We start from the raw sequence: 72,089 nt of genomic DNA, 5'->3' as shown, positions 1-72,089 counted from the left end.
AGTCACAGCACCTTTCACCTCACCAACTCCTTAGTGGAAAAGGACTGCGCTCCTTTCTCCTTCCTCCTTATATTCCTCTTGCTGCCCAGCCATGTTACTTCCTGTCTCCACCTTTCTAGTGCTAGAATTAAAGGCGTGTGCCACCACTGCCTGGCTGTTTCTCTTTTCGACTGGATCAGTCTTGTGTAGCCCAGGGTGGCCTTGAACTTACAGAGATCCATCTGCCTCTGCCTCCTGAGTGTTGGGATAAAAGGTGTGTGCACCACTGCCTGGCCTCTATGGCTAACTAGTATCTGGCTTTGCCCTCTGATCTTTCAGGCAAGCTTTATTTGTTAGAGCACAAACAAAATATGCCAAAATACTGTACCTTATAGTGATGATTTTTCAGGCTTTGCTACAATGTGTCCTTTGTCTCTGACTTTCATGGGGTCAAATGAGTTAGATGTACCCTGAGCGACTCAGAAGAAAGGAGAATTCACAGTCATACCTAAGGATAATTGGTTCAAGCACTCACAGGCATACTAAAATCTAATGCTCAACTCCCTTAAATAGTGTCATGTAATATTTTCATGTGATATAACCACATTCTTTTGGATCCTTTAAATCATCTCTAGATTACTTATATCCTCTAATACAATGTGAATTTTCTGTAAAGAAATAGTTGTACTCAATACAGAAACATTGTTTAATATTCCTACTCTTTGGTTTAATTCACAGATGTAGAGCTGGTGCCTGGGGACTATTGACTACACAGAACACACACCTCTTTCCCCAACAACCACAGGTGTGCCATTGTCCGTGTTCCTCTGCACACATGGCATGTGGACTAGCTTGGATGCACACTGTTTCCCCCAACAACTGCAGCTGTGTTACGGTCTATAATCCTCTGCCCATGAAACCATAGTTATTTAGTGACCTGATACTCAAGGGCATGGCTTTCCCTAAATTCTGACTCCAAGTTGTTTTCTTTTCCCTGCAGGATGATCATTGTTTGCCACTACCATGGATTCCTGGATTATTAGCTATTTTATCTTTTGTTTCCTTATTGGTTGCTTATGTCTTTGCACACACTCTTCAGTTCAAAGATTCTGTCTGTTTCTGCTCAAACCTTAACTCATACACAGTACCAAGAATACTAAATAAGAATGGCTACATAGTGGAAGTTTATTAAGTGACCCAGTGTTCTATTAAGAAAGTAGAAAGTTTTTCTTACAAATGCTCATGACATTATCTGAAGCCTATGAGAAGGTCAATATTCTGAGGTTTGCAGGAGTTGAATCACTGCCCATGGTCATGCTTCTCAAGTAAGTGAATGAAGCTTAAAATTCAACCATGTTATGACTCTAACATTTAAATCTTTCAATTATTACTACTTAAAAACTTACAACACTCCTGTCAAAATATTAAAGGACTCTACATTTAAAAATTCTTGCTAAGAAGAATCTGTAGTTGAGAAAAGTCAAATCACAACTAAATTTTCAAAAGCATAAAATTTCCATATCATTCTTGTCTATTACAATAGAAGATGACATGGCAGGTATTAATATTTCTTAGGCTAACTGTAGATTCTTACATGTAGAAATTCTGCTTTGACATTAGCTGTGTGGTAGCATGATGCCTGATTCAATCTGCCCTCTCCACCATGATTCTCGGTCTTACTAGAGGCCCAGTAACAGAAGGCCAAGAGATTATGGGTTAAAATCTCTGACCCTATGATCCAAAACACAGCATTTCTATTTGATGTTGTTTGTCTTATGTTTTATCACAGCAGTGCAAAGTGATTCACATAGATTTATGAAGTTATTTAACCTTCAGGAAAACAGAAGCAATCAGGCAAAAGTATTAACAACATACGAATGAAGCCTTGGCATCAAGCTTGTGTAAGTTCCTACTGGATACTGAATGGATTCAATATTTCTGTAGAGAAGGGTATTAAATTTTAGGCAGTAGTAACAAAACTTACTTTGGACATAGATGATTCACTGTGGTATAAAACATCAACTTTATTGCCAGTAAAACTTATACTGGAGGATGTATGTGGCTTAGGTATGGTTTAGTGTGTCTGAAGATGCTCAAATTTTTATATCCATCCCATTCCCACTTTATGCATTTACATAGCACAGGAAGGAAAATTCAAGGTCTGCAAATGTCAAACCTTCTTTGTCATGCTCACTGTCACCCACAACTGTATGAAACAGAGGCAAGAAAATTGAACACAAATGTCTCCACTTCTGAAGAACTAAAAGTACATAATTCCAGTTGCTTGAATACAGTGCCAGGAAGACAGTGTCAAAGACGTTGTAGTTATTACAGCAACAAGGCAAAATGTACTTCTCTATTTAGGGAGTCATAGTTGATGATACTATATGTCTGAGTATTGGAGAAGCCTGAAGTTGGGTTAGACTCTCTGACAGATAGAGAGTATCCATGTCCCAAGCTATGAACCTGAGAATACGTTACCCAACAAAAGGGAATTAATGTAGTAATTAGTTGACCTCAAAGCAGGGAGTTTCTCCAGGGATGTCCAGATGTGCCTGACGTAACCACAAGGATGTTCAAATATGGAAGAAAAGAGGTAGGTGAGTCACTGTCACAGTGAGGTGTTGATGGAAGACTAAGTCAGCCTTCTTTGACTTGAAGATGGAAGTTGACCACCAGCCACAATCGTAGGCAACCTAGAAACACAGGGGCGGAGAGAAGGCAGACTCTATCCCAGAGTTTCCACAAACAAATACAGTCCTGCCTGTGCCTTCCTCAGCTTATCCAGTTCAGCTGAGTTCATTTCGGAAACTGGGAGGACTATAGGTTACATTTATAATGTTTCAAGCTACTAAATCTTAGATCAATTCAGTGAATTTCCAGGAAATAAAGATAATTTCTGCAACAATATAAAACTAATATAGACTAGAAAGAAACATCCTTGGTGCTAACACCTAGGGTATAAAGGTTGAATGAAAGGTGTAGAAAGCACAGCTGTGGGAAATCCTGGTATACCTCAGTGTCATACAGATGGACTCTTTGTCACTGATACCCTTCAGAAACACTGTGCAGACCGACCCTGGGAATGAGTGTGGAAAATGCTCCCTTACTTTGGGGAATTGCCTACTGCAGGGGAAAATGGGATAAGATGGAAAGAAAGAGCATGTCTATGGCGGGCTTCCATGAACACATTGTGCTTTCTCAGCAGTTTTAAGCCACACTGTCATTCTGTGGCTACTTCTGTAAAAACCAGTTACAAAAATACAGATTGCAGTGAAGCTAAAGAACTCTGAAACAATGTATCATGTGCATTTAACCCTACCTTTTAATCTAACACTAAACCAAAGCATTTGGTGAAGAAGAAAAAAATCCACCATGAAGACTGACTTATTCTATTTCAGGAACTAGTGAAAACGGCTATTAGTACTTTTGGTTAATTATGGCCTTAGGGATACAGGCTGCCCTTCTGAGTGGAGCTGCTTCATGCCCAAGCCAGTTGGTCAAACCCTGATGTTTTATTTGTGACCTAATGTAGGAAGGGTAGTAGTCACAACCAGAGGACATGAAGTGATCTGGACTTCAGGTAGGTCAGCATTAGGATGCTGTAAATGATGCTTGCGCCCTTTGTGTTTTTCGGAATGTATGCCTCCATATAATTTTTCCTTGCAACCTTTTCCTTTTGCTCCTTAATAGCCACTTAGAGAAAGATGTGTTGTGCTTTGACCTAGAATTCTGAATCCTCAGTACGCATTTCATTTTCTGACTCATTCACTCCTATATCATTGTCTTTCTTTAGCGTCTGGAGGTTAGAATTTGGGAAGCATTCCACGAGGCTTCTGCTCCATGAAACTACTGCGGATGCTGTGTGTCAAGACATCGAGTTAGGAGATGGAGTGGAGTTTCTTTTCCTACTAATAATTCTAGCAGAAGTAGACATCTGGAAGGCATTCCGTAATGAAATGCAAATTCCCCAGAAAGTGCACCTACGTCAGTGATAAATATTTTATATATTCATTCATAAACTTGTTTCAGAATTTTGGGTGATCACCCAGGAAAACAGAACTCAAAGACAACAAAAGCCATCTGCAGTTTAAATAAAGCATTATTAATAACTAGGAAATTAACAACTGGGAGGCTCCTCTTTCTGAAGAGCTGAAATACAAGTATGGCTTCCTGGTTTGGCAATGTCTCACTCAGATCAGACATAGGGATTTCCAAATCTTCTATCATGGATTTCACATATTAAGACTCTTAATTTAAATATTTTTTCTATGTAAATGGAATCTGCTCATATGCAAATAAACTTTTTTTTTTAAACTAATCACTAACTCCGCTGCCAACAAGACATTTTATAAATATTCAACAATGTAGTCTTTTAGCTCTCTTCTGGAAGCTTTTACAGATTTAAAAAAAGTGTATTTAATTAAAATATAATTACATCATTTCCTCCCTCTCCTTTCTTTTATGCCTTCATGTCTGCCCATCCTGACCCTTCCAAATTCAGTCATCTCTTCTTTTACTGTTATTACACATATGCATATACATTCATAAACATATAAATAAAACCTGCTGGGTCTTTTCAATCAGTGTTGCCTGTATTTACATGTTTCTAGGGCTGACTGTTGGATAACCAATCTCCAAAGAAGACTAATTCTCCATCTCTTAGCAGTTAATTGCTTATAGCTTTTAATCTAGGGGAGAGGCCACATGAGACCTCCCCTGCCTACATTAGTATGTCAGCTGGTGATGGAATTGTTCAGGCCTTGTTCAGGCAGCCATGTTGAGATTTCAGGAACCATAGCTAGAAGGCACAGTATCACAACAGACTTCTTGATCCTCTGGTTCTTACAACATTTGTGCTTGCTCTTCAGTAATATTCCCTGAGCTTTAGGCATAGGAGTTGTATTTATGACATTTTTAGTTGGGGCTGGGCACCCCAAAGTCATTTGTTCTCTACATCTTGGCTCACTGAAGCTTTCTGTAATGGACCCCTTCTACTGAAGAAAGAGGAGCTTTTTTGATGAGGGATGAAATCTACACTTATCTATGAATGTAAGGGCAAACATTTAGAATGCAGTTATGAGTTAGACTGGTTTAGGAAAGCAGTGTTAGTAGGTTCTCCTTTAAGACCCAATGCCTGACTAGCCATGGGCTGTGTTTCCAGTACCAGAGGGGATACCCTCCTGTTACACTGGACTTGAGTCTAGTTAGAGGGCTGTTGATTACCACCAAGATATAAGTGCCACTCAGTTCTGCTCCTCTGGGGCTATCTTGCCATGCTTGCCGTTGGTGCATTCCATGGTCAGAACAGAACACTGAATTCTGAAAAATTACTTTGATGATTTTGTTCTTTCTTTTGCCTCAATCACTTTATCCTTATCGACTCCTTTGAGTAGAACATAAACCTGCTGACAACCGCTACATTCTGTACAATAGCCATTAAACAATTATTTCATAAGACTTGGAAAGTAAAAGCAAAGACCTTAATTGTTGGGTGTCTACTTTATATCAAGTTTCTGTGTGCCCATGGGCAGTTTAGAGATGGCTGTGTTGTGAACGCTCATGAGTAGAAGACAGAGCTAACCTAGCCTGAGATGTGTCCTATTATGCGTGATTTGTGTTCACAAAAACTATGATAGACAATTTAAAAGGAGAAATGACTTACTTGGGCTTATGGTTTCAGCTATTTCAGTCCATGGCTGGCTCACTTCCTTTCTGTGAAACTTGAAATAGCTTGCAACATCATGAGCACCAGTAAGCAGAGGCAAGCAGGGAGGGGCCAGAAACAGCATACACCTTTCCAAGGCATGCACTTAATGATTTACTCCTTCATTGCCGTTCTATCTCTTGGTGTCCATCAACGAATCCATCCAATAATGAAATTAGTGCCCTCATACGACAGTCTCTACCCTGTAGTGCCAACAGACAGGGATCAAATTTTTCAACTAGGAGCCATTCAGAATATACTTTGTATCAAACTCATAACATCACATAGAATACTAGTTAAAGGTAAAGACAGGCAATGTAACAGATGTGTTGTTTTTGAGACTGAGATAAAATAGTGATAAGACCCCCCCCAAAAAAAATCCTAACTGGGAGGACCAGGTGGCCAAACCAGGGCCACAACAGTCTCCCCTGACAGCCCTGACATGGACCCAGGTCTTAGTTTTGGTTCACTAGAAGAGGCTGGAGCTCAGCAAGTAATATTCAGGAAAACCACAACTTAGGGGCAACCAATCAACAGGTGCCCCCCCCAGCTTTCTGCCAGCTCAGCAGTCACCCCAAGTCCCTTCTTCTTGCTCGGGAGATGCCCCCCAGACTACTGCTCGCTTCCCCTACCCTCTCATCAATAAGCCCCTAGACACTAGATTCCCCCCCACACACACACTACCAGTGGGCCCATAACCACAACAATCTACTACCAATCAGTTCCCAGACTAATCATTCCTCCACCAATCAGCAACAGATTAATCCCTCCTCCCTGGAATTCTCCTAATTCTGCTTAAAAGGAGCTAGCGACACCCTGCTTCGGGGTCGCTATTTGCCACCCCATCATACTGGAAATAAACACTCTTGCTAAATTGCACATGTCCCTAATGTCCTTATGTTGTTAGGGACTTGACTAATGAACTAAAGTTTTCCAGCTCATTATGTTACTTACCTAAAAGTGAAGGCCCTACAGTAGCACTCTGAAGTAGGACTCTTGTTTTCCTTACTTTGAACATGAATTTACAGGCCAAGCATTAGGGAAGAAAACATATTCATGGTCTCTCAGGAATGAAGTAACTAATCTGTGATTCATAATAAGAATAGCTAACAAAAAGACCATTGCTCCTTTAGTGCCTTACTGAGTACAGCTGAACTCAATCATCTAGTACTTCATATCCTTTTCTCTGGAAGTCATCTTGCCCAAATATGGATGTTTGTGACATTGGCCATGTCACAGAGAATATCTAATAGCAGCCACCATCAGATTCTGCTTTGCGTTTAGTACTGTGAGCATGATTAGACTTGGAAGCAATGAATTTCTAAAACAGTATATTCAGTTGACTGTCAAAGCTGCTTTATGGCTACTGCAATTTCATTTCTTAATAAAAATTTTCATGAGGCAAATAAACTGCTTTTCTCAAGCCAATATTCTTTTTTTTTGGAATGAAAAAATAACTTCTATATTTTAATATTTACCCAAGCTATAAATAAAAAAAATATGTATTTTATATGTCAACCAAAGAAAAAGTAGCTAGGAATAATTTGCAATTGCCTTCATGAAATAATTTAATGCAAGTAAAAACATGTAATAATGGATCACTCTGAATGTTTACATTATGTGCTTATATGATTCATAACTGTATTTATCATACAAACATGAAAATAAATTTCTTTAGGAGACAAACCAGATTTAGTCAATAATTACTTATAAAACGTGAGGGTGATAAATGAAAGGGCAATCAAGTGTTAAGAAATTTGGAAACCTTGATGTAACATTTTGATTGTTCATAACTCTGTCATAAGCTTTCTTAATTCTACAATGACTATGCTTTTCTACAGAAATCTTGTTAAAAACTGAAAAATGGGGCATGGGAATCTATGCATGAACTAGTGTTCTCTCGTCTCTCTGTATTTAATAATATATGATAATCAGGGCTGTCATGAAGGCAAGCTGTAGCAGAGCTACTTGGCACTGGATTTGACATTTATAGTTTCTCAAATCTCAACTTTATCACTGTCTCAGTGTAATATATATAGAAAGAGACATAAACTGGTGGAGTGAATAATGAAGTTATATTGGGCTAGAGAGTTGGCTCAATAGGTAAAGTTGCTGCCCAGCCCAATGACCTAAACTCAAATGTATTTATAGAATAGAATTTATAAGTTTAGATAACAAGTTTGTAAGTTGACTAGTACCAAAACCCAAATGTCCATTCATTCATTCATTCAGCATATATTTATTTATCATATTTCAAATATCGACTATTTGCAATAAATAATATATCATTTTTATTTTCAAGAAATATAATAGATGAACTGTTTAATAGAGCAAAATAAGCATATAAACAATCACAAAATTGCTACAGTTGATCTGAGAAAAGTTTGTCCTAAGCACCTGACAGAGTAAATAACAAAAAAGATAGTAACCTCAAAGAATTACAAGTGAAAAGTTAGAATACTTGAAATTGTATTTGAGGTATACATTTAAAGTAAGTGTATTTTATGCACTGAGGGAAAACAAACTCCAGGAAGGAACCAGGAGACATGAAACACTGTGGTCATCATATTCGGGAATCACCAATTGTTCATTCTACTGGTATTCACAAACATCATGAAAGAACAAAGAAGAGACTAGAAACCTAAGCGTGAACATAACATTCAACACATACTTGAGGTGATATAGTTTGCTTTAGTCTTGTGTAGGAAGATAGCCACAGGCATATGTGACTGTGTAAATTAAAATGTTAATTGTTACAATTAAATATAATAAACGTTCACTTCCACAGTCATCTGAGCTGCATCTCAGATGCTCAGTAAGTAAATGTGGCTAGTGGCCACCAATCAGGAGGTGTAAATACCAAATGTAGATGGCAGCATCTCATGTTTTATTGGATAGCAGTGAATTGTGTAACATCCAGAACCCTAAACCTCAATGAAGAGACCAGATGAGTAATATTTTTAAGTGAAAGAACTCAGGTTGTGGTACATAGTTTTAAGAACTAAAACATTTTTCAATTAAAGTATGTGACCATTAGTTCATTTTTAAGTCTTCAATTGATTAAGAAATTAAATTGACTATTTTTTGTCATCCTTGTTCAGCTCACGCATAGGCAGTCATGGTGAGACTTTATGGTGTAATTTCTAACATTCCTAGGAGACACAATCTCATGGCAAACTATGGTGATATTTTATTTGTACTAAAATGTGATTTGTATGTTAATAAATAAAGTTCCTGGGGGTCAGAGCTATTAGCAAACCGTAACAGAAACTGGGTGGTGGTGGTACATGCCTTTAATCCCAGCACGTGGTAGACAGAGCTAGGTAGATCTCTGTGTGTTCAAGGATACAGCCAGCATTGGAGACGCACATCTTTAATCTCAATACCAACCATAGAAGACCTAGAAGTCTGTACAGAGAGGCAGTGATGAGGCGGTCATGTGATTGGGTTTATAACCAATGAGAAGGCAGAACAGAACGTCTATATAAAGACAAACACACAAGAAGTAGCTCTCTTGGCTAAAGAGGATAACTCCAGAGTGAAGGGTAAGGCTCTTAGCTCTGACCTCTTGGACTTTCATCTTTGCATTGGTTCTTTGTTCTTATTAAATAAGATGGTTACTTCTACAGCAAACTCCATGACTTCTGGCTCTCAATAGTCTTTCTCCTTCCTCTTCAAGCGCTGTTTTGTAAATGAATCCATTGGGACTGGGCTCCACAACTCTGCATTTTAGTTGACTGCAGTTTTCTCTAATATTCTCCATCTGTTGTAAAGAGGAGATTCTTTAATGATGAATGAGGAATACATTTACATGAGGGTATAATGACAAATATTTGGGGTTATTATGGTTTAATAGACATGATAAAACAGACCGAGGAAAGCCCACAAGACCTCAACCATCTGCAAAGAACAACAGACAAGGCATACTGAGAGTAGGAGAAATAGTCTTCCAATTGAGTATCCAATAACAAATGGTGAGCCATAAAACAAACATATAAGTAATTTTATGCAGTCTGGGCAGGTTCTATTTATGTATTTAGGAATATGTATGTATATATGTATATGTAATGTATATAACAATACTTAATGAAAAAAGAGGCCATGAACCGGAGAGAGAGCAAAGAAGAGTAATTGGGAGGGCTTGAAAGGGGGTAAGAGATGGGAATAAATGATGCAACTATATTATAATCTCAAAAAAGTAAAATAGATAATTAAAAAGAATAAAATATTTAGCAACATTCACAAATAGGACACCTATATCAATGTGCCCAATCCCAGTACTCATAGACTTGTTGGAGGAGGTATGGGAGGATTTTAAGAGTTGGGGGTTAAGAAAGATCAGATTTTAACAGTTTTTTCTTGATACTACAAGACACCAGTGTTCATCCACTTACACAGCTCTGGTTACCTACACAAGATCAAGACAATAAACATTCTAGCATGAAGGAAGAAATGGTTCATTATCTCCCACTTAAATTGAGGAGCAACAGACATTTGATGGCTTCTGGGTATTAAAGAGTCAGTTTTCTTTAAAAGTGTGGCCATTTACAGGTCAACTCTGCTCTAGTGGAAGCCCCATATCAGGAGTATGACTGTGGTAGCAAACATTAGATACTATGTGTTATTTAAAAAGCAAGGGCATGAAGTTGGGGCAAGTAGGAGGCAGGGTTGCTATGGAAAGTGTTAGAGGGAAGAATGGCATGTGAGATGATAAACAGACATTGTATAAAAGTTCCAAAGAATTAAAAAGCACTAAAATACTTATGTTAAAAAATAAAAAAAAATAATTGAGCTGAAGGTCATAATCATGTCCAGCTGCTGCTTATGATCTCTATGTGGTTCTGAAGATTATTGAGTAGCAGTGCCATAATGCATTGCTTACATGGATCACGTCGGTAGCTTGTAGATGATGGTTTGGAAGGAATCAATGTTGCAGGAAGATTATAATAACAACTATTTATTTGAGGCACTGAAGAAGACCTCAATGAAAGGAGCAGAAAATGGGCAAAGAGATGTTGATGAACATCACTTGAAAAAATCTTGAAGCCAGTGAGACAAGAAGAGCAGCAGAGTCAAATAAGAACTATATATGTATATATAATAACACACACGCACATGCACACACACACATGGCACACATGCACATATGCACACACATGCACACACACATATACATACACATGCACACATGCACACACACATATACACACACACATGCACACATGCACACACAAGCGTATGTATATAGTTAAAAGACTGAATATGTGTTTAGCCATTTGCTGTGGAGAACTGAAGTGAAAACATGAATATTGGTTAAATAATGATAGACTCCAGTTGGAACACATTCAGTTTAATGTATCTATCAGTTATCAAAGAAGGAGTATTCAATGATATAGTAATAAAATATAAAACAGGGACGTATGTATGGACTATATTTGCCACTCTGCACATGACTCTAACTCAGCATTTGCTCTTTATTTTTTTCAAGAAGTCTTTGTATAGAAAATGCTTGCTGACCTTTGCTCTGGGGAATTGTACTACAGTGTAAATACCTATTCTCCAACTAACTCTATGAAATTATCCCTTTCTTTTTTTTATGAGCTAAAAATAAAATATTCTGAAGAATTGTGTGTGTAACCTGGTGAGACAGAAAGCACTTGCCACCGAGTCTTATGATCTCAACTTGATCTTCTGACCCTACATGGGGTCAAGTAGCTTAAAATGTCCTCAGTACAATCCCCATCCAAATGACATGTTGCTGTGGGAAGTTCTGTATGGCAAATGTGTTCCTCTGATTGGTCAATAAATAAAACACTGATTAGCCCATGGCTAGGCAGGAAGTATAGGCAGGACTAACAGAGAGGAGAAAAGAAAAAACAGGAAGGAAGAAGGAGTCACTGCCAGCCACTGCCAGGACAAGCAGCATGTAAAGATGCCAGTAAGCCACGAGCCACGTGGCAAGGTATAGATTTATAGAAATGGGTTAATTTAAGATATTAGAACAGTTAGCAAGAAGCCTGCCACGGCCATACAATTTGTATGCAATATAAGTCTCTGTGTTTACTTGGTGGGTCTGAGTGGCTGTGGGAGCGGCGGGTGACACAGATTTGTCCTGACTGTGGGCAAGGCAGGAAAACTCTAGTTACAAATGGCGCCCAACATGGGGCAAGAGTTTCCACCTAAAACCTGAGAAAAGATTCTAAAATGGAGCTAAAAATAGCTTCCTAATTGTCTCTCTCAAATGAGCGGCAGCTGCCAGTTTGAGCTACTTGTGGGTTCCTGGCTTGTGCGCTGGACCTGCAGTATGGCGGAATGAGGCCTCTGCAAGTGGCACATTAAGCTGCATGGTGGATTTAGCCTTTGCTAGTACAAAACAAAAAAAGAGGTTTCTGTGCTACACGCTGCTTGGATAAAAGCATAGACCCACAATAGCTTCCAGAGCTGGTGGTAAACATACCACCTCCATGTTGGGAAGCTGAGGTAGGCAGAACCAGCAGCCATAGCGCCTTTTCAGTCTTACAAATGCTGCTGTTTAAAGCAATAGATTAACAATAAGACAGATTCAGGAGTAATAGTTTACAATGTGTGTAAAATATACATAGGCTTGAAAGAGACAAAAAAGGTGATATATACAGTTATATAAACAAATACACAGTTTTAAAAAATAAAGTCTTTAAAGAGACAATAAAATTAATATAAAAAATAAGCCGCGTAAAGATGAATATTATACAGAGAATCTGGATTGTGTTGTCTTTGGGATTTTTAACTGCAGAAAAACATTTGATTGTAAAAGATATTGAGTTAAACCAATATGTATATTTTAAAGATACCTTAACTTCAAAATTTGGATGTAAGGATATGTTGCTTTGGAAAGGAGACTCTGCTTTTGTTGCCACAGAAAGCCAGAGGCTATGGATTTCTTCCAGATTAAGATACATCAGGTTTGACCAGACAAGACCCCCTGAAAGGTCTCCGATGACACCTTGGCCCAGATGATCCAACATCCAGAATGGTTTGAAGGCAACTGGCTCAGACAATACAGCCTCATGGACTATTCCATCATTTTTTTACCCCAATAGTTCATAGATGAGAAATATCTCCAAATAATCTTTGAAAGTCATTAAGAGTCTGTAGTCTATCTCTCCTAATTTGTACCTTCTGGGGTCTAATTTTTTGTAGCTCTATTTTATATCCTAAATAATTAATAGAATCTCCTCTTTGTATCTTTTCAGGAGCAATTTGTAATCCCCAGCAAGGCAAAATTTTCTTTACTTGTTCAAACATTCTTTCTAAAGTATCTACATTTGAGTCAGCTAGTAAAATATCATCCATATAATGATATATTGATATAATGATAAATTATAGATTTAGGAAATTTTTTATGTACCACTTCTAATGGCTATTGTACAAAATATTGGCACAGAGTTGGGCTATTCAATGTTCCCCGTGGGAGGACCCTCCATTGAAATCTTTTTTTTTTTTTTTTTTTGGTTTTTCGAGACAGGGTTTCTCTGTGTAGCTTTGCGCCTTTCCTGGAACTCACTTGGTAGCTCAGGCTGGCCTCGAACTCACAGAGATCTGCCTGGCTCTACCTCCCGAGTGCTGGGATTAAAGGCGTGCGCCACCACCGCCCAGCTTGAAATCTTTTAACCAGTTGAGAATTATTATAAGTAGGCACTGTGAAAGCAAATCTTTCTCTGTCTTTTTCTTGTAAGGGTCTTGAAAAGAAACAGTCTTTTAAATCAATAACTATGAGAGGCCATCCTTTTGGTAACAGAGTAGGCAAAGGCATCCCAGATTATAGAGAGTCCATTGGCTGAATTACTTTGTTAATTGCTCTAAGGTCTGTTACCATTCTCCATTTACTAGATTTCTTTTTAATAACAAATACAGGAGAATTCCAAGGGCTGGTTAATTCTTCAATATGCTGAGCATTTAATTGTTCTTCTACCAGCTCTTCTAAAATCTGGAGTTTCTCTGTTGTTAAGGGCCATTGCTGAACCCATACAGGCTTGTCTGTTAACCATTTTAAAAGCAGAGCTGTTGGTGTCTTTGGAAGATCATCAGTTGTTGTGCCCTGTCCTTGTATAATATGGATGGCTGGTGACCACTCATTAGAATAACATCTTCTAATATTTCTCTCAGAAATATGTGATAGTTTATGATTTGTTTCTGAGGTTGGAGGTTAATCTGAGTATTCCATTGTTGCAACAGGTCTCAACCCCACAGGTTCATAGCTATGTTAGCCACATACGGTTTAATTTTTCCTCTCTGTCATTCTGGACCTATACATTCGAGCCATCTTGCACTCTGTTTCACCTGAGATAATGTCCCAATTCCTAACAGTTGAATGTTTACCTCCTGAAGAGGCCAAGTTGGATGCCAAATTCTGGTGCAATTATGGTAACATCTGCAACTGTGTCTACCAGACCAACAACAAAACACCATTTATTTTTATCATTAATTTTGGTCTTTGTTCATTAATAGAAGTTTGCCAAAAATTTTTCTTTATGTTGTCTCTTGAATTTTCTATTCTCTCTGTTTCTTCATCCTGACCAGCATGATTTATTCCAATAGGCATTTTGTTATTTAATTGCTCTGAGCAGGGGTTTCCTCTATGGCTGCAGGAAAGGTTTGAACTGGATTTGCTATGGGGCCTGCATGAGGCCCCTCTGGGAGTTTCCCAAAGACTGAGGCAAAGGATTACCCTGTCTATCCTTTGTTGATCTACATTCATTGGTCCAGTGTTTTCTCTTACCACACCTTCTGCATACTCCAGAAGGAAGGGGCATTCTGTTGCCATTGTTCCTTGAAGAAACATTGTTTCTAGGAATGACCTGTTTACAGTCCCTTTTCAAATGTCCTTGTTTTCCACATCCAAAACATCTAACATTCCTAAAACCTTTTGAAATTGCTTCTCCTACCCACATATCATCATGGTCATGAATCTCAACATTAACTGTATCTCTAATCCAATCTTCCAAAGGTGCAGATCTTGCCTTTAACAGCCTGATTATTCTTTTGCATGCTGCATTCACATTCTCAAAGGCCAAAGATTCAATTATTGTCTTACTAGGAAAACTCTAGCTGCAACATGTTTTACAGAAATGACAATATATATATATATATATATATATATATATATATATATATATATATATATATATTACATTAACATCCACAGAGAGCCACAAAAGACACTTAGAATGTAAATAACACCAAATTTGTTTGGTGAAGCTTCAAGGAATCATACATTTTTACTTAAAATTATATACAATGCATACACACATACACACACACACACACACACACACACACACACACACGTATATGTATATTTTGAAAGAAGTTATGGCACTTAGGCTGTCAATGCTCCTCACAAAACTGTAGACTGCCTAACAAAAAAGCACTCGGAGCAGAGCAGCGGATCTCTGTGAGTTCGAGGCCAGCTGGCTACCAAGTGAGCTCAGGAAAGCGCAAAGCTACACAGAGAAACCCTGTCTCGAAAAACCAAAAAAAAAAAAAAAAACCCCAGTACCAGACAAGAGAAACCTCCATTTGAATGATTGGTCAGGGTAGATCAAGTGACTCCCAAAGCCATATAGGCTATTGTTGCTGATATTGCTTGACTCTTAAAGGTTAAAAGTTCATTTCCTGTCACTGAAGGCACTACATCCTGTGGACACAGGACTCAGATGATTCAAGGCCAGTCTAGCCTGAAAGCCTTCCTGTGGTTTAGCTTTCATAAAACCAGGAAGTACTATGAGAGTTGCTAAGAAGGAAAAAATTAATAGTCCTATACAGCTGTGGTAGCTATTGTGGTGGCTTGAATAAAATGGCCCCCACAGGCTCATAAATTTGAATGCTTCATCACCCAGGGAGTGATACTATTTTAAAACATTCAAAGGGTTGAGAGTTTTGACCTTGTTGGATAAAGTATGTCACTGGAAGTAGGCTTTGAGGTTTCAAAAGACTGTGTCAAACCCAGAGTCTCTCTCCGTGTGTCTATGTATCTGGACATAGCTTTTAGCTACTTCTTCATTGCTGGCCCACAAGTCACCATGATGATAATGGACCAAACCTCTGAAATTGTAAGCAAGTCCAAAATTCAGTGCTTTCTCTTATAATAGTTGCCCTGGTCGTAGTGTCTCTTCACAGCAACAAAACAGTGTCTAGGACAAATGTTGGTACCAGGAAGTGAGGGGTTGATGTGACAGGTCTGACCATGCTACTTGCTGGAGGGATAGGGGAGATTTTTTTTTTTTTAACTGAACATGTAGGAATATGGAAAACAATTTTTGGACAAGAAAAAAATTGCTTGGATGCTTTAAAGGGGCTTAACGTACCATCCTACTAGTAACATGGAAGCCCCGGTGCTAAGGGTAATATGGAATTTGGGGTCCTGCTTAAAAACTGTCAGAAGGGAAGAATACTAATAAGTGGCCTAGAAATAATTCTTGTGATATTTTGGCAAAGAATGTGGGTGTTTTTTGCCCATGTCTTAAAAAAAAAAAAATCTGCCTAAGACTAAATTGAAGAGTTTTGTACTAATGGCATTGGCAGAGGAGATTTCACAATAGCCTAGTACTGACTGTGTTGCATGGTTATTTGTGACCACTTATGCAGATCTATAATGAAAAAGAAAAGAAACAGCAGGAGAAAGAAATATAAAACATACATCTCCAGTGTTCAAGGAGATTAAATGTTTAAAGAAAAGTCTGATGCTAAATGGAATAAGGGGAGTTGTGACCTCAGGGCAAAACCTCACCCATCTAAGCTTCCAACTTGTGGAAAATAATTAAAGAAACCCTTAAGCAGTGAAGGAAACCAACAACAACAGATGATGCAAATGTAATTTTATGAATGGATCAAGTTCCAGCCCCATCCAGGCACAGAACTTGGCAGCTTCAGCCATGTGGTTCTGGCTATAGAGACAAGGATACATGAGGAGATTGTAGACTCTCCCTCCCTGGCTAAGGAAAGTCACTGAGACCAGGCTGGTGTCAAGGGTGTCCCTTCATGGAGGTCTAGAAAAGACAATATGTGAAGCTGTGAAGGTGAAGCCTAGATTATGTTGGAGAACCCAAAATGTTGGAATAGCCAGAGTTTAAGGATACATGCCAAGCAGAGCTGATAACAGGGTGTGGAAACAGCCTGAGAGAGAGAGAGAGAGAGAGAGAGAGAGAGAGAGAGAGAGAGAGAGAGAGAGAGAGAGAGAGAGAGAGAGAGAGAGAGAAAGTGTGTTGCAGTCAGCAAAACTGAAAGGAGTTGGAGATCTGAAGAGCCATTTCCATCAGGTGTGGACATGCAAATTTTGAAGTTCCCCCTGCTTATTTTAGATCTTGCTTTGGTCCAATATTTCCTCACTGTCTTTCCTTTTCTCCCTTTTATAATGGTATTACATATATTTTGTCATTGTATATTTGAAGTATGTGATTTGCTTTTTTATTTTGACTTTACAGCTAATTACAGTTAAAAGATTGCCTTGAATCCCAGAAGAGACTTTGAACTTTGGACTTTGAAACAATGTTGAGACTCAGATAGTCTATGGGGACTTTTGAAGTATAACTGAATGCATTTTTTGCTATAGCCACAAGCCTATGAGGGCCAGGGAGTGGAATATGGTGATTTGAATAAGAATGGCATCCATAAGCTCATAGATTTGAATGCTAGATTACCAAAGAATGGCACTATTTTAAAAGATTAGAAGGTTTAAGATGTGTGTCCTTGTTGTGGAAAATGTGTCACTTGAGGATGAGCTTTGAGGTTTCAAAAGACCATGTCAAGCCCAGAGTCTCTCTCTCTCTCTGCCTGTGGATCTGGAAGTAGCTCTCAGCTGCTGTTTCCGCTCCTGCATGAAGGCTACTCATGCTTCCTGACTTGATGATACTGGACTAAATCTCTGAAGCTGTAAGCAAACCCCTAGTTAAATGTTGTCTCTTATAATAGTTGCCTTGGTCCTGGGGGCTCCTCTTCACAGCAATAAAACAGTGGTTAGGACAGCTATGAACCCCAGCATGGCAATGTATCCTAAAGGTGCAATTGTAGCATGCATATCTCAGTGGTAACCAATAGTTTCTAAGTGGAGTTAAGGCCCACTCAACAGGAGAGAAATAATGCCTAGTTTTACAAACCTAGCTACCTATTGGACAAATGAGTTCATGGATCTTAAAAGAGAATCCAGTGCTGCCACTTTCCTAGACCATTATAATTCTTAATTATGACCTAAAACTTATTCTATACTCAGGATAAGCACAGCTGTCACCCACCCCACCCCCATCAAACGAGCTTCTGTTTACAATAAATGAAGAGCATGACAAAATTCATAACTGGACTCAGTGCAGAGATCAATAGATTGTGGGGAGCTCAGCTCCCAAAGATACTTTTTCAACACAACTTCTACACCTAAGGCTCAAGGAGTGTCATAGAAATTGGACCAGAAAAGGATTCTATGTAAGAGTCAGAGGACCCGTAAAGTTAGTTGTGAGATTGTCTCTCCTATAAATACCTACATAAACAAGACCTGAATAATGACAACATCAGCAGACATGCTGACACAGACAGGTGGTGGGGATCCCATGGAGCCCTACCTCTAGATGAAGAACTACAGGCAAGTAATGATTGCTTAATAAGGAAGAATTGGCTTCTCCCAGAAATGAGTCCCTTTATTGGATATCTAATGCAAAGCAGTCAGCATGGGAACCATATACATAGAAACACTAAAAAAAAAAAAAAAAAAAAAAAAAAAAAAAAAAAAAAAAAAAAAAAAAACGCACTAATTGGGCTGTATTTATGTATTTGTGCTCAAGCAGTCACTCTCTAACACACACATATTAAACAACAACAACAATAATAATGATAATGAGATCCTCAATTTGAGAAGGAGACAGGGAAAGGAGAGATGCAGAAGTGGCTGAAGAGAGAAAAAGGAAGGGGGAAATATATACTAATGTTTTAATTATAATATATTAAATAATATAACAAGAACTGATAAAAAATTAAAAAGGAAGAATAGATGGATAGAAAGCAGCAAAACTTGAGACAACTCACTTGTTTGTTTCAAGAGACACCTCAAAGATACTCAACTTCAGTACCATTTTAATCAGAGACACACATATAAACATGAAAATGAAGAGAAGGCATAGAAATATACTGAGTATATACCTCCCTGATGGTTGTCAAGGACCCCATGGAAACACTGGAGAAAAGATATCTTTCAACAAATGGTGTTTGGAAAAGTGATTATTTCTAAAGGAAACTCAGTGAGCTGAAGGAGGGAGTATCAGAAAGTTCCTAATATGAAGACTGGCAGAGGAAAAAAAAATGGCAAGAACAAATTAGTAAACAAAACAAGCAGACAAACAAAACAAAACCAACAGAAACCTGTTGAACAATCTCACACCTGCAATAGCAGATAAAGAAAGAGTCTAAAGGAATAGTGAATGGGAACTCTCCAAGATCAATGAAAGTCTCTCACAGATTCAGGAAGCTCTGGGAACACAATACATTGTGGTTGCCAAAACAAAACCCAGACTTTAGCCTCCCTTCTCCCCTCTATGAGGGAGACCAAAAAAAAAAAAAAAAAAAAAGTCTTAAAAGAATCCAGAAGAACAGTTTTCTGTATCTGGAGTAGATGCCTTGTCACAAATTATTCAGAGAGACAAGTATTAAAAATATAGCGCAAGAGAATAAAGCCCCAGCTATAAATTCTATGCCCAGAAAAATTATCTTATAGAGTTAATAAACTTAAGGTGTTTCTCAAACATTGCTGAAGTACCTGTATGCAAAAATAGGAAGAAATTTCCACTGGGCAGAAAGAATAAGTTATAGAATATAAATATAAGTCTAGTGAGGAGAAAGCATACAGGCTGGGTATAATGAGATATGAAAAAGTCAATCCTTTCTTTGAATCATACAGGTTATTGTGTGAATGTGCACACATTGGAATGTGAAGTGCATAGCAACACGGTCCTTGAGAAATGGCAGAGGAACTGGAAATGCTGCTGTGATGTGCTGCGATAGAAATGAGATAAAATAGTGTTGTTTAAATAAAAATTCTACAGTTCAATTACACGTGGAAAAATATATGGAAATTGTTGTTTATAAGATGATCTTTACTTTTAGTGGATAATGATGAAATCATGTGACATGTTCATTTAAAACCAAAGGAAACAGAATAAGTTAAAGGAGGAAAGAGGCATTAAATGCTTCAAATAGTCAAAAGCACCAATATATTCGATGTTAATTGAACTATATCAGCAGTCATTCTTAATAATGGGTGTAAAAAAAAAAAAACAGACCATTTAAAATTGTGAGAAGTGATAGAAGCAAGGTCCAGAAACTAACTTCAAAAATAGAATTATAAAATTTCAAAGCTAGAGAGACGTTTCCATCTGTAAAGAGACTGTCCTGCAATAATGCAGCCCTTAGTTCCATCCCAGAACCCACGTACAAAATCTAGGCATTGTAGCACACCCATGATCCCAGCACTAGGCACTTGACATTAAATGGATTCATGGTGCTCCCTGACCAGTCAGCATAGCCTATTTTATGAGTTCCAGGTCAGTGAGAGATTTTTGTCTCCCAAAAAGATGGGCAATACCTTAAAACAACAATAAAGATTGTCCCCTGGTCTTCATGTGCATGCAAACATGTGTGTACAACTGTACCTTTCCACATAGGCATGTATCGTTCACACACATGAATACATATATACGTATACATACATGCACAAAAGCAAGAGAAATTTGTGTTGGTTTTACATAAAAGGATGAAAAAAGATATAGTATACTCACACCAATCTAAAGAAGCCTTGTGCGTATATATATAATATATACATACATATATGTATTTTATTTTTTATAAATATATTATATATATAAATATATAAATATATATATATATATATATATATATATATATATAATATATAAATATCTTAAGCTCACTTGGGCTGGCAAGACAACTGAGCATGTGAAGGTACTTTCATCCAAAGCTGATGACCTGGGTTTATCACTAGAACCATGGCAGAAGGAGAAAATTTGCTCCTGAAGGTTGTCTTCTGACCTCCACAAATTCAGTATGGCACACACACCCCACCTACACACACACACACACACACACACACAGGCACACAGGCACACATGCACGCACATCATAAAAAGCATACTTCATAACAGAAACTTTATGAGGAAAATGAAATGTTATATATTGGTAAAAGAGTCAGTTTTAAAATTTCTTATGTGTGGATAATTCTGCCTAAAACGTTATCAGTAAACATGAAGCAAAAGCTAACAAAACTGAAAAGAGTGAAAGTTAACCCACCACATAGCTGATGACTCTCACGTCTCCTTTTCAGTCACTGGCAGATCATCAGGGGGAATGTTAAAGTGTATTTAGTCTCCATATTACCATCAATCAATTTGACCTAGCTGGCACTCATGGAAGGCTATGTCCAACATCAACACATATTTCTCAAGCTCACATGGAACATTCAGCAAGATGGACCACATTCAGACCCAAAAAATAAGCCTTAACAAATCCAAAAGAACAGAAAACATTAAAAAATGTATTCAGTCTCAACAAAAGTAAAAGAGAAATAAAACAGAAAGATATATAATTTGAAATATTTGATATTAGACAGTATACTTTTAAACAACATTTAGATCAAAGAAGACACCTAAGGAAAAACATTTAAATATCTAAAATAAATGAAAATGAAAATTCAACTTGTCAAAATCTGGAGAATGTAGTAAATCTGGGGCTGTGGGAAATGTGCTGCATGAATACATATACGAAAAGAAATATCTAAAACTAGTGGCCTCAGCTTCAGATTAGGAAACAAAGTATTTTTAAGTTGTATCTGCTTGCAGGTTCTTTTGATGACTTTATGTGTGCTTATAAGTATAATAAATAATGACAAAAAAGTACATTTTTAAAGTACTGTGAAATGGCTGCAGGATTATTTTGTGGACTTTTTCTTAGTGGTTCATTGATGTGGACAGAAAATATCAGTGTTGCTGTGGTTAAAGGGGAGATTTGGAAGAGAATCATTTATCTTTCAGATGGTATCATGGTGTCAGCTCCATCGACTAGACAATACGGTATCACACTCCATAACAATGAGCTGTCCGTTTTCCATTTGTCCTCCATTTCCATTTGAGGTCAGCAGGCTTACCTCAGAGTCACTGTCCTCTGCCCCCACCTCCCAAGTGCTGGAATTCCATATGTGCACTACCATGTCTAGAAATTTCCAAGTCATTTGACTCAGAGCTTATATACTTGTGGTGAGTTTCCAGTTTTTTTTTTTTTAATGTTTGTTTAAATTTTAGCTTGATTATTTAGCAAACCACTGTAGAATGACTGTATCGCTTTTATTCCGGATACCAGAGACAAACTGTTGAAAGACTTGGTGCATACTTGTCCCCAGGTGGGTTTTGAGGAGTCAATGAATTACACTGTTGTTTTCATAACAACAGAAAGTCCTGTGAAGACTTGATTCCACGTTAGTACCATGACAGTACAGGAAGCTCTTCTAGTGGATGTTACTATCTAATTCTGTCTTCAGGACCAAGAGAGCTCCAGATGCCAGAGTGGTTCACCTCTGAGATTTCACAGCCTGATCCCTTGGATGAAGAGAGCTCCCTTGTGCAAGATTGTAACCCTTTCCTTGGGGCAACTTACACCTCAAGATGTGACTTATGGAACACTGAAGATCATTTTTCAGGTCGCCCCTAAATATCTCTGAACTTCAAAGCTTCCTGGCTTCAGCTGGGTGTCCATGAGGTCACCGTAGTGTAGCACATCCTTATACCATTTTTTTCTTTGCTTGATAATAAACACTACTTCCAATGTGTCTACAGTTGGCGTCCTGTGAGATAGTATTGTCCTGGAGTCTGTTTTATGTGGAACCATGCATCTCTGATTCAGGCATCCACTTAACAGTCTAAAGTACCAAAGGAACATGAGACTGGGGATTCTAAGATCGGGCCATGGCACAAAGTGAGGAACTCTTTCAGGGAAGCATTAGTGTGAGCCACACTCAACAGTGTCTGAAATAGCTTCACTTAACAGGGTCAGTCTGTATAATCATTTGGAGATAGAGTATATGTCAGAGGACACAAGGTTCCTTTAGCCTTCAAATTGGTGTCACTGTGAATCCTCTGGGACATTGAGAACACAGTTTGGATGACCTCCCAAATGCAGGGAATGATGTTTAATGTGAGCTTATCAAACTTAATTGTTTTTTAGATGGAAATCCTCCATGTTTCTACATGCCTAAAATTTGTTAAGTGGCATCCAAACATTTTGGAAGTTGGTCTTAGAAACAGAGGGTTGCATGTAATTACAGTAATTATGTAATTCTTTTATGTAGGGTAGAAAAATATAGCTGCCACAAAGTGGTATTTTAAAGACTTTCTATTTAGAAGTATTAAGTAAGAAGAGATACATGTTATGAAGCTAGTAATTGATGGACTGAATTTTTAAAGACTGATATTTTAATGATGTGAATTTGTGCCTGCGTGGAGTTATGTGCTTGTGAGGATGTCTAGAAGACCTCTTTTCCCTTTGAGTTGGGGCTACCAGTGGTTGTGCACTGCCAGATGTGTGTGCTGGGAACTAAACTCAGATCCTCATAGTTGTTGAATCATATTTCCAGTATCACTAAATTTGATGCAAATTGGTAGTGGTGATAGAAAAGATGCAGGTTGAAAATGGGGAGGTGGTAAGGAAGAGCCGACAGGAGAGGTTTTCGCAACAGAACAGACTAGGCCATTTTGGGGTCTTTCCGAGCAGTCCTGGATGCTGAAGTCTCAGCTCTGGAATGCGACAGGAAAACCACAGCAAAGATGTCCAAAATTAACACTCTGAAGCAGCATTCAGCTTGGACCAACTGGAACTTGATGGCATGCCAATGAAGCAGGCAGCTGCCTGTGAATACAGTCATTTAGAATCTTGATTGATGAAGGATGAAACACAGAAAAGTCAAATGCATGTGCCTTGGATTTACAAAACCTTGGGTCACACGGGGTAATACACGAGAAACACTCAGTTTACCCAGTTCACTGTGTGCAATGACTGATAAGGAGGATGGATATCACAGGAACAGAAGAGACAACAGGCCACCTTTACAGAGAATGCATTCTGAGATGACCAGCAATAACCAAGCTTAGGGTGAATGAAATTATGATTTGTAAAATGAGACTAAATGCTGGGGGATATCTATCTGTATGCTGTGAATATGTGTTGCCATGATTGGTTAATAAAGAAGCTGCTCTGGCCTATGGTGAGTCAGGTTATAGCCAGGCAGGAAATCCAAGAGAGAGACAGGAAGAAGAAAGGCAGAGGCTGAGTAGATGCCTGCGGGCCACCCAAGGAGCATCATGCCACCAGACCTGTAATGCCACAGCCAAGTGGCAAACATAGATTAATAGAAATGGGTTAATTTAAGATAAAAGAGCTAGCTAGCAAGAATTCTTAGCCATGGGCTATACAGTTTGTAATTAACATTAAGTCTCTGAATGATTATTTTATGAGTGGCTACAGGATAGCAGATGAGAGACATTTGTCCTGACCTCAGGACAGGCGGACACAGGAAATCTTTTGACTGCAACTAAAGGAGTCATGAAGATGGATCAGTGGTTAAGAGAACTTTCTGGCACGACAGAGTGTTTGGCCATCTGATCACCAGTGTAGGTCAGCTCAGGCACTCTCTCGACCATTGCCGGTAGGCTATCGTGGGGGTATCTCTGTGGATTTCTGGGGACCTCTCTAGCACTTTGCTTCTTCCTATTCCCATGGGTTCTTCATTTATCGTGGTCTCTTTTTCCTTGTTATCCCACTCTGTTACTGATCCAGCTGGGATCTCCCGCTCCCCCAAGCTCTCTTTCCCTCGACCCTTGCCCTTCATTGCCCCCCACTTAAGTCCAGTTTGCTCATGTAGATCTCATCCATTTCAATGACTGATGGAAGCAGATGCAGAGATCCACGGCCAGGCCCCAGGTGGAGCTCCGGGAGTCCAAATGATGAGAAAGAGGAGGGTTTGTATGAGTGAGAATTGTTGAGTCCATGATTGGAAAAAGCACAGGGACAAATAGCCAAACTAGTGGAAACACAAGAATTGTGAACCAAGAGCTGAGGAGCCTCCAACTGGATCAGGCCCTCTGGATAAGTGAGACAGCTGATTAGCTTGAACAGTTTGGGAGGCCCCCAGGCAGTGGGACCGGGACCTGCCCTTAGTGCATGAGCTGGCTGGCTTTTTGGAGCCTGGGGCCTATGCTGGGACACTTTGCTCAGCCTGGGTAAAGGAAGGAGGGGCATGGACCTGCCTGGACTGAATCTACCAGGCTGAGCTGAATCCCCAGGGGAGTCCTCATCCTGGAGGAGATGGGAATGAGGGGTGGGATGGGCGGAGGGAGGACAGGGGAATCTGTGGCTGATAGGTAAAATTAAATTAAATTATAAAATAAAAAAAAATTTAAAAAAAAGAGGGAACTTTCTGTTCTTGGAGTGGAAAGGAGTTCAGTTTCCAGCACCGTTGTGGGTTGATGAGAACTTCCTCTAACTCCATTTGTAGAGTTCCAAAGCCCTCTTCTGGCCTGTGCAGGAACCTGCAAGCACATGGTGTGCATAACACAGCAGGCACACACACATACATGTACATAAAATAACAAGGTAAATGTTTAAAATGAGAGGAAAAGTAATTTATTTTCTCCCAAAGCAACTTGTATCGTAAACTGGCTTTTATTCTAGGAAAGTTTATATAATATTTAAAGTATTGTTATTTGGAATAAAATATTTATATATTTTGTTTACAATGTCAATGCATTGAAAAAAAATTTAAAGTCTTAGCAGATGCAATCATCTTAGAAAGACCTACGTCTGTAATGTTTTTATAAAATGCTCATTGTGTAAAAATGTTTCTAATGAGGTCAAGATTAAATCTTTTATTTTATTATGTTTTGCTGTTCTGTATAGTCATAAAATGCATTTTTTCCCTACTTAACAGATCTGTTGAAACAAGACAGTTACATTCCTGAAGCTACAGCTGTATCCCTGTGTTCTGCAATCTGTACTGAGAGAACCTAGACTATTAACCTGCAAATAAAGAGTCAATACTGTCCTCTATACGCATCATCTGGTCCATGATATAAACACACATGTGATGCCATTAAGGCTTCATTGAGGTGTTTTTTTTTTCCTACAGAAAATCTGTATACTGGGTATCACATTTGTTCTGGCATTGATTTTCATAAAGACCAATAAGTGCTTCCAAATTCCGCCTTTGATATGAGAACAGCAAGCTCTGAGGCCTCTGTTCCTTTGGGATTGTTTGGCTGACTCCAGGATTACGTTCTGGAAACCCCTCTCCCGGAAGGAGTAGAACACCAGATTCTTTCTTTTAGGATAGTTCCTTCCCATTCCACCCTCATCCTGTTTAATTTTGAAAAGAAAATCTAGCCTCTCCTTTACAAAATAGAAAGCCTGTCTTTGTCTCCAAATTGAAAGCTTGTTATGATCCTCTTCTTTGGCCTTAAATGGGTGGACTCCTGGATGGAGAAGTTGAACGGAGGGCTCCAAGTATTTGGGGGAAGAAGGAGATGTATCCACACAGTTCTGCATGATAAAGCTCTGAAAATGGACCACAGTGATGGGTGTATGACACTGGAAATGTACTTTATTTTACTAGCATAACCACTTCAAGTGTAACATGGGAATATTTATGCTGTGCATATTTTGCCACAATAAAGGGAAAACAAATGAAATAAAAAGAAAAGCTTCCTTTCAAAGCCACCAGATCTGTCATAACATCATTAAATGCCCATGGCCATAATCCTGGTGCCATCACATTTAATCTCTAGCTGGCAACCGTAATGATGTGCAACTACAGAGAGTGGAATTAAAAACAAAATGAATCTCCACATTTCCCACGCTTTCACTATGTGGCACATAACAACCTTATCTTCCAGACGGTAGACAAATCACCTACTTGGAGAATGTTTTGATAGCAGAAACTTCTATGGTTTTTGGCCTGTGGGAAGAATTAAGCACTCTCTCTCTAGTTGGGTTTTGTATTATCTTAGACCATTAGTGATGCTGGAGAAGTGATTGAAACTGGCCTCCAGGAGGAAAGATGTTTCATGAGAAGCCAATCTTTTGATGAAGGAAGTGCCAGAGAGATTTAGAACTGAAGTGCGCCACGCCAAATGTGATCATGCTCCAAGTTTCTTTTGTTTTCCCCACAGGCTCCTAATTATTAAGGAAGCCTGCATGTTGGTGATTTAGTGACTTTAAAAATATGATAAGTTCATGCAGCTTTCTAAAAGCTGGGCACATAAATTATTTCCAAGAGGTATTATTTGCTCAGGTGATTTTAAAAGTTTTATTCAAGATACAGAATTGTCTCCAAACTAAAAATTCTCACCAAATTCAAATCAGGAGTTGTTTCATGTTGCTGTGTTAATATCCATCTGCATCAAAATTTCATCTCGTAAATTATTAAAGCAATACCTTCCATAGAAAAAACGACAGTACAGGTCGATTGTACAGGATAGTTCTTAACAGGCTGCTTAATGAAGTCATTATTTTGCAGGACTGAGTTTAGAATAAAACTTTTCATTCATTTGCCTTCTTAAACTCTACAAGGCTGCTTTGGTGGCAGAGCATTTACTTTTCCTAGGCTACAGTGTGAACTTAACGAGACTATTTACAGACACAGTAGGTGCCCAGAATTAAACACACACTGCAGACATGACCTGCAGCTGTATGCTCCAAAGTCAACAGGATGTTAGCTTTCAGGGGCAGGAATAAAAGAAAGGCCAAGAGGAGACAGAAATTTCTTAAATCCTATGTCCACTCCAAAATCAGCTACTTGACATGAACTTGAGACTCGTCAACTCTGATAGGCTTGTTTAGATCCTTTTTACTGCCTTGACTCATTTTTATCCATACATGAGAGTCCTCATCTCATTCATGGAGAAGCTGTGTACAGTTACATAGTGGATCAAACATCAGCAACCTGGCCCCAGAGTCTAAGTCCTCACTCCCTACCTGTCACTAACTCTCTATGGCATAATGAGAAGAAATATTTGTTCAAGGAAAATCCAAACACAGTACTTTTGTTGATTTCCATAATTAAGTATTATCACTAAAAAGAATTCAGTGACCAGTGTGAACATTGAACCAAAGGCCTTGCTTATGCTAGGCAGCTACTCTGCCCCTGAGTAGTGTCCCCAGGCCAGATTTTAAGACTGTTGTTCTATTGCATCTTTTCCAGGCTTAGCCTTAAGTATAGTCTTTACATGGGGCATTTGTCTTTGTTGAACACTACCAAAGGAGGAGGTCTTTGGAGGCAGGCCTTGTTTCCCAGAGTACACATCAGTTCATCTTTGAATTGGTATGACGAGGACCCAGGATGTTATCTTCCAGGTCATACCTGGCTTTCACCTCTTTCCCTTAACGTTTATAGTCATTTCTAATACTTGTAGGCCCAAGGCAGTTTCATCTGTGACATGTCAGCGTTTACAACCCTTTGTAAGCGAAATCTTCATTCAGAATAAAATCTTTCCCATTGATGAATTCAGTAGAGGGATGACGATACTATGTTAATCTTTTCTTCATGCCGTGTATTTCAAGCTGAATTATCACTTCACTGTAATATCAGCATCACTATTGAGAGCACACACTGTTTTATTGTTCTAAGAATGGAACCCATATAGGGTGGTTAATGTCTTAAGATTTTCACAAGTGTCAAGAGCTTTAGCAAGCTCACTCATTCTTTTTTTTTTTTTTTTTTTTGTGTGTGTGTGTGTGTGTGTGATCATTGTTCTCCACTCCGTGTTCTCACTCGAGGGAATGCATGCTAAGTAGTCACTCTTCTGCAGCTACCAATGTGCCACAAGCAGTGGAAATGATACACACACAGGAATAAACGGATTGCTCACACATTAGTTCTTTACTTTTAAAACCGATCAACGTGAGCTTTGATTGGGATAATTATTTTAAAGAACACACCACAAGGCCCGTCATAACTGGCAACCCAAACATTTATCTTTACTATACCGTATCAGCTTCCTGAGCAGCAGCCCCATGTCTGGCAAGTTTATCGTGTTGCCAAGATATTATGGTCAAGACTAAAGCAAGAGTCAGCAATTATCGTCCAAATCCGACTGTCGTTTTCCTACCCTGGGCAAACTGGGTGGATATGACCTGATGAGATAATGTTTTTCTCATGTTATTATGTCCTTTCAGTGTCTTTTGATAAAAATCTAGCTTCTAGACAGTAGCTGGAACATGTTCATCACTAACTGACTATTTGCTGAAGAAATGAATGAATACTTGGACAAGTGCCTCATGGGAGACTTTCAAAGTCCTTCCGTCCTTTGGCTATCCCCTGTCTTACTTCTGTAACACTGTGAAGCATTGAACACTCATGGCAACTCTTGAACATTCAAGGGAAGATGAAAGTGCCCCAGCTTGTTAAAGAAAACATCTATTAAACTTCCATTCCACTACACGTTATCTTCTGCCTTTTTTTTTGCATTCAAGGTTTTATTGGTGCTGCTCTGCCTGCCTCAATTAAGCCATCGCCTTCCTTTCCTGCCAAATGCATTTTTTTAAAATCCTTCGTGATTCTGCTTACATTTTACCCTTGTTCTTCACAGTTATATAACCACTCAAGTGCAAATTGATCTCCACCTTATTCCTCCTCTGGCTTACTAAGACATTTTTTGTTAACTATATCATATTTTATTTTGGCCGGGAATTGTGCTTTATATGTAGGTTTTTCTGCCATGATATTGCTAAGATGCTCTTATATACATAACTAGCTGCCTCTTATTTTTTTATGCCATATAAATCCTTTGATGCCATGGCCTTTGAGTTGTTCTCTGTATTATTTTGTGCCTTTCCTATGCCTGAAACTGATGATTTCTTCTATAGTTGTTCCATAATTGATATCTGCTTATTGATTGATAGATAGGATACTAGTCATTTCTTTCCTTATAGCCTTGCCTAGGTACTTCCAGCTATTCAATAAATGTTGATTGATTGGCCCAGGACATACTGAGTTATTAGTAGTATAGAAAGAAAACTAAATATTTTGACAGAAATTGAGAATTAAAAAAAAAAAAAAAGATGTTCTTCAACACCGAAGAATCATGCAGTGAAGTGATAGCATATGGCCTTGCAGAGAAAGGCTGTATCTTTGTATCTTCCTTATGCACTGTTGACATCAGCCCAGGCTATTCTGTTTCTGTGTCATGGCTCAGAGTACAGAAACTTAACCTGGAGCCTATGAAGGTTTATAAAGTCCATAAATGCATCTTAGCATCTCCAAAGGCAAGTAAAACAAAGATATAAAGAAAGCTGTGTCTAGAGGCTGTAATGGTGCACACCTTTAATCCCTGTATTCAAGAGGCAGAGGCAGCCAGATCTCTGTGAGTTTGAGGCCAGCCTAGTCTACAGAGTGAGTTGCAGGACAGCCAGGGGTACACAGAAAAACCCAGTCTCAAAAAAAAAAAAAAAAAAAAAAAAAAAAAAAAAAAAAAAAAAACTTCAAAAAAACCAAAAACAAACAAAATAGAGAGTTGAGTCATTAATAATACAAAGTGAAATATTAGAACCAGGCTTGTCTAACTCAAATGTTAAGGAAGAAATTTGTTCAATTGTAACATGATGTCAGTGCTTTGAAAGTTGTTAGAGCTAGGAGTTGCTGGGCTACAGAGGGGATGCAGTTCTCATTTTTGAACTTGAATGTCCAAAGCAAGGCTTAGGAAACAACGTCCACAAGGGCCACAGTAACAGAACAAAGAACAAGTGTGTGTGTGTGTGTGTGTGTGTGTGTGTGTGTGTGTGTGTGTGTGTGTGTGTTATTGGGGAAGGTCAGATAGAGTTCTTAATGTCTTACCCATTAGCCTTCTTTAAAGCTCAGCCTTAGCTCACACCAGAAACAGCACAATGGCTGCTTGCATTTGAAATGTTGAATGCCCGTGGGATGGAAAAGTTTTGCTAACTCATACGAGGTACAAGTGTAATGAACACAGTGGCGATGGCTTGGGAACACTGAGGCAGAAGTGAGCCAAAGGAAAAATTCTCTACACACAAACGTTTCCTGAAACTTCTCTCAAGCTTCACTAGGTCTAATCCTACCTATTTTCCTTTGCTGGGGGAAGAAATCTGTCTGTGTTGCTAAGGTGTAGAGTGATGCAAAGTCTGCACGTCTTGACTTCCTTTGGGATAATCAGTCTAGAAGTAAGACAGTCTCATCAGTTTCTGAAGATAGTTACCTACTTCCAAGACCGCTTAGAAAACAAGTGTGTCAGGAGGGCCTTCTGGACTTTAGTGCTCTTCAGATGTGTAATATTCAGGGTGTAACTTAACCCACTTGTGTGTGCTTTGGGTGAGAAAGAGTGACTAACTTTAAAATGGACCTTGAGAGCATGTAGATCGCAGTTGCACTAGCTGGTGGGCTGACAGTGTGAGCTTATCGTGGTGTGAGTGGACTTAGCAACAGCTCTGTATTCACTGGGAGTTGGAATATTTCACATATCTATATGGCAGCCAGGATTTCAGGGAATCCAATGCTCAAACGCTGCAGAGTAGGGGGCACTTAAGCAATTCTCTACAAAGTGCTGTTTCCAGCCTCGGCATCATTCTTTACTAACGTAAAGAATGCAGACATGGACTCCACTGATGATGTACTTACCTTCCTTTTATGACTTTGCAGTGATCTATGTTCTTGCCTCTAAAAAAGGAAATAACAATATATTTGATATCACACTTACGTAATTTGTAGAAAACTGAAGATGGAGTTTGATAAATGTGTGAAAATTTAAAGTTCTCACTGAATTTAAAAAGTCATGAAAGTATTTATTTCTACATATGTATGAATAAGGTTTATGCAATATTATAACTTCTTAAAACTTTTAAAAATTAGATGATGATGATGATGATAATGATTGAAGTGGTGTGTGTGTGTGTGTGTGTGTGTATGTGTGTGTGTGTGTGTGGTTTGTGTTTGAGGAATTAGCTCTTCTACCTTTACCTGGGTTTCAGATATTAATTAACATTGATAGCCTAGAGGGGTAAATATCACTATCTTCTAAGTTGTTTCTCTGGCCCCAGTATTGAACTTCAGCACAGTAAGAAGCAACATGGGAAGGTATGCTATCTTAGCAATTCAATATAACTCTCTCTGGGTTAATATTTATTCCCCTTATGATGTATTACAGCTTTGTAACCTAGATTCAGAACGAGAACCTCTGGGAGTTGCTTTTTGCTTTGCTTCTTACCAGCTGCACAGGCTTGGGTGGGTCACTGGTCTCCAGTTTTCATTTTTTTGTGAAATAGAAGAGTAAATGCTATTCCTCCTGCCTGACTCAAGGGAAAACTATGCAACACACCAGAAAATAAAGGGAGGCCATGTTGATGGAGAACTTACACTGAAAAGGCCAGGCCTTAAGTCACTTTTTTTTTCTATCTATTGTCTTCTTCCGTGTTCCATCTAAAGCTATACATTGAGTAGCGGTTTCTGTGCATTCATTCCACAGGTGCAGCCGCTGTAGAGCAGAGAGGTTGCAGGAGTTGTTTAATTCATAAACCTGTTTTCACAGGGAAGAACCCAGACGTGAACCGTAAACTACGAGACTCCACTAGTAAAAAATGAAATGATGTGTGTGTCTCTTTCTGTTCCTCTTGTCATCTGTATACTACTTTTCTTTCCTATTCCCTTGCCTTTCTTTCTTCTCCTGTCTTGTTTCGACAGTGGGTAACAAGTGCTGTCGTAGTTTGCCCTGATTCACGTGATTCACTCTAGTAATGTTCCCGTATGGCTAAAGAACAAATCAGAGATTAAGAAAGATAATGGTCACAGTGCAACCCAGCCCGCAGTCAATATTTGACTGTCTTTGGTAGTTCACAGGGTATTTCTGAGATAATTTCCTGAATACTATAACTATATTAGTTAGAGCGACTCTGTATGCTCTTTAGGAGTAAGACATGTACATAAATAACTGTAATGTAAGCAAGGAGTCATCACATGTAAGAAGAAAGATATGAAATACAAGGAACATACAGAGGAGGAAATAAATTAATGCTAGAGGAAAGGTACTGGTGTTCACAGCAATGTCAACTAAGGCTTGTGCTTGACTCTTTCTAAGGCGCCAGAATAACCCAGTATGTTGTCACTCACAGCAAGAAGGGGTTGGGCAGAATGAAGAGTTAAAGGACAGGCAGTCAGACTTGGGAACAGAGTCAAAATAAGTGTAGCTCCCCCTCCCCCTCCTTCTGATTCCCTCTGAAGAATTTAATCCCTTCGAGCTTCATAGAGCTAAAGAATATTTACTGTAAAAGCATACATACCCTTAGATGCCTAGAGGGAGGCAGAGGGGGAACTTCTCACTTTTCACAGATGTTGATTTCAAGTTCCCACCTGGTAAGGGCCTGGGGGCCTGAGCTTAAAGATGCAGGTCAGAACCTGGAGAGGCAAATAGAACCACCCACAGGATCCAGCAACGGGATTATAAAATCTCTAAAACTTTTTCCAGTGACTAAATAAACATTTCTTCATCTATTTGCACTTTCTTTCTTTTCTTCCTGTTTACTGAAACTTGGAAACAGCCACAGAAAGCCCTGACTCCATAAAGGTCCCATCTATAAAAATCATTTTTTTAACCTACAAACTAAATTATATTATAACCAGCTTCTGATTTCTATGTGTTTGATTTAGCAACAGCCAAGGGTGGACAATAAGAAAGATTTTTAAATCGTGAGTAATGAAAATAATAAATGACATGCTTTCTAGATTAAATTCTGGCTTTCTTCCAGAACACCCTAGAAATACATTCAAAATGAGCAGAGAACCGCACAGCACTTGAACCTCAGAGCCCAGGCAGAATTCCATGTGAGGCTGCTCTGAAGACCACGTTTAGAACAGCTACAAGATTCATTTCACTCCATTTTGCAGACCCACACATCTCCAAAGCGCGCGCGCGCGCGCACACACACACACACACACACACACACACACACACGAATGTTATTTCAGAAGACTAATAAATACTACTCGCAAACAAGGCTGGAAAGGGTGGAGAGTGGAATGGGGTTGGGGGTGGGGAGACAAACCCTTCAGTGACGATCTTTTCGGGGGAGAAAAAAACAAATAAGAGAAAATTCAAATCAAGTTACTCCACTAGAAGACAAAAGCAGTTTGGAATGTTAGGCGGATGCAAAAGGAAAAAAGCAAACGTGGAGGGGGGAAAAGGAGGCCGATAAAGTTTCTGGCTACAACACAAGAGACGTATCATTACCATATGATCTAATGTGGGTGTCAGCTGGCTGTGCTCATTGAGTGAAACCTTCGTTTCTCACTGGGCTATGGAGTAGAAGCTGGAGGTTCGCAACCTAGTGCCAGAGAGCAGCACCCTCCTCCTTCCCACACCTGCAAACTCTTTTGCTGGGGCTGAATATTTAGTGTAATTACATCTCAGCTCTGAGGGCTCCCGTGGCAAATACCCGGATTAAAAGGTATGGCTTTCAATAATTGTCCTGAACTCTGCTATAGGCTCATAAAACTTCCGTCAAGTGGAGGGCAGGGAAAAAAAAAAATACCTAGTGAGAGAAAGAAACGAGAAAGAAGTTGTGCTAAACTTTTAATAATCTTGATGCAACATTAGAAACAAGAGTTGCTTGAAAACAGAAGCACTCGGTAAAATAATTACTTGAATGCATTGTTTTAGTGCTTTCTCTTTTATTCTTGCAAAGATGCTTATTAAAAACCTGTAACAACACCACGACTGTCTATACTGATGTTTTTGCATTTGTACTGATGAAACGCTTCACTCTTTATGATCTGCTAACAGGAAAGCAATCTAAACTACTCTACTACTTGTGCCTAGGTTAGCTATTTAAAGATTTATTCCCGTCCTGGATTCTTGCATACTTCACAATCCTTTAAAACCTCAGCAAGTGAACAGATCTAGTTATAGAGATATAATGTCTGTTTCTGCAACGCCAGAAATGAATAGGAATTATTACCAGAGAGGTGGAAAGCAACACTGAAAATATTTATTATGTTTAAGATCTGAGGTAGTAGAGCCGCATACTTTCTTGGATATAAATAAATGTTCCTGTCAGTATATTCAATGCAAATGAAACTTTCTGAAGAGATGCGTTGACTGTGAGGTGAGGGTGGGGGTTGATTCTCATTTTAATGGTAAGCAGAGTAAAGAGACTAGTTAAGTACGCCCAGTAATCTCAATGTCTATGGCTCCCCCCCCCCCCGTTGCTGTTTATTTTACCAGGAAAAAAAAAAGAAAAGAAAAGAAAAACAAAATTTGAGTTTTATAGTAGCTCTTATTTATGAACAAATGTTACTTTTATTGCTTTTCTGTTAATTATTTCTATGGTTACCGAAGTTTTGAATTCAAGAAATACTGGGGGATCTAAATTTTGTTCTGTATTTACAGATTCTTTTGATACTTAAATGTTAAGTTTTAGCTTTGAAACAACCACCAAAAGTATAAACGTGTTTATACAAAAGTTAATCTGGACGACATGGCTAATTAAACAGGGGCCAGAAGTATTACTTTTGATGAGAGATTTCTAAACTACAGCAACCATTATTAGTGAGGGTGGCTTTGCAAATATTGGAGAGTAACAGTTTCCATGAGATGTAAAAAGTGTGTTACCTCTGTTACAGCCTCCTTTGTTTGTATAAGAACAACCTCTTTCTGCTGTTCTATTTGCTATTTACCACAAAAGGAAAAACAAAAACAAAGACAAAGAAACACTGAAGAAATCGTGAGGACCCTTGGCAAATATTAATTGCTCTAGCATGCTGGAACTTTGAGTATTCTAAAAAAAATTATAAAAGAATATCATGGGAAATTTGAATAAAACTTACAGGCATGCTTTTCTTCTCTAGGATAATGGAGTTAACACACACACACAAGAGGAGAGAGAGAGAGAGAGAGAGAGAGAGAGAGAGAGAGAGAGAGAGAGAGAGAGAGAGAAGCAAATAGCTGAGGTGGCATGCAGTCTAACTGTATCCAGCTTTAATCTAAGGGAAGATTGTGCAGAGAATTTGCACTATTTTAACAAGGGTAAACAAACATAAATGATGAGTGGTCCTCTGAGCCAGTGCTCAACATTTCCTTTTTTGGGTTGTTAGAGAAGCCACCAGGCATTTCTGCTCTGGCGAATGGATTATCAAGAGACATCTGCACTAACTCTCCTTCCCCTTTATTAAAGCTGAGATTACTTTGATTCATTTTCTTTTCTCCTAAAATTATTACAAGGCATTAAATATGCAAGGCCAGCAAACTTGTGGTAAACCATAAACATTGCATTTTAATGTGAAACAGTTAGGAGGCTTCTCCTTTACAGCAATCCAAGAAAACTTCTTGCCAAAACAATAACCTCCCTTTAAGAGAGACCCAGGAATTCAGTGGGAATGGGCTGTTAGAGAACACTTGGTATTGAACTCAGGGCAGTTGAGTGAATCACAATCTTTATGAGCTTTTTAATTGAAAATCACGGTCCTGTATGGTGTGTGCTGTTTTAGACACACTCCAGTATTAAATGTGAACTAAGAATGAAAAGGGGATTTTTTTTTTTTTTAAATGACAAACCATTTGTTTCTTTCCTAGTGGATCTGGCTAAAGCTTCTAGGATATGTATTCTGTATCTCTTCAAAGATGCTGTTTTCTTATTTGGTAACGATGATGGCGAAGTGTGACTCAAACAACATTTTATTTGTATTTGCAGAGGTGCAGTTATACAAAAGTAAACGTATAATTCTAAGTTGAGATCATGAATCTAAAAGTAACACCCGCAATATGCTTGGGGATTGCTTATAGAGCTGCAAAAGGATATTAAGCCATACCATCTCAAAAATAGACTGCTTGATCTCCATCTAAGCAAATGTACTTTGTTATTTAGACTGGTCATTTGGAGTTATTTAATTTATATCCAAATAACTTGACACTTGCTGTAAATACACACTTGGTGTTTTAAAGCATCAGACCTATTTGGTTTCTTGGAACAAATAGAATACACTGTATTGTTAATAAACTGATGTTCAGCTGAGTCATTCGTGTTCAAAATATTGTGCAAGGCATGGGTACAGAACATGGAATAATAAGACACGCCCTGAGGGAGAACATCCGCTAACGTGGGGACAGAATGAACACACAAAACACATTATAATATGTGATAAGTTCATTAAAAGAGGTCAGAGCCGCGTGCGTGGGATCACAGAAGAGGCAAAGAGCAGAACCCTGCTTGGAAGAGTCGGGACATACAGGAGGGAACCCCAGAATCTCACATAGTCTCTAAAGTTCCTCGGAAGATAGGTAAGCAAAATGGCAAGGGGGTCTGAGTGTCAGGGTTGAAGTCTATTCTTGAGAGGGGAGAGAGAAGATGCAGAGAAATGTAGCTTTCAATATCAACAGATCAGAGAACACGGTTGTTGTAGACAAGTCATGAGATGACAACCAATGGTGACAGTAGAACCAAGTAGGCTTAAGCTGAAGTTTTAGACAATGACCTGGGCAGCACTGTGGAAGACAGTCTGGAATAAAAGAAATGTTCAGGACAGAAGTGAGTAGGAGTCTCTTACAACAACAACGGTGAGGGACCCTAGACCAAGGAAAACTCAGGAGGATCAGTAGGAATGGGAGACGTCTCACTGTGTAGACAGAGATTTATTTGATTGTGGTATGGCACTGTTGAGTGAGCATGGAAAATACCAAGATGATTTCTTAGTCAAAAGCAACTGGCCAGGGATGTGCCACCTCATCATAATTCAGGTCCCAACAAGAGACAAGCAATTTAGTCCTGTTTGGATGGCTACTAGTAAGCAAAGGCTTTACATGTGCTTGTAATCACCTTTACCACCTTTCAAAGACTTTTTGAATGCCTGACTTCTGCATAACCAAGTGTTATTTTCTATATTTTTCTCTGTACTCACTCTGCTATGAGCTATTATGTAAGAAATACTACGAGAATTAAGTGGCAACCTCACTCCCGAACCTTTTGCTTTGTTCCAGGCTGTTCCAGGTCCCCAGGCTGTTGCACATACATGAGATAACCATGAAGGCGACTCTCATCTTGCTCCTTCTGGCACACGTCTCTTGGGCTGGACCCTTTGAACAGAGAGGCTTGTTCGACTTCATGCTGGAAGATGAGGCTTCCGGCGCAGCAGAAACGGAAGATTCTGGTCTTCCTCCTGATCTACCACACCTGGAACCCATGGGGCCTGTGTGTCCCTTCCGCTGCCAATGTCATCTTCGAGTGGTCCAGTGTTCCGATCTGGGTGAGTCAGGCCAACCTCGTGCCTCTTCTTTCTTCACAGAAGTGGATTCTCTGAGTGTTTGGTATTTTCAGGATTTATCTCTGTGATTCCAGAAGCAAGAGACAGCGCCACCTAATGAGGAGTAAGGGAAGCAGTCAAGGGCAGAGAGAAGGAACACTGAGGCTAGGATTCCTTTTGCTTTTTCTCCACACCGCACCCCATCCTCACCCCCAGGCCCATCTTATGTCAGTTCCATCAACTCTGAAGCTTGCAATGAATCACTTAAAAATGAAGTCTTTCTGACTTTAACAGACCTCCTTTTGCAAAGTAAAATGTCTACCAATGCCTCATCTTAGAGTCTGTTTCCAGGGTTTCTTTGTTATTGTTGTTTTTGTTTTTTCAATTCATGATTTGTTTTCTTCAGATGTTAGATATAAGGAAAGCCCCTTTACTCTTTACAGGGCCCCGGCACCAAAGATTAAACATTACTCACTTGCCAAATATGCAGTTATCAGAAGCAAAACGAGTTGGATTGTGCAACAGGAATTTATTTTCCAGATACATAAATACTCCCTTTATCCTCTGGTCTTGGTTTTCTTCTTACCTTTGGCAGTTGGTAGCCCAGATGATTATGGTCTTTAGAAAATTTCAAAAGAAATAACTACAACTACAGTACAATGTAAATATACGATATAATCTTGGCGCATAAAACTCTAGCCTAATACATTAAAGACAGCCGACTTATCCTTTTAAAAGAAAAAAAGAATGGTCTGGAATTCCAAGAGCCATATGCTTAGAAGATAAATCTTCAGAAAGTTTGAAGGCTCAGCAGTTGGGCCAAAGGTCAATGGACTTGGTTCCCATGGCAGCTGCTTTTCCTTTCTTCTCCTTTGCTTGTATATTTTCTTAGAGTAAAGGGAAGAAACGATCATGGGACTACCCTTTTGCTATGTCTCTTTCCTCATGGAAGGAATATCACAACAGAACAAGGTGACTCTTTGAGAAGCTCCATATTTATTCCGGGCAGTTTGCTAGCCATATTTTGCAGAGAAATGTCCTCTAATAATAAGCAAAGGAATGCACAAATGAAGGAACTCAGAAAAAACATAAAATGATTCAACATCAGTAACTGAGAAACATTTATCTCTGTCTTCTTCTGTGCTCACACAAACTGAACCCCGCTTTAAAGCTCTAGTGAGAGTGTATACGAATGCTTCCTGAAGTCTACAGATAGTTCATTGATCCATTACACCCTATGATGGATCAATGGTATTTTAGGGGTGGGAATGTGAATTATTATCAGTTTCCATTGCTAAAGTTTTCCATAGGATTATCCTTGGAGGAGTTTTTAATGAGGCAGAGGAGGTACAATGTCCACTCTTTAGTCAATATAACCTATATACTATAGAGTATGAGCAGACATTTTCAATTTAAATGCTTGACTCCATGTTTTCCACTAAGGGTTATTTGTGCTGATGTTAAACAACATTGATTCTTAAACTGTCCTTTCAGAGACAAGAAATTAAATTTGAGAGACTAAAGCCCTGTCATTTGTCTTTGAGGTGATGTAAACGCTTCTGGAAGATGCATGGAATGTTTGGCCCTAGCTATCATTACAGGGTACCATCACTATGTTCTTATCTAGGGCACAGAGGCCTGAGAAAGTAAACATGAAGTGGCCATAGATAGTGGCCAAATTCTTTTGCAGATTCTGTTGCAATTCAGTTTTTGAGCTGAACCAGAAGCTCGTGTAAGAACCACAGCTTCTCTTCTATCTTTATCGGATAAAGAACATTTTATTGAAAAATCAAGCAGCCAATGTAGTCTTAACTAATTAAGAAGCCCAGTTGTTATTTTTAAGACAGGAAACAGAAAGTACAACTTGTTCCTTTTATATTTACTCTTAATAAATATATGATTTTGTAAAATGTGGATACTATGTAATATTTTGGTACACATATACATTGAATGAGTTGTAAGTCTGTTAAACATGCCCATCTTCTCAAATATTTAGTGCTACACCATGAAAAACTCTTTTCCAAATCCTTTCCTCTAGCATTCTGAAATATATAGTACATTGTAGCTATCTAGAGTTGCCTGACTGTGCACCCTCCTGCAAAACATCCTTCTCTAACTGAACTTAGTAACCATGGATCATCAGACTTTCCTCATTCTGCCCAGCTCCTGGTCATCACCATTCTACCCTCAACTTCTGTAAGATCAGCTTGCTTATATTCCACACATGAGTGAGATCACTCAATACCTGTCTTTCTATTCCTTGCTTGTTTCACTGAACATAACTCTCCAATTTAATTCATGTTGCAAAAGACAGGATTTCACAAATATTAATGAGCAGTAGTCCCTTGCATATGTGCATCACAATTTTTCTAACATCACTTAATGCATACTAGACATAGTATTGTAACATATTTCAAAGCTTTGACCTAGAAAATGGAACAACAGAAGTGACAGACAGCCTCCACAATGGGAAAATGTAACTGCTAGCTGTACAATTGTAAATTTTTTTCCAGAACATATAAGGAACTCCAAAAATCCACTACCAAGAAAGTAAACAAAACCGAGACTAAATATGTTGGTACTGAGGCTGTGCCTAGAAAGCCAGTCTCAGGGACTCCAGACAGCTCCGGCTCAGACACCACAGCAGCAGCACAGACCGCTATTCATAAGACTGAGTCTTGGGGAATCCAGTCCAGACTAGACTTCTATGACCTTTAGTCCTGTTAATATTTGGTTACAAATGAATGAGAGACCCTCATTGAGAGCTAGCTTCCTGATCCCTTGCCAGATTTCTTGTTTGAGATCATAAACCAACTGAAAATGTTTAAAAGCTGCCATGTTTGAGGGACATTCATCAATGGTAACAGTTATGGTTTTTTTTTTTTTTTTTTTTTTTTTTTTTAGCAATAGAACTAAATACACATTTCTCAGAAGTGACCCATTAATACATGAAAAAAAAAAACATGCTAAAGATCACTCCTTATCAGGGAAATGCTAATCGAAACTCTATCACCTGCTAGCAGTAAGAGTGACTTACTTTATTGAGAATACTAAGGCTATCCAAAGCTTAGGAGGGTGTCAAAAAAGGGGAGCCCTTGAACTCTGTAGGAAAGAAATAAAAAGGAGTATAGCCGTAATGGAAGGCAGTATTGAGAGTCCTCAAAGAAATAAAAGTAACACAGTACTTTCTAGCTGTCCTACTTCTGACCATGAGCTAGAGAGGCACCTTTATACCCATGTTCACTGTAGCCCCATACAGGGCCACACACCGAGCAGCTAACAAAAAGTATGGAGGTGAAATTATTGGTTTCAGACTTATTACATTATCTTTACTCATTTCAAGTGAAGGTTTAGATCCAATGATCAAATTCAAAATGAATTGTTTGTGTTGGTTTTTGTCAATATCTGTCTATGAATGCATATGTTTATCCATCTAGCAGCTTACAGTTTATACTTCTGCAAGACAAATATGTACCATGCAAAGAAGTTATTACCCCTTTGTCAGGGCCATGTAAAACAGAGAGAACAAACTATCTTCTTCAGCTACAGATGTGACTAAAGATGCCTTTAAATTGCAGTCAAAGAAAAGAGAGCCATTCATAGGTGGAAACAATGCACATGACAGAATTGATAGAGTCATTTAATAACTGAAAATTAGGACCAAAATGATGATTCCTCCAACGAGGAATTATTTGCCATAATACATTGAAGTAACAAGCAAACCTTGATGAAAATAGGATCTGGAGAGATTTTATAACACAATGTGGCAGAAAAAAAATTCAAGACTATACTGATGAACTCTTCAGTATAGTATCACAAGGCAGCTTGGTGTTTTATTTGATATGTCAGAAAGAAACCTGTGTATAGCCAGAACAACTTCATAGTGGAAAACAAAACAAGTAAGCAAAAACAACAACAAAAACACTTCTCTGTTTACTCTGAATTTGCAGGTGAGCAAGCAAAGATTCTGAAAAGATAAGAGTGCATGCATTAGTCTGTGGTCTGTAAGGAGTTTGAGCTCAAGGTATTACTGCTCCAGGGTGTGGATGCATATTTATAGAGGAAGGAGGATGAGGAAGCTTTCAGTGGTACTAGAATAAGGGCTGGGAGGAGTTTCTCACAAAATATTCATGGTATGAACAAAAATGAATTTCTAGGGATGACTGTAGGTGCTTCAGGGTGCGGTAGTGGTCACATGTGTGAATACCATACCAGAAACTTCTGGAGGGAGAAACTGGAGCATCTTAGTTATTGGTCTAGTTTAGCTCTGAGCTAGCTTGGAGACTTTACTTCTCTCGTCTTGTTTCTGTCTTCAGAAAAAAGGAGGATTCAGTTAGGTTACAAGTTACCCTCCCTGCTTTTTTTTTTTTTTTTTTTTTTTTTTTTTCTGGGACAAATAATTTTTTTTCTTTTAGACAAGGTCTCACTATTTAGCACTAGCTGGCCTGGATCAGATATGTAGACCAGGTTGTCCTTGAACTCAGAGATTCCCCTGTTTCTGCCTCCAAGTTTTGGGATTAAGTGTATCCACCATGAAGCCCAGCCAAATAAACATTTTTTTCTCTTTAAAGAAAAATCTGTCACTTCATACATTTAAAACAAAGCTTAAAAAGATAACACAATTTTTCAGCAGCTATCAATTCAGTTTGATGAGAAGGTATGTTTAAAAGCAAGTAATAAAATAAAAGCAGAGAATGGTCTCAGAATTGTGTGTGTGTGTGTGTGTGTGTGTGTGTGTGTGTGTGTGCGCGTGTGTGTTTATGTTGGTGTGTGTATGAACTTACATCAAAATTAGTCATATTAGCTTATTTATTTTTCTTATTTTATTGTAGTCTGCTAAAAACATTATCATAGAGTATACACGAAACCACAGACCAGCTAACAATTAATGCTCTTTCCCTTTGGGACATTCTAAGAACTAATATTTTGGGTAATTTACCTATTATACTTTTCATAGATCTTTGAATATGCTAATTAACAGTATGCCACTTCATCTAGACATGAAATGTATAAAATTTTGGGGGGGAATCTGGTATGAGAACAATTTTTTCCCTTGGGAGTACAGATAAATTTGACATACAAATATCATATTTGAAGCCTGGAGGATTGTCTTTTAGCCATGCCCTTAACTAGACTTTTGTTCATGGCATTGAGCCCTTTCTGAAAGTCGCTGGGTGAAAGACAACACAGTGCTTTAAGTTTCAGCTTCTATCAAAAGCGTTTACAAACAGCTTAATACGTTATCAGTGTACTGCTGTGAAGGGAATAGTAGAACATAGTTTTAACTAAAATAATCTCTAAAGCTATCTAGTTCAAAGTAACAATGATAAACTGTGGTGCATCGAAATGGGTATGAGTCCATCAGTCATTGAGAGCAGATACATAAGCATTATGATTTTTCTCACTATAGTGGGCCTCCAAGAGCTAATCTGCAAATATCAAAAGTCTGAGGGGGTATTTTTTTAATTAAGAAATTTTTAAAATTCATTTTACATAACCATCTAAGATCCCTCACCTCCCTCCTCCCGTCCCTCCAGCCTTCCCCTTCCAAGCCACGCCCCCATTCCCTTCTACAAAAAGGCAGGCCCAACCCCTCCACCTTCAAGGTTGCTGGAGGTGTCCCATTATAGGTAGTGGGCTCAAAAAAGCCAGCTCATGCACCAGGGATGGATTATTATCCCACTGCCAGGGCGCCCCTCAAGCAGATCACACTACATAGTTGTCTTGCCATGCAGAGAGCCTGGTCTAGTCCCATGCAGGCTCCACAGCTGTTGATCTAAATTTCCTGAGTTCCCACTAGTCTGGTTCGCTGAGGGGGTGTTTTTTTTTTTTATTCTAAGTCTTCAGCTATAAAGTATATAACTTAGGTCAAACAGTTTCTGCTATAAAGTTCAAGGTTGACAACATGAATCAAAGGATCAGCCATTCAGAGATGGTGTTCTTTCCTTACACATGTGAGATTTCATGTCAACTTGACATTGTCCAAATGTTAAGACAGCCTCTAGAATTTTAGTTCTCAATTATACAAAAGTAAGCATAAATGGAAATTAAATCCCTAACAGAAAACAGAAAACCAGTAATAATGAGACATGGCACTCCATTCCAAATTAAAGGAAATCATGTCTTTTCGTGGTTGGATCACACTAATTATCAAAGATTTGGCAGAAGGCTACCTCCTCTAGTTGAATGCAATTAGCAAATTGACATTTCTGAAAATTGCGATGATTATGATTGCGGGGTACCCTCATTCATCCTCCTACAAGGTGGCTGTTTTGTAGTTTACTTCTCAGTATTGAAAACACTTCAGCCTTACATTTCCATGGGAACCATGTCTGTAATGAATTCTATGTTTACAGAGCATATGATGTCAGTTGAGTAACAACTGCATTTGATACTGAACATTTTAAGACACTGGTCACGGATATGAATCCTATTTCTGCCCCTTGTCATTGGAGTGGTGGTCTGTGTACAAGACCAACAAAAATAATAGTGAAAAAAAAAAGACCCCAGAAATAAGTTATTTTAAATTGATGTAAATTTCCATAGAAGAAATCATGAGATTTGAAATTTGATTGCCATGTGGTATCTGAGTCCATGCTCATTAAAAACTCAGAAATGAAGCGCTATCTGCCCAACATAGCAGTTATTATATTTTGTTGTGATCTTAGTTTTAATTGAAAACTGCAGTGAGTTATATTTTTCATGAGTTTTATTTCCAAGTCTGTTGCTCCAATTGTACATCCAGCCTCTAGTCAATGAAACCAAGAATTGTCAAATGAGTCAGAGATCATTAGTATTTCAAATTATATAATGAAGAAGAACTTGTTCTTATAAAAATATTAGAAATTTTGTTGCGGTATATTAAAATATAGAGATTGACATTCTATGTAAGAATAGAATTTCCAGGGTATTTTTTTTTGAAATATGGTTTGTCATTCTGTGTGTGTGTGTGTGTGTTTGTGTGTGTGTGTGTGTGTGCGTGCGTGTGTAGGCAGGGGCATGCATATGTGCATACCTGTTTATATGAATTTGCATTGTATGTGTCTCAGTGTCCATGAATCCAAAAAAGACTTTGGATTCACTATAGCTGGAATTTACAGTCTGTTGTGATCTCTTGATATAGGTGGTGGAAAGCAAACCTAGATTCCCCTGGAAAAGTAGTACACACTCTTAAACACTGAGCCATCTCTCTGGACTCAAATATCTAGTTTTTATTTTACATCCTATACTCCCTAAAATGGAAATAAAAAAATTTCACAAAATTGGTTAAATGACTTGTGAAACATATTTTTGAAGACCAAGGACCACTTGGCTGTTAAGTGTCTATATTAATATATTGAAAATCTACATTCCAAAACAAAAGCTTCGAAAAATTAATTTCACAGTACACATACCACCAAATTTACCCCAATTCATACTACTATACCATAGATCTGTTGGTTATAAAGTGACTATTAAAACTGATATCATCATGACATTCCAATTAAAATGAAAAGAATTGCTCTTCCTAAAGCTTAGATTATCTTCACTGGACAAACAAGAACTTGGTTACAAGTTCAACTAGCTAAGTTTAAATGTAAATCTGTGTCATGTCAATGTCGGATGTATAAAAAAGGAGAAGGAACTTGGCTGGAGCACTCTATTGATAAAGTATTTGTATGGGTAGTACAGGTTTACAATATGCTCCTATCAAACATTTATAAAACATTTCTTAAGGTGCAACATGTAGTGGGTGATTTGAGAAACATCCTAAAAGAAACACAATTTTCCTTTATGCCAAAAGCAATTCAATTATACAGGAAACATTTTCAGTTTATGACTAAGGAAAAAAATCATGACTTGGTTGGGAGGCATTTTCAACTATAATATATATAAGTCTTGGAGTAAAATGTGTTACAGACAGACCTACCACTGAAACTTTAATTTCCTTGTAAACATACACTTTGTAAGTTGGAAGCAGTTGTAATTCCAGCACTTGGTATCCTGAGGCAGGAGGATTGCAAATGTAAGGGTAGCCTACACAGTGAAGTATTGTCTCAAAAAATTAAAAAAAAAAACAAAAACAAAAAAAAAACCACACTTTTGTGATTCTGATTCTGTCGTTCAGAATTCCTTCACTTAGACTATATATTCCTGTTTCTTTTATGCTAGGTTTGGATAAAGTCCCCAAGGATCTTCCTCCTGACACAACATTGCTAGACCTGCAAAACAACAAAATCACTGAGATCAAAGATGGGGACTTTAAGAGCCTGAAGAATCTGCACGTAAGAACTATTTTATCTTTTCCGTGGTTATAAGATCAGGCTTGCATCATCTTTCCCAAACAAACCTACAGTAAGACCAAAACTAGATGAGGTAATAAAATAACCCACAGGTATGTTTTCAGATTCTCTTCCTGGTGACGGTAAGTAACCAGAAGATGCTAAGCAGCTGCTAAAGTTGAAAAATCACTACTGTTTCTACATATAAACCCTATCTTCAGTACTTACTTCAAAAATCTTTATACCTTAATCTCTGTCCATGTTTTCATGACTATTAAATATGTCTTGCTTTAAATAGACTGCATTTCACTCAGAATAAAACACAAAACACCTTGATGTTAGTGTTATTTTATGCTCTCATTCCTTTAGCTTTCTGTGATTCATTCTCTAAAGAGGCGTGGATAACCTTTGAAATTTTCTTGGGACCACTAGAGTAAGGAAGAATCATCCACACATTGTTTAGTAAATGTATATCTACACATACGTGTATTTATTACATTCTACTTTAGATTGTTCATGTTTGTGTGTTTTCATTTTCCTCTACTCTACTTTAATATCCAACATGATGATTGTCAAGAGTGTGTCAGAAAAGGGAAGACACTTTCAAATGGGTTTCATGAGAACATTTCACAGAAACCTTGTTCATACAGCAGCTGGGAATCAGGAAGGGTCTGTGAAGCATTCGAATCTGAAGAACGTAGCAGGTGTGAGAAACTATAGGGCGCAGCACCAGAAAGCCTCACCTCTGACTTCTCACCTTTGTCTATGTTGCAGAATCTTCTTAGGGGATTGTAAAAACACTAGGTTGAGGCAGAGGTCACCTTCCACAGTCACAGTGTAGTACGCAAAACAGCAAAGAATCAGCATCATTATAGTGGAGAGTGTGTCAGGATTAACTCAGTGTCAAGCTTCTTGAGGCCAACCTTTGTAAGTTCATCTACAGAGGCCACAGGAGTCACTTATCAGTTTTTCAGTCTGACTCTTGTGGGGTAAATATGATTCCTCTCAAACTATCAGTGCACAGTTAATATATGTAAGCCAGGCACCAATGTCTAAAGTATATTGCACTGTGAAAATCTCAGTCTCTGTCCTCCATTGCAGAGCAGCTCTTGAAGTACTACGTATGATCCTTGATGAGCAAATCAAGATGGCCTTAACGAACAAGAGAGGGGCAGTCATGGGTAGAAGGAATATGACTGATGTGTCCTCAACACAATTGATAAAGATGTCTATGTCTACATTGAGTAGAAGGTGACATAACATATTTGAGAGGCCTCAATGAGGAAGAGGGATTACAATTACTTCTGTCAGTAATGAGACAACAAAATTGTCCTAGTGGGAAGAAACTTAATGGAAGCACATTCTCAGTCAATATTAAAATTGAATTTAAAGAGAATTCCCAGAAAAATAGTACTTTTAGTGATATGGCCCCAACTGTGATACTAGTTCATATTATATTTTAATAATGAATGTCATAGTAACATAATTCTGAGGCCTAGAACATTTAATTCACATGTATTTATTTATTATACTCATTGCCAAACTGAGAAAATGTATAATAAAATAGGAAACATATGATAAAATACAAATATAACATGCAACATCCAGCTGTTACATATTAGAATAGATATTGTAGAAATAAAAACAATAATGAATGTAAAGTAGAATAAGCTGCTCTGAAAACATTATGGAGTTAATATAGTCAGGAAAAGATTTAGTAAGTGAATTATTTGACAGCCAAGATGACTTTAGCCATTAATATTCATTCATAAGACAGTATACTAGATTTGTGAAAGAATTCAAATCTTTTTCTCAAACCATAAATTCAATATTGACAATGCTAACAACTAATGTGTAAATTGAAAGAGTTAAAAACAAAATTCTAGGATGCAACGATATAAAAAAAAAAAAAACTCCGTCAAATAAATAAAATAATACTACATGTGAAAATAAATTCAGTTTTCAATATGTCCCAAAGTAAACAACATGTAAGTAGTGAGTATTGTCGCTTCCTGGCCTTTTGGCTAAGATCAAGTGTAGTAGTGAGTATTAAGAGAAAATTCATGCCGGACAGTGGTGGCGCATGCCTTTAATCCCAGCACTCAGGAGGTAGAGGCAGGCAGATCTCTGTGAGTTCGAGGCCAGCCTGGGCTACCAAGTGAGTTCCAGGAAAGGCACAAAGCTACACAGAGAAACCCTGTCTCGAAAAACAGAGGAGAGAGAGAGAGAGAGAGAGAGAGAGAGAGAGAGAGAGAGAGAGAGAGAGAGAGAGAGAGAGAGAGAGAGAGAGAGAGAGAGAGAGAGAGAGAGAGCTCAGATTGTATACCCAATTAACAGGCAGTTTAGAGAAAAACGTGACATAATAGCTTCAAAGGATTAGCTCAGTGTAGAAAGGCAAAGAGCCACGAGGGCTTACTGTATAAGAGAAAACTAAAGTCAGTAGAAAATGAACAGCTGGCAATAAGAAGATATGCAGCCTGAGTACAAGTTACAGGCTTCCATGCTGGAGGAAAGACCGGAGCAGGAACCGGGATCCCCGAAGCTCTTCTCTGCGAGGGTGAACCTGAGCACCAGTCCCGAGCTCACGGCTTTCATCTCGAGGCTTTGCCGCAGACTTGATCGCAAAACCAGCAATATTTGTCCAAGTCATTGCTGAAAGAATTCCATTAAAGTGAAGATAAAGAGCGGGCATCATTCCAATGAACTGAAACACTTTAAAATATGAATTTTCTTTCATAAATTTTATTCCAAATCTACTTTTTTTTAAGGAAGCCCTTACAAAAGCTACAAAACTTCTTAGACATATAAGTACAATCTGGGTAATTTTGGAAAGTTCTTTATAGAGAGACATCCAGTTTCTGAAAGGCTGAAGGCTTCTGCTATCGGTCACAGAAGTTATTTCTTTCCATAAACTTCCTTCTGGAAAGTTGGCGACACAGCCATCATCTTGGCAAACCTTCGTTTCTACTTCAAAGTGTCCATCGGAAGAAGAGGAGAGTTCTTTGGAGCCTGTGATCATGCAGTGGATGCCAGACGGCTCTTTTTCTCTCAGCCTTTTATTCTCGATGTCTTCCTTCCTTGTTATTACGAAAAGAGACCTTATAATTTTGGGTTGGGAAAATTGTACCGAATGACAAGAAAGGGAAGAAACAAAAGTTTAGTGAGGATTGAAATAGAAAAGGTTTAAGGGGAAAACAGAAGTCCTTTATTCTCCAGTAGTTATCTGCATTTACAACTCTGTGGGTTATCGCATGAGTAGTTTTATAGACCATATATACATATAGATGTATATGTAGCCGTATCCTTTATATAATCATAGCGCCCCATTGATATGCTCTTTTGAAGCTACAACTTAATAAATACAGTAAGGAATGGGTTTAAAAGTAAAAATCAAAAAAAAAAATTATCAGCCATTGATAACAAATATCTGGCTGGCACTTGCGATGCTGCGGTTGTAGTTTTCAAATTTAGGAGGCTATATTTTAATCCTCCTGGATGTTCACACTTTAATACCCCTTCTCTATGGATAAGCAAATAGGCAGAGAGCAGTCGGTTGTCTTTTCATAGTCACACAACACGTAAGAGCCAGACCTTGAGTCCAGAAGGTCAGGAGCACTGTGTGTGAGCATGAGCACTAGGTATTGCTTATAAATGTGTGAGGGACTCCAGTTAGACTCTCAGAACAGTACCTGGGACAGTGAAACCCCTACATGAACACATTTTGAGAAAAATGCATACAATATTAAAAGTTGTATTTCAATATTCAACAGAGTAAAACAGATTTTTTTTTTGGTCTGTATTGCATACATGTAACAATGTCAAGATTTTGTGACTGTCCTCTACAGCTGGCATTTAAGGTTTTCTGTTTCATCTTAAATTAAGGTTCTGCAACCTTGAGTACCTGCAAATGCTGCAAATTGCCTTATTCTATATTGTTCTAGCTCAAGCCTTCACTGATTTTTTCTTTTTAAAAATAACTTTTATTTTTAAAAATTATATATTTTGATTATATTCTTTACCCTCCAACAACTTCTCCCAGATCCTCCCCATTTCCCTTCCACCCAACTTCATATTCTCTCTCTCTTTCTCTCAAAACAAATGATCAAAACAAAGAAGCAACGACAAATAAAAATACATAAACAGAAACACAACAACAAAAGCAATATGACAAAGAGTACCAAAATATAACAAAAGACAGGGAGTCCATTTTGTGGTGGCCAGCGACTCCTGGGCATGGGGTCTGGTCTGGAGTGTGATTGATATATCCAGTAACCTTCCAATGCACAAAACTGATTTCCTCTTTCCCAGCAGATCTCACCCACAAATAGTTTCTTAGTTAGGGAGGGAACTTTGTCTTGACTACTTTCTCTCAGTTCTGGAATTTTGTCTTGTTTGAAACTGTGCAGGTCTTGTGAGTACTGTCACAGTCTCTGTTGAGTTCATTTCTGAGAAAGTCCTGTTGTGTCTGGAATACACTGTTTCCTTGGAGCCATCCAGCACCAATGGCTCTTACAACCTTTCTTCCTCTTCCAGATAAATCCCTGAGTCTTTGGGGAGGGGTGTGGTTGATAAAGACATCCCAATTAGGGCTTGGTGCTCTAAAATCTCTCATGCTCTGCACATTGTCCAGCAGTTGATCTCTCTTAATTACCATCTACTGCAAAGAGCAATTTCTCTGATTAAAGTTGAGCAATGCTCTGGTCGATGGGTATAGCAATATGACATTTGAAGTCATTTTATTGCTATTATATTTTAGCAGGGTGATAATAGTAGGTCGTGGAGTTAGGTGTGGGTTCCATCTTATAGAGTGGGTCTCAAATACATTTAAAAAGTGATTAGTTACTCTCATAAAATATATGTGACTATTGCACCAATATATCTTGTAGGTAAGTCCTTGTTGTAGGTCACAGCACTTGTAGCTAGTGATATTAATGATTACATTTCTTTTCCAACAGCATTCATAAGACCTTTCAACACCATGAATGCTAGTCAGTAGGGGGAAGTTTCTAATTGGGCACCAGTTCAATTTCCCCATGTCTGATGACATAAGTAAGTGGTGTCTTCAGGAACAGGGCCTTAGCATTGTGTAGGGTGACCTTTGCAATATCCTATGATGTTTATTTTTTGCTTGTTGTTTTTGAGGAGGTGACAGGGTGAACATCTACAAGACCCCTTTGGCTGAAGATTCAACAGGATGTAACCTATCCCTGACACAGAGAGTTTTACTTGGTAGCATAAGATATCTTGTTGGGGCATTGTCTCCCCTATTGCATGGTGACTCCATTTAAATTTCACATGTATATGTATTTTAGGAAGCTTCTACTATAGTAGGTTTCCAGATAGCTGTTCAAAAAGCCTTTAACATTGTTTGTCCTTACCCAAATTCCCTCCTTCACCCTTATCTCTCATCCCCCTCCTACTTAAGCTTCTTAGTTAATTTCTACTTTCTCTATTATAGTTTTATATTCTATTTTCCCTTAATTGGAAGATTCCCTTCTTGTCCCTTACTACCTGCCTAAAAGTTACTCTGTTTGTATTTTAATTGAAACACACATATCTAAAGCATAAAACTAACATCCATATCTATGAGCAAACAAGCAATATGTAATTTTTGGAGTCTGTGTTACCCCAGACAGGACGATTGTTTCTACATCCTTACCATTAATTTATCTGCAAACAATTTAATTCTTTTTAACAGCTGAATAATATTTTATTGGAAATATGTATCATATTTTCATTATCCATTCATTAGTTGATTGGCAGCTTGGCTTTTTTCAATTGCTGGCTGGCTATTGTAGGGCAGCAATGAACACAGATGAGCAAATATCTCTGAAGTGAGATGTAAAGTCCTTTGGGTATATAACTAGATCGTGTGGTACATCTATTGTCAGCTTTTTGAGGTACCATAACATCTTTTCCACAGTAGCTTTAGCAGTTTGTACTCTCAAAAACAATTAATAAATGTTTCCCCTTCCCTAAATCCTTCCTAATCATCATTTGTTTTCATTCTGACTGGGGAAAGAAGAAATCTCAAGTTCAGTTTTCATTTTACTGATAGCTAAGAATGGTGAACATTTCTTCAAGTGTTTGTGTGTTTCATCCTTTGAGAACTCTCAAAGTTCCTTGAAGAACCCTATTTTTTGTTCAATTGTTTCTTGAGACAAGGTTTCTCAGCATAGCCCTGGCTGTTCTGGAATTTGCTCTGTAGACCAGGCTAGCCTCAAAATCAGAGATCTGCCTGCCTCTGCCTCTTAAGTGTGGGTACTAAAGGCATACCAGGCTCCAAGACCCATTTTTAATTGGGTTATTTGTTTTCTTTATGTTCAGTTTTTTTTTTTTTACTTCATTGTATATTCTATTATGTCTAGTAGACTATAATATTATTATATCAATGCTCTGTCTGTTTTATAATTGGTAAGGATTTTTTCCCACTTTGTAGTTTTCCACTTTGCTCACATGATAATTTCCTTTGCTGTACAGAAGGTATTTAGTCTCATCAGGTAGTATTTATTGTATTAATCATGGATCTTAATGCCTCAATGGGACCTATTGGGCCCTGTTGGGGTCCTGTGAAGATAGTCTTTTTGCCAATGATTTCAAGCCTATTCCCAATTCTTCTTCTATCATATTTAGGGTATCTGGTCTTATGTTGAGGTCATTGGCCCATTTGGAGTTGAGTTTTGTGCAAGGTTGTAGATGTGGATTTATTTTCATTCATCTGCACTCAGCCATTCAGTTGACTAGCACCATTTATTGAAGATGCTGTCTTTTCTTCCCACATCTATTTTTGGCTTGTTTGTTAAAAACCAGGTGTCTGTAGGGGTGTGGAATTATGTTTGGGTCTTCAATTTTTTTTCTATTAATGAATGCGTCTGTTTTATTTTTTTATGCCAACACCATGCTGTGTTTATTTAAATATCTCTGGAATGCAACTGGAAATCTTGGATGGCGATACCTCCAACAGGTCTTTCATTATTCAGGATTGTTTTGGCTATTGTCATTTGTGTGTGTGTGTGTGTGTGTGTGTGTGTGTGTGTGTGTGTGTGTGTGTTTTCATATGAACTTTAAGATTGTTTTTCAATTTCAGTGTAAGAATGGTATTGGAATTTTGATAATGATTGCTTAGAATCTGAGGATTGCTTTGGGTAGAATGGCCATTTTAATAGCATCAGCATTAATAATCCATGAGCACAAGAGATCTTTCAATATCTTCCTTTCCAATGTCCTATAGGATTTTATTATACAAGTCTTTCATTCCCTTGGTTTGAGTTGGCCCAAAATACTTTTGAGTTATTGTGAAAGGTATTGCTTCAGTGACTTCTTTCTCAGGATGTGTGTCATCTGTATATAGGGAGGCTCTTTATTTTTGTGTGCCAATTTTGTATTCTGCTACTTTGCTGAAAGTGTTTAGCTGCTGTGGAAGTTTCTTGATGGGGCCTGGATTAGATAGTTCCCTTCTTATTTGTATCCCATTGATCTTCAGTTGGCTTATTACTTTAGCTAACACTTCAAGTTCTATGTTTAATATGTATGAAGAGAGTGGACATTCTTGTCCTTTTCTTGATTTTAGAATGATTTTAGAATTTGGGGTTCTATTCATTTATGAAGATGATTATGGGCTTACTGTAAATTGACTTCATTGCTTTGTATAAATTAATCTTTTATAGTTTTTACATTTTAAGTTTGTCTAGCAAAAGCAGTTCAGATTTTTGTAAGCACATAATAAAAATATGTACTTAGCCATCTTTACATTATCTTTGTTATGTTTTGTAATCTTAAACTTTTTTCTCAGAGTTTTGATAATTAACATTTGAAAGCACCAAACTCACATCATTTTAATTAAAAACTTAAAATTAACATTTCAATTAGTTTAGATAAGCCTGCCAAGGATAATCTTGATTATAGTTTCTTTTTCTTTAAATAACACAAATTGGACATTGTTTATTCTTTTCTTTTTTTGAGGTAGGGAGGTCACCAGGCTGGAGGTACAGACTTGGGAGGACTGGGAAGTGAGAGTGATTAGGGTGCATGATGTGAAATTCCCAAATAATGAATAATCAATAAAAAAATATTATGTTGGGAAAGATTATCTGAATCCTTGGATTTTAGGTTTAAAAAAAAAGACATAGAAATGATTGCTTTTATATAGTCCAAAATGACCCCCAAATACATTTATGCACACATTCATGTATATTTTAAAAGTATGCCAGTAATGGTTATTGGTACACATTGGTGTACAATGAAATTAAAACAGAAAATCAAAAACTTAAATGGCCAGGTTTTCTCTTCAGGAGCACCATAGATAGAGACTATTTATTTATTTATTTGCACTATTACTGTATTAGACATCACCTTCAATTTATAAAACACTATCCAGCTTCAACTCTTGACAGGGGTTACCACACTAGTAAAGTCTCAATATTTCCACCATTCTCAATATTTCCACCATTACATAAATCATTACTGATCCCAGCACCATTGTCTCCTTTCTAGTGGGCAAAGAGGCTAATAATAAATCATATGTGTGAGAGTTGAGGTTAAAGGACTTATCCCTAGCTCTGGGAGTGTTGCCAGACATAGCCTTCATCTGACAGCCCACTTGGGAACTGCCTTTGCCAGAAGAGAGCCACCTCACTCAAGGTCATGTGTCTCTTTTCAAAATGGCTCCACAGAACTCCAATAGCTCAAAAGAGACCAACCCTTCTCTGTCCCAGGGCAGACACCCCAAATAACTCAACAGTACTCCAAACTTGCTTGCCACAGCTTCCAAATTGACAAAGCCTGTCTTACAAGTGGCATCATTGTTAGATGATGGGCTTACTCTTTTATGACACTTGTTACTAAAGTCAAGCCCAGCTTCCTCCTAGATCTGACGGAGCCCGTCGACACAGGGCACAGCAGGAATAAAGAAAACCCAAGACAGAAGAGACCTAAGCACAACTCCCTGAAGCCTCCTGCTGTAGGGGTGACAGCAGTCTCTTCTACTTACAGTCACCTACTACAGCTACAATCAGCTCCTCAGTTCTGGTGACAGTATAACCTAAGGTCATTCATGACAGGCAGAAAGGTTGATGCTGGAATGAGATCCGTGGCACTGATGGTTTCTAGGAATCTGATGTTACTCAGTGATTTCTTTAGCATCATTTATTTAAAAAAAAAATATGAGTATGTGTACACGCAAACATCCCCATGAGAGGAGGATGTTTCCACAATGCTCCTAATTTCTTGTGATTTTCTGAATTTCTGTACTAGATTCATGAAAAGAATGATTTGACTCCATAGATGTTTTATGTATATGTGTGGATGATTTTGGATTTCAGGTAATGTGTTGTTCAATCTTTACAGACCTTGATTCTTGTCAACAACAAGATCAGCAAGATCAGCTCTGGGGCGTTCACACCTCTAGTGAAACTGGAAAGGCTTTATCTGTCTAAGAACCAACTGAAGGAACTGCCGGACAAAATGCCCAAAACCCTCCAGGAGCTTCGCGCCCACGAGAACGAGATCAGCAAAGTGCGGAAAACCGTGTTCAATGGACTGAACCAGATGATTGTCATAGGTACAGATCTGATTATAGCTTGAGGACCAGACACTAGGGTTCATGAATGGATTTCAAGTAATCCTTAGCTGTAGAAAGGAGATGGAGTCAGAGACTCGTATGTCTGAGGGTTGTGTGAACAGCCGTCGCAGCTTCGGGAGAAAGGGGACATTCTTCTTTGATGATCTGAGAACGTGAAGGGAGGACAGTATACTGAGTTATATGAGCAGGATGCAGGATGGACAGTGTTTAATCAGAGAGTTTTGGAGAAACCATTCTATAGCAGAGATCTTTTGGGTACTGTCCACCTGTAGGTTATTTCTTTTCTAAAAATGTTTTATAAGGTTTTGGTGGGTGTGTGATTATTAAATGTGATTTTACAATTGGCTTGAAAAATGATAGATTTAAATTCTTTAGCAACATTTAGGAAATTTATAACATGAAGTATGATTTATTAATACCTACTTAGCATTTCTGGGAAAATTATAAATAGTGCCATGGCTATTCTTTTTCATAAATACTTTTTATTGTTTGTTTGTTTGATTGATTGATTGATTCATTCATTCATTCATTCATACAGGGATCCATTATATAGCCCAATCTGCTGTTGAATAGGGAGTGCTCTTCCTTCCCGAGGCCCATGAGTGTTGGGGCCCATGCCATCACATCATTTGTTTTAGTAGGACAAAGTTTCATTTCATTTTGATGTATCTCTAAAGAAAATGGTCTTTCCTTCTATTTTTTTTTAAAAATTTGTTTCTCAGTCAAGAAGTTATTGAAAGCTAATATTATTTTTCTAGAATCTTCACTGAAGCAGACACAGATATCCTAAAATGTCTTCTAAGAGCCTTACGCTTTTTGTCTTTGTAGAACTGGGCACCAACCCACTGAAAAGCTCTGGAATTGAAAGTGGAGCCTTCCAGGGAATGAAGAGACTCTCGTACATCCGCATCGCAGACACCAACATCACTGCTATCCCTCAAGGTGACAGGAAATTCTCCAAAAATAGTTTGAGAAATCAAATTCTAACAGCTTTGACATTAAGAAAATGATTGTGGAGATTTAAATTGGGATACATGTGGCAAATGTACCTTCAGTGAACTCTCAATTCCTGGAAGTGGTTCTTTTGGGCCTACCAGACTTTTGGGTTATGCAAACACAGGTAGACTTCTATAAAATCCCTTCTAAGAGGCTGGCTGGCTGTGGCACACACCTTTAATCCTAGCACTCAGGAGGCAGAGCCAGGTGGATCTCTGTGAGTTCGAGGCCAGCCTGGTCTACAGAGTGAGCTCCAGGACAGGCACCAAAACTACACAGAGAAAGCCTGTCTCGAAAAACCAAAAAAGAAAAAAAAATCCCTTCTAAGATGTAACTTAAGGCACAGTAAGCTTGTATTCTGCATTTATGATTTCCTAAAGAAAAAATACAGTTAATAAGAATGCACTAGTAATTTGTTTGAAAAAGCAAAGGAAAAGATTATACTCATACTTGGCAGTATATCTGTAATTGAACCAAATTTTACTTTGATTTTCTAATCCTGCAGGGAATTCTTGTCACTGTAAAATCTTCCATTCATTCCTATCTCAATAAGGTGATCCAACTGCTGACTCAGTTGTGGTCCTCATAAAGAATGTAGACTTCAGAATCTTTGCTTGGGTTCAAGTTGTCATTAACTGGCTCAAGAACTCTCAAATTCTTAGGGTTGGGGTCTCAAAATTAAGTAGAACATATGGGTATAGATAAGGAGGGGACTAATATTGCCTTCTATTACTCTTTGGAAATGTGTTAAAGTTTTAAGCTTACATACACAGAGTACACCGAGACATATAAGTGAGGAAGAGACACTTTCCTTGTGCCAACCAGAGCCGGAACACTGAAGGGTGATCAATGTTGTCACCGCTGCATCTGCTGCCACACCGAACCCTGTCCAGGTGAACCAGCAAAGGCAGCAAAACACCTCAAAGAAGTGCCTTGAACTTTACATTTCTCTCTCCTCAAAGCTCAGTCTCACAAAAGTCACTCCGTGTTTCCTGCCTGTCCCTCACCCCTGCCCTCTTCAGCATAGGTGCCTTTCTCTGGAACTGGGTATTAGGTGCAAATCCTCAATTACAGGAAACACTGGTTATTTTTAGATCATAGAAAGCTTTCTGACAATCCTTGCCTACACAGTCTTTGTATACAGAGGGTGGCTTTGGTGCCATGCAAAATAACTATTGGGATAGACAGGTACATACATGCATGTATTACATACATGCATACACACAGGTGTGTTAAATGATAGATTAACGAGTAAGACAGCTAGCTAGATAAGCACATATTTATTCATAACTTAAAAAGTGTGTCTGTTTTGAGTCTCTAATTTCTTGCCTGCAACAAATGCTCTTTTTATATGAAGCATAGGGAAATTCAATATATATGTTCACATATACCCAATTAATTATGGATCAAAAATACTTAAAAGATTTTTTTCTTTTTTAGTGGCAAACTATTCCTGCCACTATTCCCAATATGGTATAGTGTAACAATTATTCACAATGCATTTAAATTGTATTAGAAATTATAAGAGGAGGTAATTTAGAGAATAAAGACACATATGCATAGATTTTATGCAAATATGTCATTTATACAATGGAGTTGAACAACTGCAAATTTTGCCTTACCAAGAGAGTTTGCACCAGTCTTCCAGATACAAAGTGACAAACGCATGTATGTATACCTACACACATTGACAAATGTGAATCCATATATACTACATTATATATATGAATTATATAATATATATAATGAACTATATATATTATATATATATATATATATAATGAACTATACCCAATATATCCATAATATCCTTAAGCTGTAGGAAATGAAGCAGTTGAAAATTTCCAATCACTTGCTGCCGCACGTCACTTGCTTTAGGGACAAATTTTGGCTTTGACTTTACTGTCTTTCCTAATGCATGCTCCAAAATGTCTCTCAGTGACAAATTTCATTATTTAGTGTCCATTTCCCTTTACTTTGTATCTGTCCTCTCTGTCCTGTGAACAAATTCTCACCACTTCTGGCTTGCTTGTATGGACTTCCTCACAATCAATCAAAGTTTACAATACAATTAATTAAGTGCCCACAAGTGCTAGATTTTGTGTCAGACTTATTTTATGGATTGAGGAGTCCCTATATAGTAGTATTGTCCTGGTTATAATAAGAAAATCCAGGCTCAGAAAGTTGAAGGAAAGAGCCGGATCTTAGAGATGAAAATTGATAGAGTTGAGGTTTCAGTGGAAGACCTCAGAGTTCACAGGATCAATTATTTGACTTAGGTCTTCTTATTTATGCACATGTATACATAAACATCTATATATACATGTACTTTTCTAATTTGTGAGTTTGTCGTTCTTAGGCTGGGAATCTTATTCCTGAATATCACTAGATGCCTTATTATCTTTTCTCCCATAAGTCATAAAAGTGCAAAGTCAATATAGTATAGAGATTATAATATTGTAATTTTGAGGTAGACCAGCCCAGTAAAGGGTATAACACCATCTTGCAGTTATTCTTTGACTTTAGGATAAAAATATTCACATTTGTAATACATGAGTTTAGTCAACTACAAATGTAAGTACTAATATCAAATACATTCTAGCATTGCCATGAGGCTTACCAGAGAAAAGTGAAGCTTGTACTGTGTAAGTAAAGCACCTATACCAAGCTGATTTTTGTTTATTTTGCCTCCAGAATGAAAAGTTAAAGGAAAAAAATACGTCACTAGAGAACAGATTCTTTGGCCAAGTATCACTGTAGGGAAGGATGATGAGGATCATTTTAAATTGAATTATCTGCAATAATGCAACCTTTCCCTTCATATTCAAACTTCTTCCTGGCCCCAATTTTTGGGAAACTGAGATCCTGGAAAGAGGCATTTAGGAGCCAAGACACAGTAATAGAGGGACAGTTTAGTGGTATTCCACTGGCACTGCTTAAAAAACAACAAAGCTTCATTGAGTTAGAGAGGGAGGGGGGCATCTCGGATTTGCTTTATTAAATACACCCTTGTCACACTTTCGGGGGACTTTTAAATTTTCATTTATTTACGTCTAGAAGATGACAGTGGTCGAAATATCTTATTACAAAAGTAGTTGTGATTTCATAATATTTATTCATGAGAAAAATTCAATTATTATTTAATTTCCTCTGGCTTAGAGAATGCTATTTTAAACTCTCCCGTCTAGATGGAAGCATAGCACACTTCCTGTTTGAAACTTTTAAATTTATAACTTTTAGTCTCTGTTTCCTTAATAAGAAAAGGAATTGATTTTCATTATTTTTAGCATTGAGAAAATTAATGTCGTTGAGAAAAGTAACATGGTCAGTGTTTGGTACATAACAGAGACAGGACAAGCAGAAGTTATTAATTTATTTCTTCATGTTTTCATAGTATCTGACACTTAAAGCATTCATCTACAAACAACCTTAACAATTTTAAAACCGACATATAAGAATTATTGCAATAAATACAATTATTAACATAATTAGGTGGGTGTAATGCAAATTTCATAGCAACGAAATCTGTTATTTCCTTATTATGTGTCTTTATAGACAAAGAGAAGTGAAACTTGCTTCAACCAGTTACTAGATCTACATGCATCCATTTACTGTGTTCTTTGTAACTGTTGTTATTCTTTACAGTGGGACACTGAATTTTCAACAGCCATATAAACACACAGTCCTATATAAACACATAGCAGATGCAGAAAAATGAAAATAAATTCAAATATTGCTTATTATTTACATTACTAAATCTTGGGAAATAGCAACCCTTCATGAAGTATTGTTGAGAGTTTAGTGGCCCTTGGGATGTCAGATTATTTATCCAGGTCTCTATGAATGTCAGGTTACTTACTATAGGGCTCTTCACAGCCCTCTTACAAAGAAAGAGTCTGGATGTAGTAGGGCCATGTAAGCTAGAGGTTCTCAACCCGTGGGTTGCGACATTCCTTTCACAGTGGTTACCTAAGACCATCAGAAAACACAGATATTTACATTACTACTTATAACAGTAACAAAATTACAGTTATGAAGTAGCGATGAAAAATAATTGTGTGGTTGGAGGTCACCGCAGCACGAGGGTCACAGCATTGGGAAGGTTGACAGCCACTTCCATGGTATGTTTTTGCCATGCTGCCCAGTCATGGTGCAGAGGCATCCAACACTCTCACGGAGAAGTCACGTCAAAGGCCCAACCTCAGCACAGTACACTAGTGCTTGTTATGACTAATACTTGTAAATGGCATACCTGCTTCTATTTATATAAAGACTTTGCTGATAACACTGATGCATAATTCTTCCATGACAGTTCCAATGTTCACCTCCTCATTTTGTCCTACATCCCAATTGTTCATAAAACAGCAGCAGTGTGAGCCCATGGACACAAGTGAAAAGAGCTGTGAGGGGTTCGATGTGTGACTTCCATCCTCCGGGTACCAGCAGAAAAAAAAATTTATCACATGATGTAAAGAGTTCATCATTTTATCTAAGTCCCTCTCAGGTAGAAGCAGTCAAGTGTCACATCCCTTTAGAGTGTGTATTTGTTATCATAAAAAAAGAAGGAAAAAGATGAAGCTCAAGATGATTTGAAATGGTTTTTAGAAATCGACAGTATGCGTCCCCATGGAAAGACGTTCTGTGTGTATGATGCCTCTCGGCTGAGCCAGCATCTGTTTGCATGTTCCAGGTCTCCCTCCTTCCCTCACTGAATTGCACCTGGATGGAAACAAGATCACCAAAGTTGATGCATCCAGCCTGAAAGGACTGACTAATTTGGCTAAGTAAGAAAATGTATTATTTTCTATCAAAACGATGAGGGGGTGTGTTATTCATCTTTAGAAGTATGATGCTCTACCCATTTTTATTCTATCTCAAGTTAAAATATTTTCGAAGCAAAATTTCAGTTTATCTGTTGCATTCTTGGCAAAAGTCAATGAACTATTACAGTTACTATAGACAACAAGATTGATCATATATTTTTTGTTTATAGATCTTTTGTAAAGGTATTCAATTAAAAAATGAAATGTCCATTTAGTATATTCTAATTTAGTATTATCAAGGAGAAAGTTAAGAAAACTACAAGTTAATCCAAATTTGAGAATGTATTCAAATGGCATCTATATGAACATAGAAATATTACTTTCAGAATAACTTCAAAGAAATTCTCTAACCCCTGTTCTCTGAAGGACTTGAAAGAAAATATCATTACACATTTATTGCAAGCTCACAAAAGTAAAAATTCTTTTTTTTTTGTGGCCCTGCCTATCTGTATTTTTTCTTTTTACATCATCTGCACATTTTAGCTATTACTTCAAAGTAAAGCCAGGACCATACTTGGGAGGCTTTATTTATGTAAGGCCAGCATCTGAGTTCCAGTGGGCTCAAGCCTTGGACCTACCTGATAGCTAGAGAAATCATTCAGAAATCTCCAGACCACTCCTTTGCATGGGAAAACACTTGATAAACATTCTCCTCGTCCCCTGCAGCTGTTAAATGTCTTTCATTATTCTGGTATCTGCCCTATGGATTAACAGTTTTCTGCTTTGGGCGGTTTTGTCCCTAGAATGTTTAGTGGATTAGTCGTGCTTCCAAGCCAACTTCTTCTGGCTTGGACTCCCATTAATATCATAGAATCTTCATTTTTTATGTCTTTAATTTAAGACATATGAACCAAGACCTCCACCAAATGGAACTTGTAAAGCATAGAGAAATGACTCAGATGCCTGACTGGGAGGAAGTGAAACTCACACCAAGCTGATCCAGATTTTCACTAAAGGGTCATTAGAGAACCTGTTTTCATCCAAGACAGCACACTAATTCTATTTATTGTTCTAGAAGGTAGGCTTACCTTCTTACCTTTGTTCTTTACCAAATGGATTTGCATGTTTATTACATGTAGAAATCAATTCATGGTTATTTGTTGACTATGTTACTTTCCACACTAATTCTATGTTAGCACTTGATTTACACTACAAGACAGTTTCTATTTCAAAGGAGAGGAATGGAATTAATCAAGTCATAACATTGCCTTTTATAATTTCCAAGATGATCTCAGAATGCTACAGAAGAATTTTTATTCAATTTATCCATTCAGGAGTCTCAATTAAGGTCATGCTGAGCTGAGATGTTGAGAATAGGTTTTTAGGGTGATGGAGATGATTCTGTTAGTCAAGTCAATGTTGTTCATCATGAATACTTAAGACCAGGTTCCCTACATAAAAACCTAAGCCTTATGGCACTTACCCTGGAAGAAAGGGACAAGGGGATCCCAGGAGCTTGCTGACTGCCTAGTTTTGACAAATTGGTGATCCTATGTTCAGTCAAAGACTATCTCAAAAACTAAGGTGGAAAATTATGGAGGAGGATAACCAGTGTTGATTTCTGGCCTCTGAACCATGCATACATATGTATATGCTCATGCAACTTGGCACACACCTCATACAACTACACACACACCTGCACACATACATGAACAAACACACACACACACACACACACACACACAGAGAGAGAGAGAGAGAGAGAGAGAGAGAGAGAGAGAGAGAGAGAGAGAGAGAGAGAATAGTCTTTGTCTAGGCTCAGAAAAGTGAGAAACAGCCAATGCAAAAGCAAGAAATGCGTGATCAATTGCTCAATTACCTACAGTCCATAAGAAAGGGATTCCTGACTGCTGTGCACACTATGTTTTTCTGTTCTCTTCTGCAGGTTGGGGTTGAGTTTCAACAGCATCTCTGCTGTAGACAATGGCACTCTGGCCAACACTCCTCATCTGAGGGAACTCCACTTGGATAACAACAAACTTATCAGAGTGCCTGGTGGGCTTGCGGAGCATAAGTACATCCAGGTAATGCAAAGCCATTCCTACTTATGAGGATCATCTGAAGAGGATCTCCTCCTGTGATTCTAGGAGGAAGGGTAGTCTCCTTGGGAATAGATTTTAGTGTCATAGCCCTCTACCATAACAAAAATCCCATGAGCTAGAGGCTTGAAAAAAATTCATGGCCTAAGATCAGGATGCTAGCAAGGCTGGGTTCTAGTGAGGGCCTCACCCAGCTGTTGAACTCCAGATATCAGCTCTTAGTCTCACATGAGTGTCTTCTTGTAAGGACAGTAATCCCATTTGAGACTGGTCACTTTCCAAAGGCCCATCCCCTACCCCACATTATTGGGATGACAGTTTTAAAACACAAACTTGGGAGGATACAAATTCAAGCTACTGCATATAAAGAAACTTTAAATATTGTCATATATATATATATTCTTATTGTGTAGTAAACATGCCTAACTTATTAATTTTTAAAATAACTATATAAAATAAAATTGATGTAACTTTCTTGTCTTAATGGGGTTGGGGTGTTCACATTTACCACTAAGGAAGACATTAGCTGGAACTGTTTTGCAAATGCTCTTTATCAAGTGACAGAGCACCCTTCCATTCCTAGCTTAGCCAAAATTTTGAACACTTTCTTCTTTGCAAGAATTGTCTGTGCTTGTTGAGTTGATATTTTGTATTTCATTGTTAATACAGTGTGTCAAATTAATTCATCCAAGTTGTTAAAACAGTTTTATATTCTTGAGATAAATCATTCTTGGAAATAGTATTCAGTCCTTCTATACATTGTGAAATATAGCTTCTTAATATTTCATTCAATATTTAAAAACTTTTGTTTATTTGACTACAATTTTCTTTTATAGTTTTTGTCTGGCCTTTGAATTAGAAAACACCAACCTGATAGGATGTGGAATCTGCTTCTTCTTGTTCATGGTCTATTGCTTGTCATATTCCTTGACATATTCTTCTCTCATTTTTTGGCATGAGCTATCAATTCTTACTAAGTGTTATTTGCTTTTCTTGACAAGTTCTGCTGGAATAGAGGATAGTAATAACAATATAACATTTTCAAAATGTAAGAATCCTAAAAGTTTTATCAAAATGATTGCTTTGGTTATAACAATAATCTTTCCTGGTTTTTAATGTTACATACCATTGTCCCTTTACATAATTACATGAATAAGGGCGTTTTAAACACTATGCAGATATGGATTTCCCTGCAGGTGACAGATTACAAATCCTCACTTGAAAATCGTATTTCTAAAGTCTTTACTTCAAATTTATTTTGGATTATCTCACTATATAGCCTAGCCTGCCCTCAAACTCATGAACCTCTTACCCCATCACCTAAATATTAGGATTATAGGTGTGTTTCATTATGTCTGGTTGATGTCTCTTTAGGTTTTAAGTAAATCTGGTGTCTAATGACACTAAGAAAATTTATGACCAAATTACCATTGTGTTACGCATGACAACAAAATGTATTTTATAAAATGTTTTCATGGATTTAAAGCTCAATATTTCTAGAGTAGGGTTTGCAAATTAAATATCAGCAGAGTATGATGTTGGTACTTTCTTGTAACCCCAGAATGAGAGACGCTGAGGCAGGAGAATCAAAAACTTGAGGATAATTTGAACTACGCAAGGAGAGTGTCTCAAAAACAAAAAAATCAAAAGGAAAACCTTTTTAAGCCTACCTTTGTAAATGCATACTTAAGTATACTTTGGAGTTTGTGTTTGTTTATTTAAATTCTAATGTGTAAATTTTCCTTTATTGTTCAGTTTATTATATATTACTTCTTCCTATAGATCTTTATTAAGTAGTTTAGTTTTATATTTTTGCTCTACAGGTTTGATATTCAATGTAGATAGTACATGATAAATGCATATCCAATGTATGAAATGACCCCCATTCAGTCACTGTATTTCTTAACTATCTGCTTTCTGCAGAGGCACTGGAGATGTAGCCATGAGCAAAGGGAACAGCTTCTTCCCTCATTAAACTTTTGCTCTAGAAAAGAAAAACAGAGAAAGCCCCATTACATTGCATAGTGATAACTGCTATGAATAAAGATAGACGTAGCTCTGAATTAAGAATGGCAGATAGGAATAATGAGAGAAGGCGTGTCTGAGAGGAGAAAATGAGGCAGCAAGCCTACAGATGCCTTAGGGCAGTTACTGCAGGGGAGGAAGCCTTTGTGTGACACTGGACTGGGCTTGGACAGTGACAGGATAAGATACAAGCTTGGAGCAGAATGGTGTCAGACTGTAGGATGGGAAGGTTCTGGTGAGAACTTGCTTCCCCCCTCTTCCCCCAGGAAAGCACAAAGTGTAATTTTCACCTTCTCCTGTTTTTGTGACATGGATCGTCTTTTAATTTTACCTTTGGACTGCCCTTTTTTATTGGTGGTGTTGGTAGTGGCTAGTTTTAGAGTTCCTCTGGGATGTAATTTTTTTTTTTTAGAAAAATGGACTTTTGAAATACAAAGGAGAAAGGAGGAGGAGCAACCAGCAGTTTCAACAGTTAAGGAAGGGGCCTAGAAACTTAAGCTGGGCTGTTGGAATAGACATGAGGAGGACCACTCTATGATGCACTTTGAAGATTAGAGAGCAGAGCTGGATGATGGGGTAGAGAATCCATGTGGAAGGTGAGTGCAAGTATAATTGTAATGTTTCCAGCCTGAGCATCTAGAAGGATTGGCATGAAATTTACAGAGACAGAGGAAGGAAAAACAGCTTTTGAGAGGAAGGCAGGGAACAGAATTTGGTTTGAGGAGTCATAATGTATTCATATCAAAAGGTCCAAATGAAAAGCAGTATTTACGTGAAGAACCTCAATACACATACTGGGAGAATAATCCTTCCGCACTATTTCATGTTACAGGTTGTCTACCTTCACAACAACAACATCTCCACAGTCGGGTCAAATGACTTCTGCCCACCTGGCTACAACACTAAGAAGGCTTCGTACTCCGGAGTGAGTCTTTTCAGTAACCCTGTCCAGTACTGGGAGATCCAGCCATCCACCTTCCGATGTGTCTATGTCCGCTCTGCCATTCAACTCGGAAACTACAAGTAACTCCCAACCAGCCTCATTTTTATAATCTGGCAAAGAAAAAGAAAAAAGAAAAAAGAAAACCCAGAAAACAGTCTGTCAATATCATTACTAAAAGGAAAAAAAGAAAAGAAAGCTAGATGCTGGAAACTCAAGCATATTGTGGATGCCTTTTCCACACAATCTATTATGCATCAAGCCAAATATGCAGATTAAATAATTGCCTACAATAAAAGTATTTTGCCTGCAATATTCAGAATCATTTTTAAAAGTTTCTGTAGATGTGAATGGAGCTATCAAACATTATGTAACTACACAGGTCAACCATTTAGTAATGCTTTTAAAAGAACCAAATACAAAGTCTTTTGTAATTCATAGAGCTAAATTAACTCTTTTGACATAAAGGCAAATGCCAAACTCTAGCAATGTATTAATCTACTTTATTATTGGTAAAGCCTCATTTGAATACATCAATTCAATATAGGCTGTGTAAAATTTCACTGTCATTATATTGGAAAATAAAATTTTAAAAATGCATTCAAAATGGGTATTTTATAAATATTTAATTCTAAACATTCCTGAAATTTCTGGGCAGTTAACAATAATAGCATATATTTTCAAATTCTTAGCCTTTCCTCTACTCTTTATATTTACATGTGAGAGTGAAAATGAGTATTTTCTACATTTAGTGTTAAGCTTATAAATCAGGAAGCAGATTCGGTTTCATTAGCACAGAGAACTCATATTTCCCACATTCATTTATGAAATCAGTTTCAAAAGAACTGTGTGCACCATCGGGCTGCTTGTCTAGACATTTGTGCATTTACTCATGTGCTGGAAATCGATACTGCCATGAGTTAGCTGGTGACCTTAGGAAAGTATTTTTGAGTTGAATCTTGAGACAGCTATCGAATCAGGCAATTAAGCATGTCTCAGGAGTGGGCTGCTGGCTTAGAGAATTTATGACTTGGAATGTTTGGGCCATCAATACCTAGTGCAAAAGTATGCAAGAACAGTCTGGTCCTGCTGCAAAGTTAGACTTCTTATGGTCAGCAATTGTAAGACAGCACATTAAACCTGGCTTTAACCACAAGGGGTGTGTGCTCATTATTCGGGATGAGCCTTCTGGTTCTCTTCAGTCGGAGCTCCCACCAGCTCCCCCTCCTTCTCTTTCAGCTCTGTTCCCTTTCCTTTCCCAGGCTGGCTTCCCTTAGGACCGTAAAGGATGGACTCCAACTGCTATTTTTCCCTCCTCTGAACAGACAAGCATATTATCTCAGAATGTCTAGAATTCATTGCAAGTTCCTTGCTAATTCTTACATGTCAGTTCCAAATCTCTGTAGAGTGGATATTAATACCAGTTTTCGGAGACAAAAACTGAGGTTGAAACTTAAAAGCTTCCCCATCAAAAACTATGATTTTGGGCTCCTTTTGGCTTTTTCAGCCATCCTGAGTGTTATTTTCCCTCTCTCCTCCCTCTCCTGCATTTCTGTCTCTCCCTGATAACACTCCTCCTCCAATCTTTTCCATTCTCCCCTTCAAATCACTTGTGTCCTGTTAGTCCCCTTCCAAGTACCCTCCCCATGCCCTACAATGGTCCCTTTTTATTCGTTGGATTTTGTGGTAATTCTAAGTTCTGCACTCACATCTGAAGATTTGGAGCTAGGAACCACAGATGAGAGAGAACATGGGATATTTGTCTTTCTGGATGTGGGTCACTTCACTCGATATGACCTTCTCTAGTTCCATCCATTCATCTGCGAAGTTCATGATCTAATTGTTCTTTTCAGATGAATGGTGTTCCTTATGTACCACATTTTTACCCATTAACCACCAGAAGGACTTTTAGGTTGTTTCCATTTCCCAGCTATTGTGGATAGAACATCAGCGAACATGATTGGTCAATGTTCTGCTGCATCTGTAGAGTAGAATGTCGAGTTACGTGAGAAGGTATCAAAAAGTGGTATAGCTAGGTCATGCAGTGGAATGAATTTCAGTATTTTGAGAATTTTGAGAGTGGCAGCACCAGTTTGCAATCCCACGGACAGTGAATGAGGGCTCCCTTTTTTTTTTTTTATACATCTTCCCCAGCATTTTTCTCAGTTGTTTTGTTAATCTTAGCCATTCTGACTGGGAAAAGATGAACTTTCAAAGTTGTTTTGATTTTTATTTCCTTAGTTGCTAAAGGTAACTTTTAAAAATAGCTCTTATCTATTTTACTTCTTTTTTCTTTTCTCTTTCTTTCTTTCTTTTTTCCTTCCTTCCTTCCTCCCTCCTCCCTCCTTCTTCCTTCCTTCTTCTCCTCCTTTTCTTCCTTTCTTTCTTTTTTTGGAGGTGGTGGTGGTGGTGGTGTGTGTGTGGTCTTGTTATGGTTGTAGTGCTTTGCATATACTTTGGAAACACTATGCAATGAGCTACATCTCAAGCCTAGAGTATGCTTACAAGGTCAGTATAGCTGCAAACTTGTCAACTGCCTCAGCTTTCCACATGTTGAGGCTATAGGTGCATGCCATCATCACCAACTTTGAACTTGGATTCCAAGTTCCAAGCAAAAAGAATCCAAAGAAGCAGGTGGTTATACTGTCTAGATGACCCAGGGAGCAGGCCAGTGATCAGCCTCATGATTCCCTGTCCATTCATTAAAGATCACCAAGGCATACACTATAAAGAGAACAGAGTCCATTTCCCCAGTAAGAATAGAGACATCATCAGTATAAAAATATCCCTCCTCCATATCTTTCCATTCAAATTTCACATGCTATTCCCATTGACTTTTTCATTTGTGAGAAAAAATGCAAGAACAGGCCATAGAAGATGAAATTCAAGAGTGCAGATGTGATTATGACATCTAGACATTTTATTTCTTATTCTGAGAGGTCTCTGTTCAAATCCATAGCCTATTTTTTGATGGATCATTTAGTTTTCTATTAATTTTTTTTGCATCTTTATATATTCTGAACATTAATTCACTGTCAGCGGCAGAGCTAGCAAAGTTTATCTCTCCCTATGTGGATTTCCTCTTCACTCAATTGATTGTTTCTGTAGCTGTGCAGAAGTATCTAATTTTTATGAGGTTCCATTTGTTAGTGGTTTGCCTTAATTCCCAGGCAAATGAAGTCCCATTCAGAAACTCTTTTCCTGCACCTCTATCTCATCAGAGTTAGTTGTTTGTATTTTGAGGCTTACCTTAATATCTTTAATCCATTTAGAGAGAGATTTTGTACAATACATATAAGTAAAAGGGTATGCAGATATATTTAACTGGTTAGGCCTCTTGGATTGACAATGTTCTCCTCAAGATCCATAAACTATCTCATAAAACCCTGGTACCAGGCCTGAGAAACTCTTTAAAGTTGTTGTTTAGGATAATCCATGAGACTTCCAAAACAATACCTTGCCTTAGTTTTCCTTTTGTTGAAGAATCCATGTATTCAGGCACAGGACCTGAAGTCTCAGAGCCGTATCTGACCTGAATCTTCCTGGCTGAGTATTAACTTTCATAGTCCCAGAAGATGCTCTGGAAGCTATCAAGAGAAAGAAGCAATCAAAAGTTCTACCCAGCTGTGAACCCAGGACCTCAATGACCAGGATTCCAAGATGTCCCTGAATGTGTAATGCTGGCATTCCTTCTTAGTGGTAACCAGCATCTGACTGAAGTTAAGAAACACATAATATAAAGGAAGTTGTGCTGAATACTGGAAACTAGTCAAAGACACGGGACTTGTGAGGTCATGATCTTAGAGGAGAATCTACTTTCACCACTTCACTAAATCAGCATAATTCCTAACTTTATTCTAAACATTTATACCCACAGACAAGTATAGTTCCCAGTGGAAAAAGTGTTTCTTTGCAAAAGGAAAAAAGAAGACCAATACAGAAAACTAGGACTGGTCCACCATGCAGAGATTGATGGTGGGGAGCCAAGTACCAGTGAATATATTTGCAATACAATTCCTATTCCTAATGCTCAGAAAATATTACAGAAGAGGGGTCAGAAAGAATGTTGAAGCCAGAGGCTCAGGGAATCTTCTGTGAGACTCTGTCTACTAGAAATAAAAGGAAAACATCACCACCAAGGATACCCCAATCTAAATAAAACTTGAACAATGACAACACCAATAGACATGATAACACAGAAAGGGAGAAATTTCAAGGACTCCATCTATAAACAAAAATCTATAGTTGACTAAGGGATGCTGAGAGTGGGAAAAGTCAGCTTCCTCCATATATGTCTCCATGACCTGGGAGCTTGTAGTTTAGGATGGACTGGCTGTCCAGTGAGCCGCCAGGATGCATCTGCACCAACCTCTTAACCTTAGGCTTACAGGCACATGCTACCACCATATGTGGTGCTGAGGATTTGAACTCAGGTCCCATGCTTACTCAGCCAGCACTTTAACCACAGAGCCATCTCCCCAGCTCTGAATTTAAAATTAAACAAGCACACACAATTAACTGACATCAGACTGGCTTGGGTAAAAACAGTCAAGCGCTCCTAGTGATTTTAAATATTATTTTCAAGGAGTGGATCTTGAACCAGAGGAAAAAAATATTCACTAGGCGTATGTCAGACACATGATACAAAAAATAAATAAATAAGATGTGACATTTGAATTTAAGGTCACAATAGCTTAATAGAAGATATAGTAATTGAAGTTCAACAGGATGGATTTTTGGAATTTATTAACTATTTGACACACAGAGAGTGACTGAAATGCATCAGGAAACATTTCATGATAGAGATCTACTCACTCACAGCAGTGACTGAGAGGAGCTGGCTTCATTCTCCCAGTCATGGCAGAAAAGCAAAGGAATACGGAGGATGTCAAGGGGGAGCTGGCAGTAAGCAAGAATGATTGGCAGATGACAGTGGCTCATCAAGGAGACTGGGTGGGGAAGGGCTATTCAGAGCTGAAAGTGGGCATAAAGAGGAAGCACTGTACCTGAGCAAGTCCCTCTGACAGGTGTGTCTAAAGGAAGATGATGTCATCGTTGGGTGTCACATATCTCCTGCTGGCACCTGTAGTAACATTGGTCAGCTAATACTGTTTGAGGAGGTCTTGTAGCCTTTGGCAGGTGAGTACAGCTAGAGGAAATAACCTTGAAGTTTGTGTTCTGACTCTGTTCCTGATCATCTTCCCTGGTGTGAGCAGGTAGACTCATGCCCTTGCCACTACAGCCAGGAACTGTTTCCCATCAACACCCTCCCTCAACCAGGATGTCTTGAACCTTCAAACTGTGAGCCAGATAACCCCCCCCCTTTTTTCTGTCTCAGGAATCTGATCATAGTTTTGATAAGATTAACTATCACAGAGGTCATACTCAGCTTCTCTACCCTCTGAAGGAGATATAAAAACATACATTT

The 72,089-nt window shown here is 38.1% G+C and overlaps 1 protein-coding gene across 2 annotated transcripts; it reads left to right on the top strand.

Annotated features, from left to right (window-relative positions):
* The first annotated feature begins 33,815 nt into the window (after positions 1-33,815).
* Positions 33,816-67,261, top strand: Dcn (decorin). 2 transcript variants are annotated; one of them, XM_028881200.2, is made up of 8 exons: positions 33,816-34,210; positions 37,735-38,000; positions 46,149-46,261; positions 55,604-55,817; positions 56,667-56,780; positions 61,525-61,618; positions 63,543-63,681; positions 66,554-67,261. In XM_028881200.2, exons 2-8 carry the CDS (start codon positions 37,778-37,780, stop codon positions 66,746-66,748), a joined length of 1,092 nt encoding a protein of 363 aa, XP_028737033.1. In that variant the 5' UTR covers positions 33,816-34,210; positions 37,735-37,777; the 3' UTR covers positions 66,749-67,261. The 2 variants fall into 2 exon arrangements, with proteins under 2 accessions (XP_028737033.1, XP_028737034.1); XM_028881201.2 differs by lacking the exon at positions 33,816-34,210 and adding an exon at positions 36,889-37,038.
* The last annotated feature ends 4,828 nt before the right edge of the window (positions 67,262-72,089 follow it).

This window comes from Peromyscus leucopus, chromosome 18 (assembly GCF_004664715.2).
Source record: "Peromyscus leucopus breed LL Stock chromosome 18, UCI_PerLeu_2.1, whole genome shotgun sequence".
Taxonomy (NCBI): Eukaryota; Metazoa; Chordata; class Mammalia; order Rodentia; family Cricetidae; genus Peromyscus; species Peromyscus leucopus.
This window is presented reverse-complemented; position numbering and strand designations above follow the sequence as displayed.

What these genes read in the sequence shown, in the direction of transcription:
- Dcn (XM_028881200.2), top strand. Translation starts at nt 37,778, where the DNA reads ATGAAGGCGACTCTCATCTTGCTCCTTCTGGCACACGTCTCTTGGGCT. An exon ending in GGTCCAGTGTTCCGATCTGG is followed by an intron (nt 38,001 to 46,148) that starts GTGAGTCAGGCC and finishes CTTTTATGCTAG; the next exon opens with GTTTGGATAAAGTCCCCAAG. An exon ending in AGAGCCTGAAGAATCTGCAC is followed by an intron (nt 46,262 to 55,603) that starts GTAAGAACTATT and finishes CAATCTTTACAG; the next exon opens with ACCTTGATTCTTGTCAACAA.